The sequence below is a fragment of the Sorex araneus genome, chromosome 8 (assembly GCF_027595985.1).
Source record: "Sorex araneus isolate mSorAra2 chromosome 8, mSorAra2.pri, whole genome shotgun sequence".
Taxonomy (NCBI): domain Eukaryota; kingdom Metazoa; phylum Chordata; class Mammalia; order Eulipotyphla; family Soricidae; genus Sorex; species Sorex araneus.
In genome coordinates, this window is record NC_073309.1 from 602,017 (window position 1) to 663,797 (window position 61,781).

At 68.5% G+C, this 61,781-nt stretch overlaps 1 protein-coding gene across 2 annotated transcripts; it reads right to left on the reverse strand.

The window, feature by feature from the left end:
* Positions 1-218: 218 nt before the first annotated feature.
* On the reverse strand, positions 219-33,172 carry ZFPM1 (zinc finger protein, FOG family member 1). Of its 2 annotated transcripts, none has more exons than XM_055145647.1 (10): positions 33,082-33,172; positions 18,090-18,224; positions 17,214-17,318; positions 7,219-7,352; positions 4,319-4,421; positions 3,830-4,000; positions 2,458-2,691; positions 2,191-2,286; positions 1,965-2,111; positions 219-1,862 (listed from the first exon to the last, which is right to left on the reverse strand). In XM_055145647.1, the coding sequence occupies exons 2-10, from the start codon at positions 18,187-18,189 to the stop codon at positions 277-279; spliced, it is 2,676 nt and encodes an 891-aa protein (XP_055001622.1). In that variant the 5' UTR covers positions 18,190-18,224; positions 33,082-33,172; the 3' UTR covers positions 219-276. The 2 variants fall into 2 exon arrangements, with proteins under 2 accessions (XP_055001622.1, XP_055001621.1); XM_055145646.1 differs by lacking the exon at positions 33,082-33,172 and adding an exon at positions 32,473-32,619.
* Between the last annotated feature and the right edge of the window lie 28,609 nt (positions 33,173-61,781).

The following is a 61,781-nucleotide window of genomic DNA, read 5'->3' on the forward strand; positions in this document are numbered from 1 at the left end:
CGAGTCTGAGGCAGAGGGAAAGGGAAGGTCAGTACCTGCTGACCCTCGACCTCGCCACTATCTGCCCGGCAAGCGGGCAAGGGCCGTGCAGGCGTGAGACCGTGTGGACATGTTCCCCCTGACCTCAGCGCCGCTGGACCCCGGCAGCGGCCAGTCCTCCCTGGACGCTGGGGAGTGGGGGGCAGCCGGGGGCCAGAGAAGCAGGCCGCGCGGCCGCGGTCAGCAAACTGAACTCCTTTATTAAGTGCCAAGGCTGAGCGTGGGGCCGCGCGGCGGTCACTTCACGTGCTCGGCCGCGTGGGACGAGCAGTAGTACTTCTTGTGCGCGATGAAGGTGGACAGGCTGCTGAACCTGATGTTGCACAGGCGGCAGAACCTGTGGCTGCCGTTGGGCACGGGGGTCTGCACGCCCTTGTCCGAGTGCGCGGGGGACGCGGGCGGGCCGGGCCGGGGGCTGCTGTCCGGGGCCGGGGGCTCCCGGCGCTCGGCGGCCCCCGCCTGCGGGCTGTCCCGGGGTGCGGAGGGCGACGGGGTCCGGGCGTCGGCCACGCGCAGCCCGTGCGCCAGGCGGAAGTGCTCGACCAGGTCCCCGCGCACCAGGCCGTTCGGGGGGCAGTAGGGGCAGGCGACGGGCGCGTCCTCGGGGCCGGCGCGCAGGCGCGGCGCGGCGGGGCACGCGAACTTCTTGTGCGCCAGGTAGGCGTCGAGGCTGTGGAAGCTCACGCGGCAGGCCGTGCACTCGTGGTAGTCGGCCAGCGCGGGCAGCGGTTCGGGCGCCGGGCGCCGCGGCCGCTTGCTCAGGTCGATGGGGCCGTCGGCGGCGGGCGGCGGCGGCGAGGCGGGCGGGTCGGGGGCGGGGCCTGCCGCCGCCGGGGCGGGGCCTGCCGCCGGCAGCTCGCCGAGCCGGCGGCGCCGGCGCGTGCGCAGAGGCGGCGCGGCGGGCGCGGGGGTCCCGGGGGCTCCCGCGGGCGCGGGCCGGCGCGGCGGCGGGTCGTGGCGCGAGGCGCAGTAGTAGCGCTTGTGCACCGTGTAGGTCTCGTGGCGGCTGAAGCGGATGTTGCAGGCCTCGCACAGCGTCCGACGGGGGTCGTCGTCCGCCTCGTCCACCCCGCTGCCCGGGCTCGGGCTGCCCTCGCTGCCCCGGGCCGCCGCGTCGGGCTCCGGCGTGGCCGCGCGGCCCGTGTCGTCGTCGCGCGCGGCGGGGCCCGGCGAGACGCGCGGCGCGTCGGGCGGCGGCGCGGGGGGCGCGCGCGCTCGGCGGGCGGGGGGCGCGTCGTCGGGCGCGCGTCGCCCCGAGCAGTACAGGCGCTTGTGCACGTAGAAGTTGTTGACGTTGTTGAAGGTGATGTCGCACTCGAAGCACGTGGCACCCTTGGGGGCCCCCGCGAAGAGGCCGGCCGGCGCGCCCGCGGCGCCCTGCAGGCGGCTGTGCACCAGCTCGGACATCTTGGCCAGGATCTCCGAGGCGGGGGGCGCCGCTCCCGCGTCCACCACGAACTGCGGCAGGAAGAGGGTCCCGGCCGCCAGGCCCAGCTCGCCGGGTCCGGGGCTCGAGCCGGGCGTGGGGCTGGACAGCTCGGCCTTCACCCGGGCCGCGCCGGGGCTGCGCGGGGACGGTGTCCGCGAAGGGGCCGGGGACCCTGGCTCCGCCGCTGGCTCCTCGGCTTCCACCTTGATGGCCCGGGGAGCCAAGGGGATCTCGCTGCTGCCCCCGTTCTGGGGGGCCGCCCTGGCCTCGCCATTGGTGACCTCCGCGGGGGCCTTCCCGTCCGGTCCCGGAGGTGGGGTGGGCGCCTGTCCCCGGTCGGTCGTGGCCAGCACGCCGTGCAGGGCCGCGTGCTGCGGGAAGGTGGCCAGGCCGTCTGCAGGAGAGCGGGGAGCACTCAGGCCGCGGCGGAGGGGCTGGGGGCCCAGGGCCAGCCGCCCGCCGTGTCCCCGCCCCCGCCCGGGGCCCGCAGGCTCACCGAGGGGCAGCTTGGCCGCCGCGTGCCCCGGCCCTGGCGAGAAGGCGTCGGCCTTGGCGCCCGGCTGGCACACCATGTGGTTGGTGACCAGGTGGCTGTAGAGGATGTCCCTCGTGGTGGAGATGAAGCCGCAGCTGTGGCACACACCTGCGGGCGGCTGCGGCATTAATGCCCGGGCGGGAGGGTGCGCGCCCGACACCACCGCCCGCCGGCCCGGCCCGCCTACCGCTCAGCGTGTCCGTGTGCACCCGCAGGTGCCGCTCGCAGTTGGCCTTGGTGGTGAAGGCGGACAGGCAGATGAGACAGGCGAAGGGCCGCTCCCCTGCAACGCGGGGCGCGTGAGGGGGCGGCGGGACCCCGGCAGCGGCCCGCCCCACACCTGCGGCCACGCCCCTGCCCCCACCCGCGCTCACACTGGCATGGCCCCAGGGGTGCGGTGGGCGGGGCCGCGGCCCCCGGACCTGGGGTGGGCGGGGCCGGGGCGGGGCCTCACCGCTGTGGCTGCGCATGTGGATTTCTAGGGAGCTGGCGCTGGGGCAGCTCTTGCGACACTGGGGGAAGGGGCACACGCGTTCATTGGGGTACGTCTCCTTGGGCTTCTCGTCGGCGGCGGCCGTGGCGGGGGTACCGGCGCCCTGGCGGCTCGCGCAGTAGTAGAGGAGGTGGGCCTGCAGGTTCCGCTCGCTCCGGTACCAGATGCCGCAGTCCTTGCAGGGGAAGACGTCTTCTGGGGAAGGGGAGCGGCACAGCCTGAGGGCGCCCCCGTTAGCAGAGGGGCAGCGGGGCACCCATGGGAGGGCCTTAGTCCGGGGAGTGCCTCTCCTGCGACGGGGCGCAGGGAGAAGAGGGGTCAGGTGGAGGCAGTGACCAGGCCTGGACGCCTGGGCCGCTACGGCCCGATTCTTGGCTCGGCTTCCAGCAGCTGTCCTGGGGCCATCTGTTCTCTGCCCCTGCCCATGGAGCTGCCTGGGCTGAGGACTGGGCAGGGGTGTTCGTCCTGGGCTGGGCTATGAGGTGGAACCAGGGGTCCCTGTGACTACAGGGGCTTTGCAGCTGATGCTGTCCATGGGGCCTCATCCCCACACGGGCACCTGCAGACCCTGATCCGGGCCCTGCGGCCTCCCCCCCTGGACACCGACCACCCCTATGCTGCAGACTCCCTCTCCCAGGGCCTCCTGGCCCGTGCGTGTGCGCGGCCAGTGGGCAGCCAGTGGGCTTGTTTCTGACCTTCAAGATCAGTGCAGGGCTGGGGGTCCCACGGCTCCAAGGCCTCGTGACAACGGGGCTGACCCGCTGACCTGTCCCACCATGGTGTCACCAGCACTCAGAAAGACCCCAAGAGTACAGCCAGGCACAGTGACCGTGTGGCCCAGCCACAGCACCAGCTGCACTCAGAAATGAATCAAATGTGTGTGGTGGTCTGGAGCATGGAGTCTGGAGGCTGGAGCAACAGGACGGGAAGGGCACCTGCCGTGTATGTAGCTGACCCGGGTTCAATCCATGGTACCACATATGGTCCCGGACCCCCACCAGGTCAGAGTCCTGAGACACTGGGTGAGGCTCAAAAACAAACACCCAAGAATGAGGGACTCAGCCCTCGGCCTCAGTGCCGAGACCGGTGAAGCCCCTTGGGGCCCCCCCTGACGCTGACAGTGCCTGGACACTGCCCCCACCCCCACTTCCTAACTGGAGCCTGTTCGTCCTGCCCTGTCGCCACGCTGAGTGCTTGGCCTCCGCCGCCCACGTGCCAGGCCCTCGTGTTGGCACGGCTGGGAGACGGGGGCGAGGAGCAGTTGGGTACGCCGGCCGGGGACCCCACCTCCCAGCCCTGGGGCTGCTTCGCTTGTCCCCTCGGGGTCACTCACTGTTGACCACTGCCGTGGCGAGGATGGAGGCCATGCCGGCCTGCTGGGGGAGGAGCTGCACATCGGGGTGCGAGGGTGCCTTCACAGGGAGGCTGGGTTCAGCCAGCAGGAACACTTGCAGCAGGCCGCCTGCGGGCACTGGCCTGGTGAGCCGGCACCACAGAGCCCCATCTGCGGGCAAGGAGAGCGGTGAGGGCGGCCGCCGCCCCCCAGTCCCCGGCACTCGGGACCCTCCCTCCAAGCCAGGGACTTGGAAACAGCCTCTGAGGGGCAGCTGTTCCCGTGGTGGCCTGTAGGGGGCAGCCTCGGCCAGCAAGAGTGGCCAGCAACCTTGGCCTGCCCCCTCCCGGCGGCCTTTCCCCAGACTCCCCCTCTAGAAGGGCCAGGCTGCAAACGCCCCAGGTCCGGGCAGGGCGTCTCTGCGCCAAGGACCCCCAGTTCCCCACCCCCTCCGTGCAGGGGTTAGGCTGGGGCCCGCCAGGGACCAACCCTTCCTGTGGATTTCCACATTGGCTTCAGCGGAGCTGGGCGCCCGGGGCAGCATCTGCAGCCAGCCGGCCTGGTCCTCCTGCAGCTGGGTCAGCACCGGGCCCTGCAGAGAGGGGGTCGGTCCACAGGTGCAGGGCGGCCTCTCCCCGCCCACCAGGCCTGGGGCTTCCCGGGACAGGGTGCAGGGGGCCCTCCGCAGCACGGCCCCACCCCCAGAAGGGTGTGGCTTTGCCTGACACCACTGGGGGAGGGGCTGGAGGGTCCCCCACCCCCTGCAGGGCAGCCCCCAGTTGCAGAGGCCTGGACTCGCCGTCCAGTGGCTCTGCCCCTGCTCCCCTTCACCTGGACTTTGGGGCTGACACAGATATGACCCCTCCTCTGTCCCTATGCTCTGGCAGATTAGGGGGCACACCAACTTGGGTGAGCAGGCTGGGGGCCATGCCCACTCCTGCTGATGTCTCTCCTGCCTGGCCTGGCCGGGCAGAGCCCCAACACTCCTGAGACCTAGCTCCTGGGGGGAGCCAGTGGGTAGGCGGGGGTCCCTGGGGAGCACAACAGGGGGCGGGGGTTCTTTCTGGGAGCACTGGGTAGGTGGGGGCCCCTGGGGGAACACAGCAGGTGGACCAGGTCCCTTCACTGAGCACAGCGGAGGGGGGCGTGGGGCTGCAGCCTGAGGCCGGGGCCATGGCACTCCCTGCCCTGGTGGCTGGCAGCGGGCAGCCCGGCAGCCCTGATGAATATTAATGAGAGCAGAGTGGAGGGATGGCTGTGCCAGGCCCCCAGTGGGTGCTGCCGTGACGATATGAAATCTAATTATTGCTCCCAATATTTCTAAGCCCGCACGCCGAGACTGACAGCCTCCCGCTGGTTTAATGCTTATCGCTCTGCGGCCTGCGTGCTCTCCGCGCGATAAAACGGGCCGCTCTGCTGACGCGGCAGAACCACTGGGTCCCCACCGTCCACCCAGCTCCGTCTGGGGGCCGCTCTCCCTCCCAGCAAAGGCGGCTGGACCTGGCCTGGGCCGGGCCCTCCCACAGGCCTTCCCGTCTCCCCTTCTCCCCCTCTTCCCCCCGGCAGAGGTGTTTCTCTGGGGGCTGCCGAGCTCGCCCCTGCTGGGCTTGGCCACGGGATGCATCAGGGGGTATCCGAAACGCCCCTCCTGGAGAGCGGAGAGCCCCCGCGGCCCAAGTGCCCCTAGGCCAGGCCCAGGGTTCTGGGCGGGTCTCACACCTGCTTCCCTTCAGGGAAGGGCTCCTGGGGCCTCCGGACCCGCCAGCCTAACTCCGGGGTGGGGACGAGGCCCACGAGAGCTGAGCGGGGTTTGGGCCTGCACATCTGCCCCTCCCGGTGACTGCCCCCACGGGGCCCCGGGAACACGACGTCTCTGAGCTTTGGAGTGAGCACTGACATTGGAGGCTAGAGGAAATGAGAAAAGCCTGGAGGGGGTGGGGCTGCAGGGAGGCTGGCGGGGGCAAGGGCAGGGCACCCCTCCCGGCCCTCTCGTGGGTCTCTGGAGCACCGGAGGGGAGCACTACAGACAGAGCTGAGAGCGGCCTAAGGCCCTGGGGGCATTCCCAGCCCTACACTGCAGACAGGGAAACTGAGGCAGAGAGGCGGGGCCTACACCGGGTGCTCATGCTCAGGGCTGCCCCCACCCCCCAGGCAGGCCTGCCCGCAGCTTGGGGTTGCTGAGGGGCCACCACAGGTGCACCCCGGGGGTCCCACCGCGAGAACACCTCCAGCCTGGGGTCCTCAGTGCAGAGGGGGTGGTGACCGGTTGCTGCGTGTCCCCAGAGCCCTACAGCCCAACCCTGCGGCCAGTGCTCACGTGCTGTGGGCCTGCAGCTCAGCCTGACACGCAGGCCTGCTCCCTGCTGCTGTGCTCCCCGTACAGTCCCGCCCGTCCACGCGTCAGTCATGGACATCCCTCCTGCTGCTGGCCACCCCCCAGCCCACAGGCAGGGCCCCCTGGCTCAGCGCCTCTCCACTGGGCGGGGCGGGCCAGCTCGGGGCTGCTGATAGGAACATCTGGGGCTGTGGTGTGGGGGAGCTTGGCAGGCAGGGGAGCCGATAAGGCCGCTGAAACGTTAGCAAAAATATTTAGACAATAAACGGAGTATCGGAAAGGCCCGTATCTCAGGGGATCAATCATCTGGGCCGTGTGTCTGGACACTCGGCGCCAAGGCGAGATAGCGCCTGCCGGGGAGATAAGGGTTAATCGAGGATTTCACTCTGCGGGAGATAAGACCTGGGGGGGTTCACGTGCCCTTGGGTGCCAGCGTTACCCACCGCGTCTCCTGCCCCCTCTTTGAGGGGTGGCCAGGGAGGCTGGGGGGGGGACACTCAGAGCAGCGTGGGGCCAGCCCAGCCCTCGGAGTAAGGGGCGCACCTGGCACCCAGCACCCCTGGGGCCTGTCCAACTAGATCCCGACTCAGGGCACTCGGTCCTGGTTCCTGCACATGGTGGCAGAAGTGTGGCCCCGGCTCCACTCTGCACGGGAGCACTGCAGCAGGGAGCAGGGCTCAGGGCCACTGGTGCCCACCCCACCCAGTGCTGGCTTGAGGCACCTGACAGACCCCTCCACTCCCCACAGAGCCCACAGGGATGGGACCAGAAGGAAGCTGAGGTTCCGCTGCTGCTGTGCTCAGGGTGGAAAACCACCTCATTCCCACCACTTACTCTTGTGTCCCCTAGGCCCACACCACCTCCTCCAGGAAGCCCTCGGGTGCTCCCTTCCTGCCTTCCTGGTCCCAGCACCCAGGTGTCTGTCTCCCAGCAGCCCCCAGACGGCGAGGGCCACGCTCTGGCAGCTGAGGTCAGACCCAGTCCCAGCTAGGGGGCCAAATGATGCCCAGCAGCTGGTAAGTGGACGAGCGGGGTCAAGTCAAGGGCGCCTTACCAGTTCTGACAGCCCAGGGGATGAGGCTCTGCTCTGAATGCTCCCATGGAAAGGACCCCAGGCCAGGCCCTCAGCCAGGCTGCTCCGTGCCCGCACACACTTCTGCCCATCCTGCAGTACCAACTCCAGCTCATCTGCAGGGAGAGGCGAGGCATGAGGAGGGTCCCAGAGAAGGCAGGGCTGCAGGGGAGGGGGGCCACAGAGGAGAGGAAGGAGGGAGGAGGACTGCAGGGGAGAGGCGGGGAGGGAGAGTCTTGGTGACACACAATGGCCTGTGCTTAGGTTCAGGACCAAGGCCGGTCCTCCTGGCCAGAGCTCTGGGGTACATGGGGTGCTGCAGGTCGGCAGGGCCGCATGTGGCCCCCAGGGGCCCCACAGGTGCACAGAGCCCTGGGGCACAATGACAGCCCCTCAGGCCCCGCTCTGCAGCCCCGGTGTGAGCAAGGGCACCTCGCCCAGGGGTCGCCCCACCACCCCTTCCCACAGGAACAGGGGCTGTGTGGGGACCCGCTGTGCTGTGGGCGGGGTCTGAAGCCCAGCGCGAAGGCCAGCTCCTCGTGGAGGTGGGCTATTCCAACCGTCGTCTAGGTTTCCTTGGGGGGGCCCACCAGGTGGGGCTCAGGGGACACGCATGCCTGGAACCAGGGCCTCACACAGAGCAGCTGTGTTCATTTTGGGGCCATACCCGGCAGTGCTTGGTGTTACTCCTGGCTCTGTGCTCGGGGATCACTCCTGGTGGTGTTCAGGGACCATATGAGACGCCAGGGGTGGGATCCAGGTCGGCCATGTGCAAGGCAAGTGTACCTGCTGCACTGTCTCCCTGGCCCCTCCACATGGCAGGTTTGCTGCCGCAAGAGCCACTGCGGGGGCCCCATTTGTATTTGAAGGTCTCAAGGCAGCACTGGCCTGCAGGCCAGTCTCACCTGGTCCCTGCCTTCCCGCCTCCTAGGCCACGCCCGCCGCGGCAGGAGGCGGGGCCTCCAGGCCACACCCCTTTGGGCTGGGGCGGGGCCTCCTGGGCCACACCTCCTGCCAAGACCGGTGGCAGGGGGGGCGGCCCTCCCTGCCTCCGTGTCACCTGGCACCCCTGGCACCCGGGACCTTGGAGACCTCACGTGGCCTGGCCCAGTCCCGGGTGAGCAATGCAAAGCCCCACTTCCTGGAGCCCCGATGGGCAGGCTGTGGCCTTAATGGGCCGATTATCAGATAACTGCCTGGCTAATGGTGGAGATAAGGTGTAAATACGCCCCGGAGGCCGGGCTAGAACGTTCTCACTGGGCCCTTGTCTTCCCCGGTAGATAAGGTGGCAGGGGACCAGGACAGGCTGGGAGGCCGGCGCCCCTTTATCAGCCCACGGAGAGGGGCAGAGGCGGGCTCCACGGTGTGGTGACCTGCCTCTACGGGCCTCTCTGCCAGCAGCTCACAGACGGGCCGGGAGGGCGGGCCCACCGCACCTCACCTGCTGGGCAGGGCCTGCAGCTGTCCAAGGTCCCAAAGGAAAGGGGAGCCGCGAGGTGGTGCCCGGCCTCCAGACCCTGCGCTGGACACGGCCTCAGAGAAGCCTGGCTCACGCAGCTGCCTGCGCCTGCAGGCAGGGAGGGACCCGGCGCCTGGCTCAGCTGCAGCCACCCAGGCGGCCTCGGCGGCAGGAGGTCCCCCAAGCTGCCGCCTTGTGCCACCTTCAGCGGGGGTCCCAGCGGGTGCTTCCCGGCAGCCACACCATCATGGGGTATCACGCACTGCCAGATCTGACTCCCGAAAACGGCGTGCTCAGGCCCTGAATCAGCTCAGCCGAGCACGAAGCGGGGGCTGGCCTGGGACATGCATCAGCAGGTCCCCCACAGTGTGTGGCTATTGGGGTCCCGCGTGGGCGCAGAAGCCTCATGCACCCCCCAGTTCCCGCCAGCCCCTAGTGGGGGTGTCTGCCGAGCACTGACTGAGGCCCTGGGCCAACCGAGAGTCCCACGGGGGAGCCTGCGGGCTGCGTGCCAGAGGGGTGCCCAGCGAGGGGCACGCGGGAAGAGACGGTTATTCAGACAGCCTCGAGCACTGGAGGCCTGGGCAACGGCCAGCCTCCTGCCACACGGCGGGGGCCCACAGCCGCACGCAGAGCTGGCAACCAGCTCCCCTTCGGGACCGGGGGCCCTGGGCAGGCCAGTCCTCCCACAACCACACCCCCAGCAGCGGGGCCACTGCACCCTGACCAGGCCCTCTGTCCGGCCCAGAGAAGGGCCAGGCCACCAGCCCGGAGCCCCTGGTTCCCGCCGGCGCTTGCCCTGTGGGTACTCCACATGTGAGGGAGAGGGCGGGCGGGGGCAGGCCGGCAAGGCCAGGGGGAGACTGCCCCCCGCTGCCCCCAGGCTCGCCCAGACCCAGCCGAGACAGGCTGCCCTGCGCTGGCAAACAACGCACACGCGTTACTTCAAGAACAAACATGGACGTCAGATTCAATTTTGTCCCCAAGAACATGGAAAGAACCAGAGAAATTCAGCCTCTGCATGCTTACGGGGCGGGAAAGGCTCATCTTCGGCCCTCGGTGGGCAGCACCCAGGGGACAGAGTCCAGCTGCCCTGGGCCTCAGTTTCCCAGCTGAGCTGCTGGGTCACTGTGATCTGGTCCCTTGTAGCCACCTCACAGAGCCTGGCTGCTGGACCCTCCCGGCTGCCCAGGGCGCCTTCACAGCCACAATAAAGATAAGGGGGGCCGTACTCCCCACCGGCCCTCAGCAACGTCCCCCAGCTGCCGCCCACAGGGCAGGTCTCCAGGCCCACGTGAACTTGGGGTCCCTCCTGCATATTGCTCACAGGCCATCTGCAGTTGACCAGAGGCCCCTGCGCCTGTGGGTGCCCACCGGTTCACTGCACCCCCACTTATCTGGGCGGCCCCACCCGTGGCTCCCAGGACCAGCTGCTGGGCTTTGCGGCTTTGTCGGGGCCTTATCTCGGGATCTGGCTGTTTGCCTTTGATAGAGCCACAGAGAGGGAAAGGAGGAGGGAGCCGAGATGCCGGCCCGTGTGGGCCCCACCCTGCAGGCTTCTAGAAGTCTCCCTGGGCGCCCAAAGGGGTCGCTGGGACAGTGTGGACAGACAGCAGCCCCCCTCCTCTCACGCCTGGCCCTCCTTGGAGCAGGTGGGCAGAGGGGCACGGAGGCCACGGGACGCTACCGCATGGACCGTGTGGTGCTGGGGGTCAGATCCAGGGGCCCTGCAGCCTCCGCCACCTTCTGGCACGGACGAGGACCCCCCAGCAGTCACACACCCCGGGAGCGGCCGTCCCTGCCCCAGCTACCAGCTGCCACCCCGGCCAGCCGGGCACCCTCGAGATGCCCAGTGCCTCAGGGCATGTCCATGCGACTTGGGTCTCAGTGCAGGAGGCCAGAGTTGTGGAACACTGGCCACTGGGGTGTCCCCTGGGTTAAAGAAGCCACATCTGGAAACAAGAGGCCGTGCCTGGTGCAGCCTGGTTGGGACCCGGGGCCAGAACCTTCCCCACCACTGGGCTGGGGCGGTGAACTCCAGGGGCCAGAGTTAAGGGAATGTGACTAGTGATGAGCTGGGAGGGTGGGGGCTCATTGTCCCTGCTCTCTGCCAGAGGAGGGGCGAGGCTCAGGCTGTCTCACTGCCAGGTAGTCCTGGAGCTCGGTTCAAGCCCGCTGGAGGCAAAGCTGTCACCCTGAACTGGGCCAGAACCTTCATACAAGGGAGTTGGACAGCACCCCACACAGGCACAACACCCACAGGACCGCCTGATGCAGGGCACAAAACCCACAGGGGACACCTGACGCAGGGCACAACACCCACAGGGGACACCTGACGCAGGGCACACCACCCACAGGGGACAAATGACACAGGGCACAACACCCACAGGACCGCCTGACGCAGGGCACAAAACCCACAGGGGACACCTGACGCAGGGCACAACACCCACAGGGGACACCTGACGCAGGGCACAACACCCACAGGGGACACCTGACGCAGGGCACAACACCCACAGGGGACACCTGACGCAGGGCACAACACCCACAGGGGACACCTGACGCAGGGCACAACACCCACAGGGGACACCTGACGCAGGGCACAACACCCACAGGGGACACCTGACGCAGGGCACAACACCCACAGGGGACACCTGACGCAGGGCACAACACCCACAGGGGACATCTGACGCAGGGCACAACACCCACAGGGGACACCTGACGCAGGGCACACCACCCACAGGGGACAAATGACACAGGGCACAACACCCACAGGATCGCCTGACACAGGGCACAAAACCCACAGGGGACACCTGACGCAGGGCACAACACCCACAGGGGACACCTGACGCAGGGCACAACACCCACAGGGGACACCTGACGCAGGGCACAACACCCACAGGGGACACCTGACGCAGGGCACAACACCCACAGGGGACATCTAACGCAGGGCACAACACCCACAGGACCGCCTTGACACAGGGCACAACATCCACAGGACCGCCTGACACAGGGCACAACACCCACAGGGGACACCTGACACAGGGCACAATACCCACAGGGGACATCTGACGCAGGGCACAACACCCACAGGACCGCCTTGACACAGGGCACAACATCCACAGGACCGCCTGACACAGGGCACAACACCCACAGGGGACACCTGACGCAGGGCACAACACCCACAGGGGACACCTGACGCAGGGCACAACACCCACAGGGGACACCTGACGCAGGGCACAACACCCACAGGACCGCCTGACGCAGGGCACAACAGCCACAGGGAACACCTGACGCAGGGCACAACAGCCACAGGGGACACCTGACGCAGGGCACAACACCCACAGGGGACACCTGACGCAGGGCACAACACCCACAGGGGACAAATGACACAGGGCACAACACCCACAGGGGACACCTGACGCAGGGCACAACACCCACAGGGGACACCTGACGCAGGGCACAACACCCACAGGGGACAAATGACACAGGGCACAACACCCACAGGGGACACCTGACACAGGGCACAACACCCACAGGACCGCCTGACACAGGGCACAACACCCACAGGGGACACCTGACGCAGGGCCCAACACCCACAGGACCGCCTGACACAGGGCACAACACCCACAGGGGACACCTGACGCAGGGCACAACACCCACAGGGGACACCTGACGCAGGGCACAACACCCACAGGGGACACCTGACGCAGGGCACAACACCCACAGGGGACACCTGACGCAGGGCACAACACCCACAGGGGACACCTGACGCAGGGCACAACACCCACAGGGGACACCTGACGCAGGGCACAACACCCACAGGGGACAAATGACACAGGGCACAACACCCACAGGGGACACCTGACACAGGGCACAACACCCACAGGACCGCCTGACACAGGGCACAACACCCACAGGGGACACCTGACGCAGGGCACAACACCCACAGGACCGCCTGACACAGGGCACAACACCCACAGGGGACACCTGACGCAGGGCACAACACCCACAGGACCGCCTGACGCAAGGCACAACACCCACAGGGAGCGCCTGACACAGGCCCAACGTCACAGGCAGAGCCTGACAGGTCAATGCCACGGGGAGCGTGGGGCTCAGACGGCACCTGGAGGTAAGGCCCACCTTGTGGTTGTCATCTCATGCCCTGGCGCCCGGACACAGGGCGTGGGATGAAGAGGGCCCAGGGTGCCCCCCCATGTGCTCCTGGCCTCTCGGGCCGGTGGGCAGGGCCTCGACCTCAGGGGTCGCCTCCTGACTTGCCCCTAAAGACCTCTGCTTCTGGGGCCGGGGTCAGCCCAGCAGCCTGAGACCTGGGGCAGCTGGCTCTGCTGGCGCCCACCCGCACCGGGCGACAGAGGGGCACTTCCAGGCCAGCCCCCGCGCGCTGCCCCGCCCGCCAGCTGGGGCCTGTGCGGGGCCTATCACCCGAGCATCGCGGGATATTGATTTTTTAACACAGAACAGCCCGTCTTTATCAGCTGAACCCTGGCCCCAGCTAATGGTGCAGCCGCAGGGCGGGGCCCCAAGGCCACCCCAGACGGGGGGGTGTGGGGGCACCTGCAGGCCTGGAGGGGGCACCTTGGTCCCAGCTGACCCAGTGGGGGGTGGGGGGGCCAGAACCACCTTCCCGAGCACTGTTCAGTCTGTCTGGAGGGAGCCGGGATGGGGACAAGTGGCGGGGTCCTGGCCCAGAACGGGGGCGCCCTGAGCAACCCGGGCCAACCTAGACCCTTCCAGAAAGACACCTGACCCCTTCCCCTCCCCCCTCCCCTGGGAGCCCCCAGCCCACTCTGTGACCCAACACAGACCAACAACCCGAGGCTCCCGAGGGAAGGGGTGAGTCAGAGGGAGCCTGACGTGGAGTCCCCAGGCCAGCTCAGCCCCCCCATCAGTAGGGGGCAGGTGGGAAGATGGCGGGGCTGAAGGCAGCAGGTGGCAGGATGGGGTGGGGGGGTGTGGGGGGGGCTTGGCCTGATGACTCTGCTCGCTCCCACAGCTGAGGCCGTGCCAGGCCCCCACCGACCCCCCAAACTCGCCCCGTCCCACACTCTGGGCTCCGGCGGTTTCTCCCGCCTTGGGGCTCCAAGAGCCCTGGGGGGGAGTTCAGGGGACGAGACTTGGCAGAACCACCCACAGACTGTGGACCAGCGCCCACGAGCTTCTCCAGAACCATGAAGGCCGCAGGGCCCAGGAGACCCCTCCCACAGGAGCCCCACCGGATCACACCTCGGGCCTCCCCGGGTGGGCAGGATATGACCAGCCCCGAGCCAGGCAGCCCCTTTGTCCCATCTCCGGGACGATCTTATCAACGGCGGCCACCGCCACAGTAATGGAAAAAGCACAGTGAGGAAATCAAAAGTCACGAACAAAGATAGAGAAATAAGGAATAAATGGGGCCTGGCGCGTACGGGGGGCTGCGGGGGGGAAGGGCAGGGGCCCCGCATGGGCCCGAGCATGGCCACGGCCTGGCCTGGGGGTCAGGCAGGAGGGGCCAGGCAGGAAGGCAGCACGGGCTGAACCGGCCCCGAACAGGCTGCCTCCCGCCGCCCTGAGCAGGCCAGGGAGGGCGCCGCGGGCAGCAGAGGGCCCTGCGGGGGCGAGTCCCCAGAAACAGCCCCCAGCACCTCCCAAGTCCGGCACCAGTGGCAGGACCGACACCGTGGCAGTGCACCAGCAGCACCGCGGCTGCGCCAGCGGCAGGCGGGACGGCACGGTGACGCGGGCGGCCGTGAGTGACAGGGCTGCCGGGGCGGCGGGCGGGGCGGGCAGGCTCCCGGGCACAGACCAGGCAGGCAGGAAGCGGGCTGAGGGCGGGGAGGAAGCGTGGAGCAGGCCGCCCGAGATAGGCGCCCCGGCCGCACGGCCGCGCCCGGAAGGTGCTGAGGTCAGCGGTCGCGGGGCGGGCGGCCAGGCCGGGTCGCCTCCTGCCACCAGGACGGCTGGGACCCGGGCCAGGCGCAGTCCTGGCTGCCGTGGGCCTCGAGTGGTGTCCGGGCCGGAGGGAGGCGCGTGGCCGCACCTGGGCTCCCCACGGCCGTCCACGTGCCCCATGCGACAGTCACACTCCAGTGCGGCCTCGACGCGGCATCGGGGGCCCTTCCTCTGGCCCGGCGTTGTCCGTGGTGTGGGACGCCGAGGGGCGCAGCGAGGCCCCTGCCCTCAGGCCCTTGGTCAGAAGGTGGGGGTCAGAGCAAGGAGGGGCCTTGCCGGAGCCCGCGGGCAGGGCCGAGGCAGCGTCTGTGGGGTCAGCCCGAGAGGTGCCCTCTGCCCGCCAGCGGGACAAGGCCGCAACCTCCTCTGAGCTCTGCCTCCAGCTGCCTCGGTCACACCCAGTGTCCGGCTCTCGCCTGGCAGCAGCTGGGGACCCTGACTTCTCTCCAGCCCCCATGGCTCGTCCGCCAGGCCCACCGCTGCCCGCCCCCTTCCCACTCGGGCCTCTGTGCCGCTCAGCCCCAGCTGACCAGGGGCGGGGAAGGCGGGCTCGGCTGCACGGGGACTGGGCTTCGGGGGTCTTGGAGGGGTCAGGAACAGGGTCCCATGTCTGGCCCCTGGAGATGACCTCGGACTAGCCCTGTCCGGCCCCTCCCTGAGGCAAGCAGGGGGCTGGAGCAGCCAGTGGGTCAGCCCAGCTCTCCTGCCCACCCACGGCCACCCAGAGGGGTCCCCGCCCCCTGCTCTGCCCCCAGCCATGTGGGCCCAGAACCCGAGCTGCACTTGGGGTAGCCCCGGGGGCTGCCCTGGCCCCGACACCCTGCCCTCCTTCTGTTGACCTGCCCGGCCCGGGAGGACGCTGCAGACAGAGGCCTGAGCACCCAGCCAGCGCGGCACTCGCACTTGAGTGCTCAGGGATCGGGGTGCAGGGCGCCCCGTGAGCTGCGTCCTGAGGCCAGACCGCTCACTCTGCTCGCCCCGGGGCACTGCTGCCCTGCCCTGCCCTGCCCTGCCAGAGGTCTGGGAAGTCACTCAGAGTCACTGGGAGGCACCACGCTGGCCAGGACTGCCCACGGCCCAGCGTCCACTCACTGAGGGACCTCAGGCCCTCACCATCTGTCCTGCAGGGCGTGGGGGGACACCTCGAGACTCGGTGCAGAGCCTGCCCCCCCTGGCGGGGCTCAGGCCCCCTCTGCACCCTCCACCCTGCCCAGGGACCGCCGGCCACCGCCCAGCAGCCACTGCAGCTGAGCCCAGTGCTCCTGAAAACCAGGCAGCACTGGCCGCGCCCCACACCACGCCCTGCCATGCCCGCACCCCGAGCTCCCTCCCTGGGAGCCATGGCCAGCAGGGGACAGCAGGCAGACCCGGGGCTGCCCCTCATGCAAGAATGGGACAGGGGGCATTCGCCGTGCCCGGCGGGGCCCCCACTGCACCCGCCACACCTAAGAGCCAGTCTGATGACGGAGGGGGGCTCTGCGGGAACTAAGGCCCGGCCCCTGCAGACCGGCGGGGCCAGCTGCCTGTGGGTCAGTGGGCAGCGCGGGCACGGCAGCCGCGCAGTGAGATAAGGCCCGCGGCGGCCTCCGCTTCCCGGGCTGATAGAGGGTGGCCTGCCGGGGGCTGATACGGCGGCCCGCGGCGGTTGGCTAGCGGCCTCGTGCCCACCGCACAGGAGCTGGTATCTGTGGGTGCCGACAGGCCCTGGTCCCCCCAGCCCCAAACCACAGTGCGGGCGGCCACAGGGGCCCCTGCGCCGGGGCCGGCCCTGCCCGTGAGACGGGGTAAGGATGGCGGCAGTGCAGGGAGTTGGGCTCCGCTGGACGGGACACCGCGGCCTGTGCCCACGGGGACGTCGCACAAGCTGGCACCCTCGTCCAGTGCTCCCTCCGGCTGGGGCCACACCCCACGGCCTAGCACCCACAAGGGACCTGGCTCTGTCATGAGTGCTTGACCCGTGTCCCTGGGGCACCCGTGGACAGCGGCCCCCCTTGGGTAGCGTCGTGCGGCCAGTGCCAAGTCCCCGTGAGGGAGGCAGAGGTGACCCAGGCGGCTGGGGGCGGGCGGTGCCGGGACGGCGTCCGCGTGAGGGCCCCAGACATGGACACGCAGGGAGGTGCTGGCCGAGCACGTGGCCGCCAGGAGCCCTGGGCATGTGACACGAGCCCGCCTGCGCCCGCGGGGCCGCCACCCCCACCCAGCGGGAGCCCTGGAGACAGGGCCTGGCCCACAGGGGTGCCGTGGGCCCCGTGTGACCACGCCCACAGCCGCTGCGCTGTCCCCAGGCTCCCAAACGCCCAGCTCCTGGGCGCGAGTTACTGATGAGAAGGGATGAGCAGCAGGGAGGGCAGAGGTCACCCGAGACCTGGCCGGGGACTGGGTGGTGATGAGCCAGGAGCAACCTCAGACTCTCCCAGGGTCCCAGCTGGGTCCCTCCCCCCGTGCAGCTCCAGCCCGGTCCTACAGGCCCACCTCCTCTGGGGTGCCCACCAGGAATGCTTCTTTGGCTCAGCTCAGGCCGGAGAGCCAGCCCCTCCCTGGAGTCCCCGAGCCGCACAGGCCGCAGTACCTGGGCCGCTCCAGCTGGGGGCGCCCTGCTGCTCCTCTGGAAGCTCCTTGGTCTCTGGCTCTGTGCCTCCAGGGATCCCGGGGGGCGGGGTCTGGGGCTCTGCACCTGCACGGAGGGAGGGAAACTCGTGAGGGCCAGCCCTTCTCTGCCGCAGACACCCCACCCAGGCCGGTGCTAACGGGGCCCGGCTCCCCACGCCCACCGGACTCTCAAACCCGCACCCCGCGTCCGCTGCGGTGGCGATCGTTACGTTCCGGCCGCCGGTACTGATTAAGGCGCGGGCCAGGCCCCCGGACACGTGCGTCCACGCCGGTTCCTGCGCAGCAGCTGGGGGCCCCGGCGCCCCACACCCCACCGCGGCCCAAAGGGCATGTTTGTCTTTGGCCGCCGATAACGACAGATCGATGTGCCCCCATAAAGGGCCGTGACGTCACTGTCGCAATTATTAATACTCGCGATAAGGACTGTGATTAACATCAAATAAATCAATCACACGGTATAAAAGTCCTATTATTTTTGGCTATAAATCAGCAGGGCTGGCATGCGGGTGCAGCCACCACGCAGCTGATACGCCTTATCGTGCCATCGCCCCGCCCGCCGCAGGTGCTGCCTGGCTCCGCGGGAAAGAGGCGGTCAAAGTCCCGGCCGGGCTGCTGCCCTCTGGCAGCTCGGCCCCCGGCACCGCCCCCCCCACGGCCACCCCCGGGGGGCTGCAGCAGGGCAGGGCGTGGCACAGGGTCCCCCTGGGCCCTCCCAGTTCCACACAGCTGGAGTGGGCGCGGGGGCACCCCACCTCTCCGGTCTGTGTGCTCGGGGACTCCGAGCCTCGTTCTCCCGGGAAGTCAGACCTGTCCCGAGGGCTGCCCCATCACTCACCCGGGCTCTGCGTGTCCGTCTCCCCCGCGGCATCTGGCTCGGTGTCCTCGGGTCTCGGGCTCGGTGGCTGCCCCTCGGGGCGGGCGCTGTCAGCAGCCATGGTCTCCTCTGCCACCTCCGTGCCTCCAGGGGAGCCTGTGGGCCAGCCGTGCTCGTGAGGGGAGAACCCTCTGCAGGCACCCGGGGACCAAGCGGGGACCCTCCCTCGCCACCCCAGAACCCCGGCAGCTTCCGGCAGCTGCGCCTCAGCCCAGCCCATGTGCCTAGACGACGGTCCCTCTGCTCCCAGGCAAGCCAACCTGCGGGCACACAGGTGCCATCCTGCACCTCCCCATCCTCAGGGATACAGGTGCCCAACACACCGCCCACCCTCAGGGATACAGGTGCCCAACACACCTGCCCACCCTCAGGGATACGGGTGCCACTCACACCCGCCCACCCTCAGGGATACAGGTGCCATCCTGCACCTCCCCATCCTCAGGAATACGGGTGCCCAACACACCCGCCCACCCTCAGGGATACAGGTGCCCAACACACCCGCCCACCCTCAGGGATACAGGTGCCATCCTGCACCTCCCCATCCTCAGGAATACGGGTGCCCAACACACCCGCCCACCCTCAGGGATACAGGTGCCATCCTGCACCTCCCCATCCTCAGGAATACGGGTGCCCAACACACCTGCCCACCCTCAGGGATACAGGTGCCACTCACACCCGCCCACACTCAGGGATACAGGTGCCATCCTGCACCTCCCCATCCTCAGGAATACGGGTGCCCAACACACCCACCCACCCTCAGGGATACAGGTGCCCAACACACTGCCCACCCTCAGGGATACAGGTGCCACTCACACCCGCCCACCCTCAGGGATACAGGTGCCATCCTGCACCTCCCCATCCTCGGGAATACGGGTGCCCAACACACCCGCCCACCCTCAGGGATACAGGTGCCACCCACACCCGCCCACCCTCAGGGATACAGGTGCCCAACACACCCGCCCACCCTCAGGGATACAGGTGCCCAACACACCCGCCCACCCTCAGGGATACAGGTGCCATCCTGCACCTCCCCATCCTCAGGAATACGGGTGCCCAACACACCGCCCACCCTCAGGGATACAGGTGCCCAACACACTGCCCACCCTCAGGGATACAGGTGCCACTCACACCCGCCCACCCTCAGGGATACAGGTGCCACCCACACCCGCCCACCCTCAGGGATACAGGTGCCCAACACACTGCCCACCCTCAGGGATACAGGGGCCCAACACACCGCCCACCCTCAGGGATACAGGTGCCACCCACACCCGCCCACCCTCAGGGATACAGGTGCCACTCACACCCAGCCACCCTCAGGGATACAGGTGCCCAACACACCCGCCCACCCTCAGGGATACAGGTGCCACCCACACCCGCCCACCCTCAGGGATACAGGTGCCCAACACACCGCCCACCCTCAGGGATACAGGTGCCCAACACACTGCCCACCCTCAGGGATACAGGTGCCATCCTGCACCTCCCCATCCTCAGGGATACAGTGCCCAACACACCGCCCACCCTCAGGGATACAGGTGCCACCCACACCCGCCCACCCTCAGGGATACAGGTGCCCAACACACCCACCCACCCTCAGGGATACAGGTGCCATCCTGCACCTCCCCATCCTCAGGGATACAGGTGCCCAACATACCCGCCCACCCTTAGGGATACAGGTGCCCAACACACCCGCCCACCCTCAGGGATACAGGTGCCCAACACACCGCCCACCCTCAGGGATACAGGTGCCCAACACACCCGCCCAGCCTCAGGGATACAGGTGCCACCCACACCCGCCCACCCTCAGGGATACAGGTGCCCAACACACCCGCCCACCCTCAGGGATACAGGTGCCCAACATACCCGCCCACCCTCAGGGATACAGGTGCCCAACACACAGCCCACCCTCAGGGATACAGGTGCCCAACACACCGCCCACCCTCAGGGATACAGGTGCCACCCACACCCGCCCACCCTCAGGGATACAGGTGCCCAACATACCCGCCCACCCTCAGGGATACAGGTGCCCAACACACAGCCCACCCTCAGGGATACTGGTGCCCAACACACCGCCCACCCTCTGGGATACAGGTGCCCAACACACCCGCCCACCCTCAGGGATACAGGTGCCCAACACACCGCCCACCCTCAGGGATACAGGTGCCACCCATACCCGCCCATCCTGCAGAACACTTAGCGGTGCCCTGTGGCAGTACCCAACAGGCAGTGAGAGGTAGTGGGAGGGTATTTGTGTGTGTTTGTGTCTGAGTGTGTATGTGGGTATACGGGTGTGTATGCACATAAGTTAGTACATGCCCGTGGCGTATTCAATATGCCAAAAACAGTAACAACAAGTCTCACAATGGAGATGTTACTGGTGCCCACTCCAGCAAATCGATGAGCAACGGGATGACAATGATACAGTGATGTATATGTATAGTATTGTATGTGTATGTATATGTGTGGGCATGTATGTGTGTATGTATATACATGTGTGGACACAGATGTGTATCTGTGTATCTTATGTAAGCATCATACATGTATCTGTGTGTATCTACATATGAATGCACTTGTGTGTGAGCATGTATGTATATGCATGCATGTACACATGTGATTATATGTGAGAATATGTGTATGGTGCTTATGCATGTATGTGCGTGCATAGGTAGTATGTATGAGTATGTGTGTATGGATGTGGTTCTGTCTATATCTGATGTGCACAATCATGCAACTGTGCACATATACGTGATAGTGTATGTGTGGGTATTGTGTGAACATGTAGGTATCCATGTGTGTGTGAGCATATGCATGTTTGTAGGCATGTATGTGAACACATGTGTGAGCATGTCGGCGTGTATGTTTTAGCATGTGTGTGTGAACGTGTAGGTGTGTGAGCATGAGTGTGTGTGTGCATGAGTGTATATATGTGAGCATGTAGGTGTGTATATGTGCACGAGTATGAGGGTGTGAGCATGTATGTACGTAGTCGTGTGTGAGCACATAGGTGTATGCGTGTGAGCATGTATGTGTTCATGAGTATGTAGATGTGCATGTGTGCGGCGTGTGTGTGAGCATGTATGTGTGCATGAGTGTATGTGAGCATGTAGGTGTGTGCACGCGTGTGTGAGCATGTGTTTGTGGGGGGGGCCCCCGGGCACAAAGGCCGGGTCGCTTCCCAGGCTGCACTCTGGATTCCCCTGTGCCAGCTCAGCTGTAATTACAGGGCGGGCACCCCCAGACCACACACACTCGCCCTCGGGCCAGCTCAGCTCCCCACTAACCTCTGCGCCCACACGCGCGCAGGGCTCCGGCGGGCTGGGCACGCCCCAGACCGGTCAGACTCGTGCCCCGGGGACAGGTGGGGGCCTGACCTGCGGTGACCTGAGAGGTGGCAGCTGGGCCTGCGGGCCATGGGCCAGAGCCATGGGGGCGGGGGTGGCAGGCCTGGCAGCAGGGGCTGCTCAGGGGTGGGGTCCGAGACCCTGCGGGCAGAGACTCTGCCAAGCCCCTCCCCCACCCCTGCCTGAGGTTCCTGGCGGGGCCACCCAGCGAGGTCAGCCCCCCAGGTCCCTGGAGGGGAGAACAAAGCAGCAGAGCAGTGCAGCACTTCGATAAGCGAGAAGAAAGGCGATTTATTCTAATTTATTCTAACGCTGCTAATTCCGCTCCGGCCCAATTAGGAGGCTGCCCGCTCAGGAACCTGCACCCAGCTCCCCACCCCCAGGCGGCCCCGGAGGCTCCAGCACCCCAGCTCCAGCCCACGGGTGTTGGCAGCCCACAGCCCGGTTATCGGGAGGGGCAGGCCGCCCGCCCAAGCGCACGGACGTCTCAGCTCATTAAGCCGGACGTGGAGATGGAAATGGAAACATAATAGCTATTTGATTGGGCGAGATAGTTTGCATATTGGCTCCGAGCTGATAGCAGGATTTCATCAGCTTCTTTCGCGCTTCAAACGGAATTACAGGCTGAGGCTCACCCTCAGGTCCACTGGTCGGGAGACCACCGTCCTCCATCCCTCCCCAGAGGGGCCTCAGAGCTGCTGACCGGGCACCTGGGCAGACCTAGCTAGTGGGTGCAGGGCACTGTAGCCTCGGGGCTAGAAAGAAGCCCCCCTAGAGGGCAGGCTGCGGGAGAGAGGATGGGGTGTGGGCTGGAGGTTTCTCTCTGGGACCTGCCATGCCTGGAGCACAGGGCAGGAGTCTGGCGTCCCCTCGTGCTGTCCGCGCAGGCCGCGGGCATCAGGGCAGGGCACTGGCTGGCCTGAGTGGGCAGATAAGGCCCGATAGCTGAGAAAATAGCAACAGATTCCGACTTTCCCACTGAGGCCTGGCCACACAGGGACACCGGCCGAAGTGACGCCCGCTCTGGGCAAGGGTCAGCGTGTGGTCTCCCGTGTGCCCACCTGTCCTGAGCCCCAGGCACCCTCGGAGCTGGGGGTCTGGGGAAAGGAGACCGAGGGGCAGGACGGCGAAGGCCGGAGTGCAGCAGCTCCGTCCAGACCTGCCCAGGGGGGACCCCACGTCCCCCTCCACCTGCTGTCCACCAAGGGGGTGCGGGCACAGCTGAAAGCCCCTCACTGGCAGACCCCAGCCTCACCCCGCAAACTGCAGAGATGCCTCCTGGGCGGCTGGGGGGGGCCTTGGGGGCCTTTGCCACCCCCATTGCCCCCACAACGCTCCCCAAGGGCCCATCAGCCCCGAAGTGGCCCCAAACTGCCCCCTTCCCTCCACACCCACTGCCGAGGGGTTGCTCTGCGGCTAAAGTGTCCAGGGGGCACTGTCCTTCTGGAGGAGCCGGGGGGCCAGCAACCATGTCCAGGAGCCAGCGGCTGTGTCCCCATGCAGCCTGGGCCCCACGCGCTGACCAGGCAGCTCACCCGAGGGTGCCCCAGGGCTGGCTGCTGGACCCCCGCAAAGGCCTGAGGGCATTTGCCTTGTACGCGGCCAACCCAGGTTCGATTCCCAGCATCCCATATGGCCCCCCCGAGCACCGCCAGGAGTAATTCCTGAGTGCATGAGCCAGGGGTAACCCCTGAGCATTGCGGGTGTGACCCCCCAAAAAAAAAAAAGCCAAGGCAGGAGCAGCCTGGCCTGGCCTAGTCCAGTCCCCTGACCTGTCCCCTGTGCCTAGTGAGAGGGGACAGGAGGGTAGAAGGACGCACAGCGTGGAGAAGACCCAGGCCAGCTATGGGCAGCCGGTCCAGGGGTGGGTGGACACTCCAGGTATCACTGGAGGAGACTGGGCCAGGGTTTTCGGGGTGGGGTGGTCAGGGAGGGCTTCCAAGAGGCAGCAGCTGGACTGGGTGCAGTGGGATCTGGCCGTGCTACGTCCCTAAGACAGGACAGTGTCGGTGGGTGGCAGAAGGTGGATGGGGGAGGCCCGGACCCAGAGCATCAGGGCGGCCACTGCCTCCAGGCAGCCCCCGTGCCTCTTCCCAGCTATCCCCCGGGCGACCGGAGAAGCAGCAGGGCGAGGACAGTCTCAGCCACGGGCAGCCTGGTTGCCCAGGGAGCATCCGCGCTCACCATTCACCCGCTTCACGGCTGTTGGCGCCACCTCTGGGCCTCCCGCCGCCCACAGAGCCCTGGAGATTGCCAGGCGGGTGTCTGGGGCAGGCGTGGGGCGGGCGGCGAGGCTGGAGGGTCAAGGCCAGGCCGGCCGCAGATGGTGAGGGCCACTGCGTGGGAGCTATGCGGAGACGGGCACGGCGGAGGCGGCAGCACGGAGCCCTGGCAGCTGCAGACCCGGGGCAGCCCAGCCCATGCGCAGGCAGAAAGGGGCCGGGGAGGGGTGGGCAGCAGGACCCAGACCGGCCCTGCGGCGGACAGGGGCTCGGGGCTGAGGGGCGCCAGGGAGGGTGCGCTGGGCTCTCCCTGTGTCTGTGACACATGGGCCCCCGGCCCCACGAGCCAGAGGTCTGGGGCGCCGGACAGTGGACAGCCACCTTACAGCCGGGATTCACTGCCGGGCTGTGTCCACCCTTCCAGAGGGGCACGGGCTGAGGAGAGCAGAGCAGAGCAGGGCCGGAGGCCGGGGCAGGCCCTGGTCAGGCGGGGAAGCCGAGGCCCAGCAATGGCCGTGGGAGAGAGCCGGCCGGCCCGCTGGACACACCTCCCCCTTCGGCCGCGGCCAGCGCGGGTCAGCACGAGGTCACCGGCGGGCGGCAGGCCCGAGCCCCGCCCCGAGCACAGCTCGGCCAATCCCGGGCCCCCCCCAGCCGCTCATTTGCATGCCGCACTCCATTGGCTGGCGGGCCGGGGGCGGGGCGGCTCTGGCTTGGGGCTCCGGGGTCGGTCGGTTGAGGGGTGCTGGGCTGGGGGGCGCTTTCCCTTTCCTCCTTCTGCCCCTGGGCCGGGAGGGTGATGCCGAGGGAAGGCCGAGTCCGCACAGCTGCACTCCGGGAAGCCTGCTAGGGCAGGTGCAGGTTTAGGGCCTGGGGCCGGGGCCACTTTTTTGGGTTTCTTGCAAAACAACGAGGCAATAAAGACTTTAAGGTCCCCCCACCCCGGCTTTGCTTCAGACCTAGGGGCATCATTCGTGCGCATTAGTGGGGGTGTATGTGTGCTTAGCGTGTGCTTAGCATTAATGGCTACGTGTGTGCATTAGTGTGTACGTTATATTAGTATGCATGTGCGCATTAGCCTGTGCATGTATGTGTGCATGAGTCTGCGTGAGCATTAGCGTGTGCATTGGTTTGCGCCCTGTGCATTCGTGCGTGTGCATTAGCATGTACCTATGTGCATCAGTGTGCATGTATGCATTCGTGTGTATCAGCGTGTGCCCTGTGCATTAGCGTGTGTGTGGGACCAGCGCGTGCCTACGTGCATTAGTGTGTGTGTCTCAGCGTGTGCCTGTTTAGCATGTGCCCTGTGCATCAGCGTGTGCGGTGGTGCATGGGCTTAGTGCGTGCCCATGTGCATTAGTGTGTGAGCTCCCACCAGGGTCTGGAGTGAGCAGGAGACGGAGCCAGCAGCCAGCCACCCCACCTGGCTCCAAAACCCTTTGCCACTGCTCTCTTCGTGTCTGCTGAGCTTGGTTTGGGGGTGGACACACCCCACACCGAGTGACGGGCTTGGGACTGCTCTCCTTGTGCCCACACTGGACGCTGGCCAGGAGCCCCAGCTTGCAGGGGCAGGGTCCCATTATCAGTTCTGAGAGAGACTGGATAGCAGGGTGGTCAGAGACAAGGCAGGGAAATAATGTGTATGGTCCCAGCCAGCTTGGAACCTGCTTCCGTCCCCAGCTGGCTGGGGACAGTGCTGAGCTTGGGGGAGGACACGGTGGGGTCAGGGTGGGACTGACCCAGGGCAATAACCCCAGTCCCAGGCACAAATGTGAAACTGCAGTTTGGGAGGGCAGAGCTGAGACCCCAAGGAAGCGGACTTGCCCCTGTGGCCCCTCAAGCTCTGGTGAAAGCCGGAACCATCCAAAGCTGGCCTCAGACAGTCTGCAAGGTAGGTCCAGCCCAGGGCCTGGCCGCCTCCCAGGGAAAAGACACCCTGTTAGTCTACAGCAAAACGCCAAAGGCAAGGGCACCTGCTGTCACCCGGGGCCGCAGCTGAGGCAGAAGAGGCAGGACCGCCCCCGCGACAGAGCCTGGGCACCGCCAGATAACTGGGCAAGAAGGCCCGCACCAGCCGGCTCGGGCAGAGGGTGCTGACCGAGGCACTCACTGGAGAAGCCTCTGAGGAACGGCCGGGGGCTCCTCCGTGCTGTGTGGCCTTGGGCAAGTGGCCGGCCACCCCGAGTCAGTGAGGTCAGACTGCCTCTTCCACAGCTCCATGGGCCCTGCATGTAGGCGCTGCTCCCTGCAAAGGACGCCATCCACACGGGCTCCGTCCACACGCCATCCACACGGGCTCCATCCACACGCCAGCCACACGAGCTCCATCCACACGCCATCCACACGGGGTCCATCTACATGTCATCCACATAGGCTCCATTTACACGCTATCCACACGGGCTCCATCCACACGCCAGCCACACGGGCTCCGTCCACACGCCATCCACACGGGGTCCATCTACATGTCATCCACATAGGCTCCATTTACACGCTATCCACACGGGCTCCGTCCACACGCCAGCCACACGGGCTCCGTCCACACGCCATCCACACGGGGTCCATCTACATGTCATCCACATAGGCTCCATCCACACGCCATCCACACGGGGTCCATCTACATGTCATCCACACAGGCTCCATCCACACGCCATCCACACGGGCTCCGTCCACACACCAGCCACACGGGCTCCATCCACACGCCATCCACACGGGCTCCATCTACATGTCATCCACATAGGCTCCATTTACACGCTATCCACACGGGCTCCATCCACACGCCAGCCACACGGGCTCCGTCCACACACCAGCCACACAGACTCCATCCACACGCCAGCCACACGGGCTCCATCCACACGCCATCCACACAGGCTCCATCCACACGCCATCCACACAGGCTCCATCCACACGCCAGCCACACAGGCTCTATCTATACACCATCTACACACCAGCCACAAGGGTCTTATCCACACGGCTCCATCCACAGAGCTTCATCCACACGCCATCCATCCACACGCCATCCACACGGGCTCCATCCACACGCCAGCCACACAGGCTCTATCCACATGCCATCCACATGGGCTCCATCTACATGTCATCCACATAGGCTCCATTTACACGCTATCCACACGGGGCTCCATCCACACGCCATCTACACGGGCTCCATCCACACGCCATCCACATGGGGTCCATCTACATGTCATCCACATAGGCTCCATTTACACGCTATCCACACGGGCTCCATCCACATGCCAGCCACACGGGCTCCGTCCACACACCAGCCACACAGGCTCCATCCACACGCCAGCCACACGGGCTCCATCCACATGCCAGCCACACGGGCTCCATCCACACACCATACACACAGGCTCCATTCACACGGGCTCCGTCCACACGGCTCCATCCACGCACTGTCTGGGCCGTGCCCATGGGGTGTACTGGGCCCCAGGGATGTGTCTGTCCGTGCAGCCCCTGTCAGAGCTGCCACGCGGGAATCAGGACGAGGTGCCCGGGGTTCCGTGCCGGGCCCCCTCCGCGGCAGGATTAGCCGCACGCGGCCCTAATCGCCCCTAATCGCCCCATCAGCGCAGATCTCGGAGCAGCAGAAGAGCAGCTTCATCCAGACAGACGCTGCCAGTGCTCAGCTGCCAGTGCTCAGCTGTCATGCGGGTCGCGCCAGGGCGTGGGGACAGGAGGGAGTGGTGGGGCTGGGGTGCAAGGGTGGGCATGTTGGGCCTCCTGTTCCCCCCTTAACTGACCGGGCTCTCCTCTAGGTGGTCCCGAGGAGAGGGGTGCTGCACTCCCCCCACCGGCCTTTGCAGATGGAGAAACTGAGGCCCAGAACCCCACCCCACCCCTCCGAGGCGCAGCCCTGCAGCTGCTCCGGCCAGGCCTGGCTCCTCCCTCCGGCCTAACTTGGGGCCCCTGGACACTGCCTGTGCAGCGGACAGGGTTCACGGCCGGCCGGGGGCCAGGAAGGCCAGGAGAGGCGTCCAAAGGCTCCCCGGGGCCCCCACCCTCCCCACCTCCTCCCTACCTTCTTTTTCAAAAACATAATTTATCTGTGTATTATCGAGAAATCCAGACACTTTAATCAGTGAGCAATGAAGTCAGAATTTCCATTCTTATCTGCGGGAGGAGTGGAACAGAGGAGATAGGCTAGAGGGCTCGGTGGGGAATGTTAATGGCGAGGAGGCCGGCTACTCCGGGAGACGCCCTATCTCCCCCATTATCAGGCCCGATCTCGCCAACCATCTCGGCGCGGTAATGGGGCCGGTTCAACTTTCCTAGTTATCACAGCGGCTGAAACCTGCGCCCGCCCCGGCCCGCGGGAGGCGGCGGACGTGCTCCGGCCAGCAGGGCTGGGCAGCCCAGTGGGGCCCCGGGGGCCACCCGCCTCCTGGGCCCCTGCCTGAGAGTCCCTGGTATGGGCAGATCTGGATTTGCACAGGAGGGCACAGTGGGGGAAACTGAGGCAGGGAGCCTCTCGGCCCTGGAGCAGGAGTGCAGAGGGCAGATGGGAGGGTCCTGGCCTACCAGGCGCCTCCGGTCAGCTCTGGGGGCCCCTGTGCAGCTCGGGAGCCCAGAGAGGGGCGGGGCACACAGCAGGCCATGCAGAGCCCCCACCCCCGGCCCTGCCCGGCCCTGCCTCAGCAGGCTTCCTGTCCTGCTGTACCTGAGCTGGATCCCAAGATGGGAGTCACGGAGAAGAGGGAAACTGAGGCTAAAGGCTGTGATGGGGTTGGTGCCTGGGCAGACGCCCGCACCCCCGTCGTAGGCAACAAGCTGGCGGCTGGACTCCTTGTCCAGGGCACCACTGTTCCACTTTGGGAAACTAAGGCTCCGCAAGGGGGACTCTGCACCCACAAACAGCAGCCTGGCCTTGGTCGTGGCCATGGGGAGGCTGGTGGGAGGGGCGGGGCCCTTTCCTGGGGCACCCACACGTCCACACAGGAGCCTGTGTCCACCCTCTCAGGCCCTCCATGTCTTAGGTGCTGGGTGCACTGCGGGGGTGAGGGGGTGGACGGACAGGGGCCTGGGGCCCCCAGCACGTGTCTGGGGCTGGGGCTGGGGGGCTGCGGGAGGAGCTGCTCTCCAGCCTGACCCAAGGTCAGCACCCATCCCTGCCCCCGTGGGCAGCCGCCTTCTCCCAGGCGGGGGAGCAGAGACCCTTCCCTTTCTGGGGCCCGGAGGCCACTCCTGGGGGCACTGACAGCCCCGGGGCCCTCAGGAGCGCCGGCCACCAAGGCCGGCCACTAAAGCTGGTGCAGGGGAAAGGACCCACCTTCGGAGAGGGCCCTGAGCCTCAGGGCTGCACAGCTGCGGCTGCCCAGACAACTCCCGGTCCCCGGGCCTGTGGCAGGACGTGCGGCCGTCCAGGCTGGCCCGCTGTGCCCCGGCTGGACACACGATCGCGGGTGCAAGTGCAGTGCCAGACTGAGGTCCCAGAACACGGGCAGCACAGCCAAGTGCCCACACTCCTGCAGGACCCGTGCCTGAGCCTGCTGGGCCCCTTGCTGCCCCCCAGCTCCTCACCTGCAACGTGCACCTGGGAGACCCTACGCCCCCCCATCAGGGGATCCACAAGCCACAGGATGGGGCGGGGTCACAGGGTGAGACTGACCAGGAGTGGGCACCTGCAGGGCCTACAGACAGGGTCTGCTGAGGGCCAAGGGTGGGAGAGACTCTGCCTGGACAAGAAGCACCAAGCACCAAGCTGAACCAGGGGAAGGAAGCCCCTGTGGGGCCCATTTTACAGATGGGTAAACTGAAGTTTGCTCAGGTCCAGGCTGGAGTCTTTACAGTAGCCACCAGAGCCCACATCCATCTACCGTGAGCTTGTGAATCTGACAGAAGGGTCCAGAAGGCCCATTCTGCAGGGGCAAGAACGGAGGGACTGGTCGCTACGGAGGCAGAGGTGACCCTAGACCAAGAAGCCAGGGTGAAAGAGCAGAGAAGACTAAGTCTGGGCCAGAGAGTGGTCCGAGGGGAACATCCCTGCCCGAAGCTCAAGCACTGCCCCTCCAGACCTGGGGCCTGGCGTGATAGCCTGAGTGTGGCCTCAGCTTCCCCTGCTGTGAAATGGGGCCAGGGGCAGCGGGCCGCGATAGAGATCACCAGGCAGCAGTGGTCTCCAGGAGGCCTGTCCATGGCAGATAGGCCCAGTATTATTCACGGGCCGTCAGGCCCGGGGACGTCTGGTTGGCATAGAAACAGCAGATAAGGACACAATTAATGGCATCACGTTCCCTCCTTTCTTCCCCAACTGACCCATTTAAATCCCTGGCGCTGGTGCCACACTGGCTCCCTCTGACCCTGGGTGTGGGGGGGCAGCGAGGGGGCGGCCGGGCTGGCCCAGGCCCCTGGGCGGCTGACAGTCAGCTGTGTCTCAGGAAGGGGGCTCTGGATGTGGGGGCCCATTTCCTAGGTGTGATGACTGAGGCCACACAAGCAGAGGCTGGCGGAGGGGCCGGGCCACGAGGCGCTGCCTGAGCACTCGGTCTGGGCGGGAAGGCGGCCCCCAGCCCGAGTCTCCCCGGACATGGGAAGGCTTTCGCAGGGCTCTGCTGGGAGGAACCAAGGCACCGGGGTCACTGCTGTCCTCTCGGCCACAGGCTCCAGCCCTTGCTGTCATGCTCTCCTAGGGGAAACTGAGGCTGCCGGTGGCAGAGTCCCCTCTGCGACAAGCTCACTGGGCCCGTCACAGGGGGAGCCTGGTCCCACTGGCCTGGCCCTGCGCTCTGAAGCAACCCCGGTGGGCATCCGGGTGCTGGTGGCTTCGAAGCTCGGCAGAAATTAGTCACCCTGTGGCCTCCATACTTTGTTCAATCGAACTCTAGGGACGTGCGGAGACACCCACCGCTGAGCCCGCGTCCAGGCCTGAGAAAACGGGGTGATGGCCGCGAGGTCCAGGGGACCACCCGCTCCTGCTTCTACCTGCCCCGCACTCACACGCCCGGCTTTAGAGAGGGAAACTGAGGCACAGCCCCGCCCTTCTGCTCGGCTGTCAGCTCCATCCCTGGCCCACAGCCCGCTGTCCCTGAAGGCTCGAGTACCCCTGGCCACTCCGCAAAGGGGGCGTTGGAGAGGGGGTAGCCCCGGGGCAACGCCCCCTGGCGCTGGGTTGGGGTCGGCCCTGCCCCTACACGGGGTCGCCCGGCCCGTCCCGCCCGCCCGGCGTGTGCTCGGGATGAAACTTGCCCACGGCCCGCCAGGACGCCGCTGTTGTCGCCTGCACCGGCCGGGCCTGGTGGCCGGAGATAAGGCCCCTTATCGCGGCGGCATCGCCATCCGGCCGCCCCGGCCCGCCCTTATCGGGCTCGCATCGACCCTGGCTCGGCGGGCCGGGGTCCCCGCGCCCCCCGCCCCACCGCGCGGGCACCCGGCCGCCCCCGCTCGCGCGTTTGAAGTTAATAAATGGAAGCGCCTATCGGCCCATCGGCCCGCGCTATCGCGCGCCACATCGATCTGGGCGAACAAAAGGCGCTCGCGGGCGCGGGCAGCGGCGCGCCCACCCCGGGCTGCCACAGGAGACCCCCGGCCCGCGCCCCCCGCGGCAGGAGACCCCCCCAGCTCGTGCCCCCCCGCCCGCACCCCACCCCCGGGCCCGCGCCCCCCGCGGCAGGAGATCCCCCGGGCCCGAGATCCCCCGGGCCCGCGCCCCCCGCGGCAGGAGACCCCCAGCCCGCGGCCCCCGCGGCAGGAGACCCCCGGGCCCGCACCCGCGCGACAGGAGACCCCACCCGGTCCCGCGCCCTCCCCTGGGACCCGCGGCTCCCCCGGATCCCGCGCCCACCTCGGACGCCGCGCCCCCTCCCCGGCCCCGCGCCCCCCCCCGGCAGGGAACCCCGCCCGGGCCCCGGCGCCCCACGTCCGCGCCCCCCGCCCGCCGGCAGGTGAGGCGGCGCCGCTGCAGGGCCGCGCGCGGTGACACCCGCGCCCGCAGCTGGCGCGCCCCGCCCCCGGCCGGCCCCGCGGTGGGCCCCGCCGCCTCGCCCACGTGCCCGCGCAGCTCCCGGGCCCGAGCGCGCCGGGGTCGCCCGGCGGGGCCCACTGCCCGGTGCCGCCCTATCGGCGCGGGCGATCGCTCCTGACCTGCCGTCTCCCGGCGCGCTATCTGCGCCTCTCATCGCGCGGGAGGAGGGGGCGCGGCGGCGCAGCGGCGGGCGAAGTTTCCGAACAGGTCCCCTGGCACGCGGGGGCGCCCCCGCCGGCGCGCGCTCCGGCCGGACCCCGGCTCGTCCCGCGGCCGGGCCCCGGGTGCCCGCACGACTCCGCCTCGGGCCGGGGGTCCCGCGCCCGCGCCGGCCAGCCCGGCCGGAAAGTTCCGAGAGGCTCGGAGGAGGGGTCCCGCGGCCTCGGCGCGCGCGGGCTCGACCCCTCCCGGACACGGGCCGGGGTCCCTGCGGCGGCAGCCCCGCGCGGTGGGCGCGCGGCGGGCCCGGCTCCCCGGCCCTCCTTCCCCTCTAGATACGAAGCCCGGGAGAGCCGACCCGGCGCGATAAGATCACAATTTCAGCCCGTCCCGACAGAGCGATCTTATCAGGATGGGACTTGCAGAATGGAATATTTTAAACTTTATCTGCGCCCAGATCGGGCCGCCTTATCGCCGCAGCATCTGGGGGCGCGGGGCGGGCGGGGCGGGCGCCGGCGGCCGCGCCCCCAGCCCCCGCCCGGGCCGGACCCCCGGGCCCCGCCGAGATCGGGCGCCGGCGCCGGGCACGGCGCGGGGGGCGGGCGGGGGTGAAGGTCGCGGCCAGGGGGGCGCGCGGGCAAAGTTTGACTCACGCTTGATCTGCCGGGGGTTGCTCTGCTTCCTCCTGGACATGTCTCCGGCGGCGCCTCTAGCCCCTGGCGGGCGGCGGCGGGCGGCGGGGGCGCGGCGGGGCCGCGGGGCGGCGCATGCCCCCGACCCCCGCTCCGCGGCCGCCCTGGCCCGCGCCCCCCGCCCGCGCGCCGCTGCGGAGGCCGAGGCCCGGCCGGGCGCCCGGGGCGCGGGACGGCGGGGGCGGGCGCTGCCGGCTCCTCGGCTCGCGCGCAGATGCCGCCGCCGCCGCCGCCGCCGCCGCTCGGCGTTTCCCAGTGGACGCGCGGCCGGCAGGAGCGGACACCGAGGGCCACGGCGAGGGCGCTCGCGGCGGCGGCGGCGGCGGCGGCAGCGGCGGCGGCGGCGGCGGCGGCGGGCGCGCGGGAGGGCGGGGTCTGCGCGTCACGAGCGCCTCCGGCCCCGCCCCGCCCCGCCCATCTGACCCCGCCCCCATATGGCCCCGCCCCTCACTCACGGCCCCGCCCCTGCGCCGTCCCCGCCCCGCTACCCCGGTCCCGCCCCGCGCCGGCGCCACTGGCCCCGCCCCTCCCCGGTCCCAGCGCCGGCCCAGCCGGCCGCGAATTTAGTACCTCGCCGCGACGCGGGCCTGTTCTGCGCTGGGCCCGCTGCCCACCGCGGATCCGCCCGGCTCTCTCCTTACTGCCCCGCGGCAAGGCCCCGCCCCTCCCCTCTGGCCCCGCCCCGATCTTGGCCCCTCCCCGACTGTTCTTACTTCCGGTTTTCTGCCTCCGCCCCTCCGTTTAGCCCCGCCCCCTAGTTGGCTCCTCCCCGGGCTGCTTTTCCTTCTGGACGGGCCCCGCCCTTTTTTGACCCCGCCCTCCATGTAGCTCCGCCCACTGAGCTTAATTTCTTGGGCCGGCCCTCTGTGGACCACTCTAGTTCTTGGGCCCTGCAGCTGCGTCCCCAGTCCTGGTGACCTGTTCCCTCCCTCAGTCCTGCCTCCACCGGGCATTGCCTCTGACTTGACCCGAGTCCTTCTGGATCCACCCCTGGACCCCGCCCCAGGCCTCACTCAACCCGGTCCGCCTCCCAGATGCCCAAGCCTGGCCCTCAGTGCGGGGTTGGAGTGGAAGGGCCTACCCGCCCCGCACCTGCCCTGCTCCCGGGGTTGCTCCTAAGAGCTTCCTGTTGCCAGGGCCTTGGGCTCGGTCCTTCCTGCCACCCCCTCCTATGGACCTGGCCTCCTGGGAGCAGCATCTCACAGGCTTCCGGTGGCCGCGGGCATGTCCCTGTCCCCTCCCCTCTGTCAGCCCAGGCGCGTACCGCGAGTGACCCCTCAGAAGTGGGCCAGCGTCCAGCCCTGGACAGGGTGAACCACACTTTAGGGTCCACTGGGGCCTGCCCAGTGAGCCCAGGGGCCCAGCAGTGCGTTTTTTGAAGAAATTTGATCTTGTGTTGTTATTGTTGTTTTGGTTTGGTTTGGTTAGTTTTTCAGCTTTGTTTTGGAGGCCAAATACTCAGGACATACTCCTGGTTCTGTGCTCAGGGGTCACCTTTGCGGGGGTGGAGATCGAATCTCACAAGACCAGTGCCCTGCCCGCTATGCTGTCCCTTCAGCCCAAATCACGCAGTTTCTGACTTGCTCCTTCCCACACCAGGGGCTACTGGGAGCTGGGGACCCCGTCTGAGAGCAGGCCTTGGGGCAGGGAGCACCCCAGCAGGAGCCCCAGGAACACCCTCCCTGCTGGCCCAGCCGGGTGGGGTGGGCGCCTTGTGAGCTGCAGGCCCAGGTCTGGGAGTCACTCAGGTCGTCCGCATGTTAGCTGGCTGACACAGCCTTCCTGGGGTCTCTTCACAGCTGGGAAGAAGACAGCCAAGCCGGGAGTAAAGGAACACGCCCCTGGGGCTGGAGCAATAGCACAGCAGGTAGGCGTTTGCCTTGCATGTGGGCGACCTGGGTTCGATTCCCAGCATCCCATATGGTACCCGGAGCACGGCCAGGGGTGATTCCTGAGTGCAGAGCCAGGAGTAACCCCTGTGCATCACCAGGTGTGACCCAAAAAGCAAATAAATAAATAAATAAATAAAATGCACAGTAAGGGGCTGGAGCGATAGCACAGCAGGTAGGGCGTTTGCCTTGCACGCGGCCGACCAGGGTTCAAATCCCAGCATCCCATATGGTACCTGGAGCACGGCCAGGGGTAATTCCTGAGTGCAGAGCCAGGAGTAACCCCTGTGCATTGCCAGGTGTGACCCAAAAAGCAAAAATAAATAAATAAATAAATAAATAAAATGCGCAGTAAGCTGGGCAGTGGAGGTGGGTCCCCCATATGCCAACCAGGACCAGCCCCATGATAATGGGGGTACAGTGTGCCATAAACCTATGGGGGTCCCTCATTCAAAGTAAGGATTTCAGAACAGGTTCTGTCTCTTTGGCTGCCATCATCTGCCTAGGGAAAGCCAGGAGACTGCCTGGAGGAAGGGGTATGGAAGTGGGGATTGTGGGGAGCCAGCTGAGGGCAGCAGCTGATGTCCAGGCTGTGGCTGACTCCTGTCCTTTCCTGATGTCCAGGCTGTGGCTGACTCCTGTCCTTTCCTGACTTCCTGTGATCAGCAGGCAGAGCGGGCGGCACTGGAAGGTGACGACGCTGAGGGCCAGGGAGGCCCCCACACTGGGCAGACGTGCTTTGCGTCACCTGCCCGGCTGCCGGGGGCTTCCCTGGGCTTGGTCTGAGCAAGGCAGCCCCACCTGTGAGAGGGACCCACGAGATTCCGCAGCTCGGCGCCTGCCCCACCTTTCCCTCCCCACCCAGCACTGCCCCTGGGGGAGGCCCTTAGAGGGCCCCATAGAGGCCGTGAGGCCATGACCATGGAGCCACGGAATGTTCTAGAAACTTACATCTGACACGGAGAAATAGGCGTTCCCGGGAGAGGGTGGTGCTGAGGCTGGGCGGGCCACGAGCAGCGGGGGTCTGGAGACAGCGGGCCCTCCTGACCGCTGCTCTGAAGGCTGTAATTAACTTCCTGTTTCAGTGGGATAATGAGTTCTGAGCACACAGCGAGGTGTCAAAGTAAATTAAGGAGGAATCAGGCTGCCTGGGGGGGGGACCCGCGGGGGAGGGAAGGGGCTCAGAGCCTGCCGGGCCTGGTGCGGTGGGGGCTCACGGGCCCTGTCTGACGAAGGCCCCTCGGACGCCCGGGGCAGAGGGCAGTGGCCCCTGGAAACAGTTTCCCTGGGACGACGCCGGCCTTGGGAGCCATCCCGAGCCGAGTCGCCCGGCCCCTCTCCGGCTGGGCTTGGGTGGAGGCGGCCTTGGGCGCAGCTGTTGGGACAGCCCAGCCCGGCCGACGGTGGCCTTGGGCGCCAGGGCAGGGGCTGGGAGTGGCCAGTCCTGCCCTCGGGGACCCTGGGGCCCTCTCTGTGGCCGTTCTCCATGCGGGGGCTCACCCTGCTCGCCGGCCCACAGACCCCTGGGGACTCCTCCCCGCGGCACACGCCTGTCCCCTCCATGGAGCGCCTGCACGCGGGTGGGGGTTCGAACACCGGGAGGATACTGCCACCTGCTGGCCAGGCGAGGCCCATGCTTGGAGTCGCAGCGCGGGGCCGGTCCCAGATGGACCAGGGGCGCGGGGGTGGACGCAGCGAGGGACAGATGCCACGCGGGAGTTTCTGCACAAACAGGAAATGTATTTGGTGCCAGAGGCCCGGGGCAGCCTGTGGCTGGCCCCGAGGGCCACTGCACTCAGGACGCAGAAGTTGGCAGAGCACTACGGGCCGCGAAGGCCATGGGGAGGCTGCAGAGCAGCTCCGTGCCGGGCATCAGGACCAGGACCGGGTCAGGCCTCGCTCACATTTGACAGGAAACAGCGCCGGGAGCTCGGCGGCACAGCCCGGCGCGTCACGCCGACGGCCCCTTCTTCAGAGGGATCTTGAAGCGGCTCAGCCTGGGCCCGAAGAGCTGGCTGAGCAGCTCGCTCTGGGACTCGGCCGTGCGGCAGGCGTGCGGGCTGGCAGCCGCCACGGCCGGGCCGCCACTGCTTCTCTTGGGCCGCCGGTGCAGGGGGCCCGCGTGGGGGAAGGCCCTGGCCAGCCCCCGCTGCCTGGGCTCCCCGGGGCTGGCCCTCTGCTCAGGGGCCTGCCGTGTGGCCTTGCCGCCCTTGGTGGGGAGCACCCGGCAGGGGGTGGCCTGCTTCCGGGGAGCGCGGGGGGGCTTGTCGGGTGCGGAGGGGGCCCGGGCCTTCCTTCTCTCCTCGCACTTCCCAAGCTCTCCGGGGCCCGGGGGCGTCCTGGAGCAGCCCTCGGCGGGGGGCCGGTCTGGGGCGGGGCTCTGGCCTGCAGGGTCAGCCTTAGTGGGGGTGCTGGCCGCCTCGCTCTGGAGCCGCCCACTGGCCGGCTGGGGCCAGCTGCCGCCTGCGCCTCTGCTGTGTGGGGGACCCAGACCTGTGGGCGGGGCGCTGCCCGCGACCTTCCTGTGCTGTGCTGGACACTGGGGGGCTTTGCCGGTGGCGGCCCCACCCAGGCTGTCCTTGGACAAAACCCGGCAGCCCCCAGGCTTGATGCAGGGACCCTCGGAGCCCGCTCTTGGAGCTGGAGGGCACTTGGAGTCCGGCTTCTGGGGTGCGGCGGGGGGTCCTGGACAGGGGCTGCGGGCAGGGGGTGGCCTGTGTGCCCCCGGCAAGGGCCTCCTCTCGCTCCTCTCCGTCCGCCGGCGCCTGGGCCCTGGCTGGAGTGGGGCTTCCTGAGGGGCAGGAGGGCAAGAGCCGCTGGAGGGCACCTCCTCCCGGGAGCTCGGGGGAGCCCCCGCCCGCCTGCAGCTGCCTTGGTCATGGTCGGGGGCAGTGGGCAGAGGCTCAGGGGGGGCCCTCCCGGGCTCCCCAGGCCCCTCGGTGGGGTTAGTGGCCATGTCCAGGCGGGCTGAGGGTGGGTCCGGGCACATGTCCCCTCTCGGCGTGGGGCTGCCACCCCCTGGCGACAGAGGCTGGGGTGGGCTGGGCAGTGGGGGGCCACCGGGCACGGCCACCCTGCGTTGCTTGCCGGGCCGGGTGCCCTCGCAGCCCGGGGGGTCCTGCCGGGGGGCCCCGGGCCTCCGTCCGCGGCGGAGGGGGGCGGGCAGCCTCGCCCTCCTGCGGTGCTTGTCCAGGTGCCGGCGGAGCTGGTCCCTCTTGGCGAAGGTGAGGTTGCAGGTGCTGCAGGCCAGGGGCCGCCTGCCGGAGCAGGCCACGTCGGCACACAGCTCGCAGCTGAACAGCGCCGTGGGCGGCACCTCCCGCTCGGCCCACGCCTCGTGCACCGCGCCCAGGTGGGCCCGCAGCGCGCCGTGCTGCAGGTAGGCGCGAGGGCAGCAGGGGCACAGGTAGATGCGCAGGGGGCTGTGCACGGCCAGGTGCCGCTGCAGCTTGAAGGGCTTGGGGAAGCGCTTGCCGCAGTGGTGGCAGTCCCTCGTCTCGTCCCTGCAGCCCCCGTGCACGGCCAGGGCCAAGGCCCCGGGGCCACCGCCGCCGCCGGGCAGCTCTGGCCCCAAGACCTGGTCGAGGGTCCCGTCGGCCTGGCGCCCACGGGGCCTGTCCAGGCAGTGCGGGCCGTGGCCCTCCCACCCCAGGGCGCCCTCTGCTGGCCGCAGGTGGGCGGAGCGCTGGGCGTGGGCCTGCAGGTGTGCGTTGTACGCCCAGACGTCGGCCACCTCCCGCAGACACATGCCGCAGGCCCAGGGCCCCAGGCGGCTCTGCGAGTGCCTCTCCCGCAGGTGCTCCCGCAGCCGCTCGCCCGAGCTGAACCTGCGCTCCACGCACATGTAGCAGGTGGGCGGCGCGGGCGGGTGGCCCAGGCCGCCGAAGCGCGGGAAGCAAACTGCGCGCGTGGGCGCCCCCTGCTGGGCCCGGCCACTCCCTGCCTGGCTGGCAGGCCCTGGGACTGGGGGCGCCGGGGAGCCTGCGCCCCCTTGCTCCGGCCCACGCAGAGCGGGCAGCAGGGCCGCGTCCTCCCAGGCCCCCAGGAAGCGCAGGTCCTGCCCCTCCAGCCGGACGCCGAGCAGCTGCAGGTCCAGGGCAGCCGCAGGGAGCAGGCTGGGGTAGGGCTCCGGCTCCAGGCTGGGGGGCCCGGGGCTCCCGCCGCCCTGAGCAGGGCGCGTCTCCTCCAGGGGGCCTCTCCAGGCTGCCGGCACCCGGTGTAGCTCCGGGATGTTCTCTGGCAGGTCCTGGGCCCACAGGCCGGGGTGGGGGTCCCAAGGCCCACCGCCGTCCAGGAGGAAGGGCGCGTCCGACAGGCAGAGCAGGGCTGAGCCGCTGAGGTCCATGGGCAGGTGCCCGGGGGTCCCTGGGTCCCAGGTCCCTGCCAGCTCGCGGTGGGGCTCCGGCGGGGACGGGGGCTGTGTTCGAGTCTGTGGTTTCCCGCAGACGGCTGTGTCGTTCAGAGTCATGGGGGTGCCAGGGGGGGACAGCGGGGGGAGCGAGTGGTCTCCGCGCGTGGGTGCCCCAGGACCTTGGCTGGAAGCATCAGGAGGGCTGTCCTCGGGCTCCTGCACCCCGTCTTCAGAGCCACAAGTCCCGAGAGATTCTGGGGGCCTCCCGGAGGTCTGGGATGGTCCCTGGGATGCCCTGGAGGGGTCTCTGCAGTGGCTGGACACCGGCTCTTTCCGGCCCCGGCGCCTCTTGGCCTGTGGCCCTTCCGCGCTCCCTGGCCTGGCCACGCCCGCCCCACAGCCCTCCCCTGGCTCCAGCACCTGGGCAGCGGGGCCCGGGGCCACCCCGCCCTGTGGCTGTGAGCTGTGCACTCCGGGCTCCGGACCTGGCAGGACGAGGCAGCCCGGGGAATGCGCGGACCCCGCTGGTGGGCCGGAGGTGCTTGTGTCTGGAGTGGGAAGGATGCAGGGGGGCTCCCCACCGGGCCTCTGCGCCCTCCCACCCGCCCATCTGCCCGAGGGCCTGGGTCTCGCCCGAGCACCCCCCTTCCCTGAGCGCCCTGGCATGGTGAGGCCTGAGGCGTTCAGCTCCCGGCTCGGGGCACAGCCTGCATCCAGCCCCGGCCCCGGCCCCTCCTTCTGTGGCAGCAGGTGGCTCTTGCTCCTGGGGGTGTCTTGTAGCTGGGTCTTGGTTGCTCGGCACAGCCCGTGTCTCCGGGCTCTGTGGCGGTTCAGGCCCGGCTGGGAGCGGAAGGCGGCCGAGCAGACCTCACACGAGAAGGCAGCCCGGTCCTCATGGGGCCGGGGGACCGAGGGGCCTTGGGGCGGTGTGGCCGCGGGGACATCATGGGTGGCCCCTGACGTGTCCAGGGAAGCTGAGGGGGTGCCCTGGCCTGCCCTGGGCCCGAGGCGGGCAGCTCTGACCGTGTCCAGCCTCTTAGGGACGGCCACTCCTGGGGAGACAGCCCTGGAAGGGGGGCTGCCCCTGGGACTGTCTTCCTGGGCCCCCCTGGCGGTGTCTGCCTTGTCTTCCAGCTGGGCCCAGGCCTGGCTCTCGGAGGGGCTGTCCGGCAGAGGGCCTGGCGGGGGTTCTGGGGTGCACGGGGCCCTCTGCAGGGGAGCTGGGGGACACTGCAGCTCTTCCTGGGCAGGGCTGGCCCCGGCCATCAGCCCGGCCGGCCTTGGCTGTGCAGAGTCAGGGGCGTCTGACTGGGCCACACAGCGCCCCCGCAGAGCTGAAGGCCTGTGGGTGTTGGCAGAAAGTGGGGGGTCCCCAGAGCTGGGGGTGTTCTCCCCGCCCACAGCAGGGAGCCGGGGGAGAGGTGAGAGGTCCCCTCCGGGCCCCGGCTCGGGGCAGACCCCTGCCTGCCCGTCCGGGGGGCTGGTCCTCGGCTGGGTCCTGCCCTGAGGCAGAGGCCCGGCACCCCCAAACGTCGAGTCAGGTGCCAGGTGAGCTTCGGGCCTGGGGGCCTGGGGGCCGGGCCCCGCTCTCCGCCTGCAGGGCTTCCTGGGGCCTGGGCCCCGGCGCCCACGGGCCTGGCCCGTGGCAAGGAGCGTGTGCAACTCCCTGGGGGGCAACGCCCAGTCGCCGCCTGCCTTGGGGGGCCCCATCTGGCTGGTGGTGCTGAGGGCCACCGTCCCCCCTGACTCCCCTCGGATGCTCCCCAGGGTCACTTGCATGGAGGCCGTGGCGGCTTCTGGCCCAGGACCGGTGAGGCTGACCTCCAAGAAGGGGCCCCGAGGGGAAGGGGCGGCTCCACCGGGCTGCCCTGGGGCCCCGGGCGACCCCAGGCTGGTCTCCAGCTGACCCTCCGGCTCGTCCACTGGCCTCCTGATGTCCAGCTGGGGCTCACCCTGGCCCTGCCCCGGAACACCCGGGCCTGGGGCACAGCCGGAGCCGGACAGAGGAGGGGAGGGCGGAGGCCCTGGCGGGGGCCTGGCTCCAGGAAGGCCGCTGGAGGGAGACCCCAGGGCCAAGGCTGACGCCGCTAGGCCTGGGCCAGCGCCCACCGTGTAGGGTGCCCCAGCAGCGCCCCCACTCCTGGCCTGTGCGGGCGTCCAGTCGCTGAGTGTGGACGGGCCTTGGTGGGGGCGGCCAGCTGCGGGGTGGCAGGGCTGTCCCAGAGCAGGTGCACTGCCGAGACCAGAGGCCACGGTGCAGGGCCCAGGGGCTCCAGGGGGGCGTCCGGAGCTCACTCGTGGCCCTGCAATGTCCGGCGTCTCTCCGGGTGCTACTGGGGTGGGAAGTCTCATCTGGGAAATCTCATCTGTGGTTTCAGGGCTTGGGGCCCTCTGGGCGGGGCCCCCCGGGGCCGACGTGCAGGGAGGGCCAGGCCAGGACCGACCGGGGGGCCCTGCAGAGCCCCTGGCGGGCAGGGGGGCAGCTGTCCCCTGGGCAGCCCCTCTGGCCTCGGGCCTCTGGCGAGGGCCTGGACAGGGCCTGCCTGGCTCCCGGCCCTCCGGCCGCCCCTCCTCCCGGGCTCTCTGCTGCCTCCCGCCGGCCTGTGGCCCAGGGTGCGAGTTCAGCTCCTTCCTGTCCTCGCCGCAGGGCGCCCGTGGGCAGCTGAGGCAAGGGCGTGGGCTTTCGCTGTCCTCGTCCTCCTCAGACCCGGAGTCCAGCCCCTGGGGGCCGCGGGCCGCGGGCCGCGGGGAGGGCAGGCCGGGGAGCCGCCGCCGCCCCGCAGTCTTGTGGGCCAAGTCCTTGGCCCAGGTGCGACCCGGCACCCTCCTCCACACCTTCCGGGGCCCCGCCCGACCCCCCGGAGCCTGTCCACCTCGGCTCTTCCTCCTGGGCCTCAGGCGGGGCCCCCGGGAGCCTCGGCCCGGTCTCTGGGCAGTGGTGACCGAGGCCAGGCCTCTCCCCTGCACGGGCAGCCTGAAACGCTTCCCCCGCCTCTGCTGGCCGGCGGGCCCCTGCCTGCACCCCTCGGCAGGCCCCTGGGAGCGGGTCTGGGGCCGGCCGCCGGCCGGGGGGCTCCCCACGGCGGGCTGAGGGACCTGGGGCTCCCGGGACCCGGCTCCCGCGCTCTCCTCGTCCGTGAACACGTCGATGAAGCTGCTGTCGATCTCGGGGCTGTGGGCCTGGCACTCCAGCCCGTGCAGCGCCTCGGTGATGAGGCTGTCCAGCTTGGCCGCGTCCTCCAGGTCCAGGTCCAGGGTGGCAGGGGGCGGGAAGGGGGCACTCAGGGTCTCCTCTTTGCCCTCGGCTAGCAGGGCTGGGCCTGTTCCGGGCAGGGGGAATGGGCCAGGGACCCCGTCGGAGGGGGCTTTGGGTGTGGCGGGGGGTGTGGGGGAGCCCGGGAGCTGCGGGGGGGCGTCCTTGGGCCGGGCCGGGAGGGGGCTGCAGAAGGGCCGGTGCCCCAGGAAGGCGGCGATGCTGCCGTAGTTCCGGTCACACTGGCGGCAGGTCAGCAGCACGCCCAGCTGGTCCAGGAAGTGCTGCTCGGAGCAGGGGGCCTCCGCGGGGAATGTCTGCAGGCCCCCGAAGGCTCCCGGGGTGCCCTCCATGTCTCCGGGGAAGGCCGGGCCGGGCTGGAAGTGGTCAGGGAGCTGGGGGGTGGCCCCCTGGGGGTGCGTGGAGTGATGGAAGGAGCCCGGGACCTGCCTGTCCTCGGAGCGGGCGTTGGCTGGGCTGCCCGCGGGCGGCGACAGGGAGGAGCAGGAGCTGCCAGCCCCGGGGGCAGCTGGCGAGGGCAGAGGGGACTCACTGGGGCCGGCCACCACCTCCGGGGGCAGAGGGGGGCCTGGTGGGGACCCCTGGGGCTGCTCGGCCCCGAGGAGCAGGCCCTTCAGCCCGCCGTAGGGACTGAGCCGGGGAGAGCCGCCGGGCTGGCCAGGGCTGGTTCCCAGGGCCCCCAGCTGGCCCCCCGGCCCGCTCTCACCCAGGGCTCCCTGGCTGCCCACTGGCCACTCCAGGGGCCCTGGGGGGAAAGGCGGGGGGCTCAGCACCCCCACCTGCTGGGGGCCGGAGCCGGCAGGCGGGAGCACCTGGGCCCAGGGCAGCGAGGGGCCCTGGGAAAGGCTGGGCTGCTCCTCCAGGAACACCATCCCAGCAGCAGCTGGCGGGTAAGGGGGGGCGGCAGGGCCCCAGAGCTGGGGCAGCCTGGCGGGTGGGTGCCCCGGAGACAGCAGGTCCAGTGAGCCGGGGCCAGGAAACTGGCCCTGCGGCAGGGAGCTGGGGGGCGGCCCCTGCCCCCCGCGAGGTGCCCCCAGCAGCCCCTGCAGGAAGGTTCTGCTCCCTGAGAAGGGGCTGGGGGCTGGGGGTGCGGCTCTAGCCTCGGGGTCCGTCCCGCCGAGGTCCTGGGGGCTTCTGAGGCTGGGGTAGCAGAGCGGGGGCACGGGCAGAGGGCAGGCAGGGTTCGTGCCCCCCTCCTCGTCTCGCCACTCCCCAGGGGTCCCGGGGGAGGTGAATAGGGGGTCCCCGGGGGCACATGGCCGGCCGGCCGCACCCTCTGAGAAGGGCTTCGGACCGGCTCCGTGGGGTGCCGCAAACGGGTACGGGAAGGGCTCAGGCTCCGGAGGGGGCGCCCGGAAGGCAGCGGCCGGGTGGGGCCAGGCCTGGACCGAATAGGAGCCGGGTGTGCAGGGGCTGCGGCCGCCACTAGGGGGCACCCTTGGGAGCGGGGAGCGCGGGGAGCTGTACTCGCTGGCCACGAAGCCGCCCGGGGGGTCTGGGAAGCCCCTCTGGAAGCTGAGATCTTCAGGGGCTGGCGGGGCATCCGCCCCAGGGGCCCCACCCAGTGGGGGTCCGGCTCTGGAGCCGGCACCTCGCAGAAGCAGGGTCCAGTCTGGGTCCGCCGACCGGGCCTCGGGGGTCCGGCTGGCCGGGCCCGGGTTCTTGGCAGGGGGCCGGGGGGATGGGGGCCCTCGGCAGCGCTGCTCCCCGGCCATGGCCCCTCTGTCGGCGCTAGGAAGCGGCGCGGGCCCGGCGCGGGCGGTGGGCAGCGGGCAGCGGGCCGGCCCTTCGGGGGGCCCCGGAGAAGCCGGTGCTCATGGTCCCGAGCCTGCAAGGAGGGCCGGGGTGAGCACGGGGCTGCGGCTGGACCCGCGGGGGGACCGGAGGGGCTCGGGGTCCCGGCCAGGCATGACCCAGCAGGGCAAGAAGAGACGGCAGAGTCTGACCCCAGCCGCGCCTCCACCCCCTCCCGGATGACCCCAGCCTCCCTTCTGGAGCCTCTGCCGGGAAGCCCTCCCAGGGGACAGGTCTTCTGGGCCAGGGGTCACCGCAGCTTGTCCAGACACAGGGTGGACCGCAGGGCCTCAGCAGACCCCAGGAGCCACGGAGCAGAAGTGAAGTAGGGGCTGGGGTGCCGGGTGGGACAAGCCCGGGGGCTTCCCGCAGCCAAGCCACTTCCAGGCACGGCACAGACCCCTTCTGCTCTGGGGCCGCCTGGGGACCCCAGAGAGCAGAGCTCCCAGCCGGGTGTGGTTCCAGTACTGGCCAGCAGAGGGCACCGTGACCCTGGGCCCCGCTCCCGGAGCTTCCCAAGGGGCAGGGAACAGAGGGTCAGCTTGCCTGGAGCCCGGCTGCCCAGGGCTCACCTGTCCCCTCACCCAGCTGGCCCTGGTTTGCGCTTGGCCCCAAGGCATGAGCAGCAGTGAGGCCTCAGAGGCCGCTGTGGGTGTGGACGGCAGGCCCAGCTCAAGCCCGGTCAGCTGGGACCCAGCCCACAGGCTGGCCGGGGCAGTGGGCGGACAGCAGGGGGCCGGGAGCAGGGCCGACTCCCTGTGCTGGGACCATGTGCCGAGCTGCCCCGGTGACAGCCCCCGCGGTGGGTGTGGGTGGACGGCGGCCACCTCTGCCAGCTGTCCGCTGCATACCTGGGCACGGCTCCGGCCGCTCTGCTCGCTCCCGAGGGGGTCCTGGCTGCAGAGAAAACGGACGCTCGGTCAGGTCAGTGTGGGCTTGGCTGCCCGCCGAGCCGAGCAGGCTCTGAACGCAGGTGACCATCGTCGGGAGGGGTCCCAGGTCCCTGGCGGCCCCTGGGGGCGGTCCATCCACACTGCCCCGGGGCCCCGCTGCAGCCTCACCGCCCAGGGACGGGTCTCAGTGCGCCCACAGGCCCGGGCACCTCTGTCCCAGCGGGACTCAGGCTGAGGGGACGCTCCAGGAGTGGCAGAGGGGCCTTTGGGAGCTGTCTCGGTGGTGCCCGGGCGCCAAGAGGCCAGTGCCTCGGAGCCCTCACTAAGCTGGACGCCCGGCCTGGCCCCTGCGCATCTTGAGGGTGAGGTGTGGTGCCACCGTCACGGCACAGAGCTCACCTGCGGCCCCGGCGTGTCCCAGAGCAGGTCTGACAGGCTTCACGTGGCCCTCAAGCACATGCCCAAAGCCAGGAGGACAGACGGGCCTGGAAGGAGGACTGGACACTCAGTGGCGCATCTTCCATGCACTGCCCATCTGTCCCCCGCCCACCCGCCACGGAGCCCCTCGCCACTGAACCCACCCACCACGGAACCCATTTTTCCACCCACACCCGCCCCTTGCAGACAAGCACTCCTGGCACGGTGAGACCGGGCACGTGCGTTGGTACGTCACTAATTCACAGCGATGGGTCACGTGACTTATTCAATGGCAAAGAAGTCCAGCAGTCACTGCGGCTGGGAACCTGGGCTCCGAGAGGCGCCGCCGGCCCAGCCCACAGCAGTGAAGCGGCAGCAGGCAAGTGTCCTTGCTGCCATCGGTCCTGTGCTGTGCTGGGCCTTTGGCTGGAGCCCGGCCAGCGCCTTGTCCCCTTCTGGGCCGTGCTGTCCCGGCCCTGCCCGGGGCACGCCCTTGGCTCTCAGACTGTGGGTCTCCAGGCTCCACACAGCCCCTGGGGGCAGATTTCACGATCAGGAAGTAAGTGACCCCCCACCCCAGCCGTGGGGGACCCCAGGAACACGGCGGCCCTCGGGAGCTGGCCTGGCCACTGCGCAGGTCACCCTCGGCAGGCACCTGCTCCTTCGTCACTCCTGTTAGGGGCTGTGGCGCTGCCGCCCAGGCCTCAGGGCGACATTCTAAGGACAGCTCGGAGGCCGCTTCCTGCCCGTGGGCGCCCTGACGCTGGCCTGGCCACGTGGCGCCACGCCTCTGCACGCAGAGCAGACCCCAGCGAGCCTGCTCAGGGCCTGGCCGGGCGCGAGGGCCCTGGGCCCCAGTCACCTGCCACCCCACAAGTCCCGGCTTCAGAGACACGAGGGGACAAGGAGGGAGGCCACGCACGCCACGGGTCACTCCCCACCCTGCGCTGAGGCCCTGCCCTGCCGGTCACCTCCCTCCCCAGGGCTGGCCCAGCCCTGCCTGCAGTCCCGGGCTGGGGGCGGCGGTACCGGTGGGCATCAGGCCTGCCCCAGCGGGAAGCAGCTGTCCGGCCTCTCTACAGGGTAGCCTGGCACACTGGCCGCTGGCCACAGCCTCCAGAGGGTGCAGTGGGTCCCTGGCCCCGGGCGTCCAGCCCAGGTGACACCCTCCAGCAGCCGCCCGGCCCTTCGGACATTCTTTCACAAAAATCCCCTTTTCCTCTGGCTTCAAACACTGCCGCTTTGCTTAAAAACTATCAGTTACCTGAGTCCAGATAAACCATCGCAGGTAAAATTATATCTGAGAAACGGCCCAGAGGGTGCGTCTAAGAATACGCTGAAAATTATCAGCTGCATTTATCTTAATTACTTTGGGGAAAGTGGAGGCGGGCATTGGAAGGGGCCAGCGGTGTCTGTCTGCCTTATCGGGCGCATATTTGAGATCCTTCCACAGGGGAGATAAGCCGGCCGCACACACGGGGAGGAAACGGCGTCTTCGACAGTGACAGGGAGGCGGGCGGGCGGGCGGGGCCGGTGAGGACGGGCACCAGCTGGGGGCCTGTCCCTTCTCAGGGTGCCGGGGGCCTGTACCCCAACAGCCCGTGGGCCGCCCTCCGGCCCAGCTGCGGGCCCTGTTCTCGGCGGGCGGCCCCCGGGCTGGGGACGTTTCGCAGGACGGGGACCGTGACGCTGGTAAGTGCAAGAGGGTCTGGGCCGGCCACCCCTGCCCTGCCCAGAAACCCATTCAGGTGCCCAGGCGGCACCAGGCTCCCGGGGCCAGGCCAGGTGCCCGGTCTGGTGGGTCCTGCCACAGCTGCCTGGGCCGGGGGCAGCTCCAGGGGCGTCTACGGTCTGGGCCTCAGCGTCCACACCTGGGGCCTGACCGGGCCCAGTCTCACAAGCCCCGCCCACCCGCTGCCTCTGTCCTTCCTGTTCCTCAGTCGTCAGTCCTGGGCACTCAGGCACCCCCACACACTCACCCTCTCACTCACTCTCACACTCACTGACTCTCACACACCCACCCAGTCATTCAGACACCCTGACCCACTCACCCCTTCACTCATTCATTCCCACTCGCACACCGGCCCGCTCCCACTCCCACTCCCACCCGCCCGCCCGCTCCCACTCACACACACACCCGCTCACACTCACTCACTCCCACTCACACTCACACACCCACCCGCTCCCACTCACTCACTCCCACTCACACACACACCCGCTCACACTCACTCACTCCCACTCACACTCACACACCCACCCGCTCCCACTCACTCACTCCCACTCACTCCCACTCACACACACACCCGCTCACACTCACTCACTCCCACTCACACACACACCCGCTCCCACTCACTCCCACTCACACCCGCCCGCTCCCACTCACTCTCTCACACTCACACACCCACCCAGTCATTCAGACACCCCTGACCCACTCACCCCTTCACTCATTCATTCCCACTCGCACACCGGCCCGCTCACACTCCCACTCACACCCGCCCGCCCGCTCCCACTCACTCCCACTCACACACACACCCGCTCACACTCACTCACTCCCACTCACACACCCACCCGCTCCCACTCACTCCCACTCCCACTCACACACCCACCCGCTCACACTCACTCACTCCCACTCACACACCCACCCGCTCCCACTCACTCCCACTCCCACTCACACACCCACCCGCTCACACTCACTCACTCCCACTCACACACACACCCGCTCACACTCACTCACTCCCACTCACACACACACCCGCTCACACTCACTCACTCCCACTCACTCCCACTCACACACCCACCCGCTCCCACTCACTCCCACTCACACTCACACACCCACCCGCTCACACTCACTCACTCCCACTCACACACACACCCGCTCCCACTCACTCCCACTCACACACACACCCGCTCACACTCACTCACTCCCACTCACACACACACCCGCTCACACTCACTCACTCCCACTCCCACTCCCACCCGCTCACACTCACTCACTCCCACTCACTCCCACTCACACACCCACCTGCTCCCACTCACTCCCACTCACACCCGCCCGCTCCCACTCACTCTCTCACACTCACACACCCACCCAGTCATTCAGACACTCCTGACCCACTCACCCTTCACTCATTCATTCCCACTCGCACACCGGCCCGCTCACACTCCCACTCACACCCACCCGCTCCCACCCACTCTCTCACACTCACACACCCACCCACTCCCACTCACTCCCACTTACACACCCACCCGCTCACACTCACTCCCACTCACACACCCACCCACTCACACTCACTCACTTACACTCCCACCCCTGCCCGCCTGCTCCCACTCACTCACTCCCACTCACACCCCTGCCTGCCCGCTCCCACCCCTGCCCACCCACGCCCACTCACTCACTCCCACTCACACACCCGCCCGCTCCCACTCGCCGAGCCCTGAAGCTTCATCACTGCCGACTGCTCCTTGCTGTGAGCAGGGAGGCTGCTGAGGCGGGCAGCGGGCAGACAGGCCAGCTGGGTGGACGACAGGAGGGGTACTTTGCCAGAGGCCGAGAGCCCCCATGGCCCTGGGCTGTACAGGGCCCCGGGTGTCCTCGGGAGAGCCCGGGCCAGCGCTGCAGCCCAGGGGAGGACACAGGCGGCCTCACCTGACCGGGGGGACAGCCCCACCCGTGCGCCTGCAGGGAGGCTCGGGTCAGGGGCAGACCAGGGTGCCCGCCCGTCTCCGGCCCAGAGCTCCCGCTTCAGCCCTGCACCTGAGGTGGCGTGAGGGCAGAGCCGCACAGCGGGCGGGCGAGGCCAGCCACCGTGCCCACCCGTGCCCCACGCCACACCTGCTGCTGGAGCGACCCGCTGCCCAAGGCGCTGCGGGCGGGCGAGGCCAGCCACAGTGCCCACCCGTGCCCCACGCCACACCTGCTGCTGGAGCGACCTGCACTGCCCAAGGCGCTGCGGGCGGGCGAGGCCAGCCACAGTGCCCACCCGTGCCCCACGCCACACCTGCTGCTGGAGCGACCCGCACTGCCCAAGGCGCTGCGGGCGGGCGAGGCCAGCCACAGTGCCCACCCGTGCCCCACGCCACACCTGCTGCTGGAGCGACCCGCACTGCCCAAGGCGCTGCGGGCGGGCGAGGCCAGCCACAGTGCCCACCCGTGCCCCACGCCACACCTGCTGCTGGAGCGACCCGCACTGCCCAAGGCGCTGCTGGAGCCGGGACCCCACCACAGGCTCTGCATGCCTCCACCTGCGGGGAGCACTGGGGACCCCCGGCTAGGGTCCAAGGCGGGAGTGACAAGGAGGTGGCAGCCCAGGAGCTGCCTGTCCTGAGGACCCAGACCGAGGGACCGGTGGGATGTGTGTCACATCGGAGCCCTTCCCACGTAAGCACACGTGTGTCAGAGCCCTCCCCACGTGACACACACGTGTTGGAGCCTCCCCACATAGCACACGTGTCAGAGCCCTCCCCACATAACACACGTGTCAGAGCCTCCCCACACAGCACATACAAGTCGGAGCCCTCCCCACATAGCACACGTGTGTTGGAGCTCTCCCCACATAGCATATGAGTGTCGGCGTCCTCCTCTCTCAGATCACGTGTGTCGAGCCCTCCCCACTGAAGTGCTCAGGAGCTACTCCTGGCTCTGTGCTCCTGAGCGACCGGGGTGGGCTTCGGGTACATGTTGGCAGGCTGAGGCCAGGCCTTCGTCCCGTGTTGGGTCTCTGGGCCCATGCATTCGTGCGTTTTCTTCTAACACGCAGAAAGTGGCCTCTGAGGGTTGGGGCCCTGCCAACTTCTTCAAAAGCCTATAGGGTATTGGGTACAAGCTCGAGGTCAGCTCTGTGGGAAAGTCAAGCTCTGTGTGCCTGTTTCCCCGTGCATACGGGAGTCTGCAGAGAGCTACAGAAGAGCTTAGACAAGAGGTGGGTGAATGCTCAGGGGACAGGCCGGGCCGAGAGCAGATGGGGTGGACGGCCCCTCCCCAGGGACAGGGCTCACTCTGCCCATGGCCTCAGGGACCAGTGGCCAGAAACAGAGACACACACGGGGACCCGGTGCTGGAGGGAGGCAGCGGCCGGCGGTGTGAGCCCAGACAGCAGGACACCCAGCGGCCCTGCCCACAGCCTCGGCCTGCGGGGACGGGGGGCACTGCCGTGGGCCCTGCGGGGGCGACGGGGGCCTTGTCCGGGACCAAGTGTTCAGTTGATTTAAGTGGCAGAGCTGCAGGGCCCAGGGACGAGGAACCCGCTCAGTGGCAGAGCCCAGGGCCCACGGGGACGCCACCCGCTGGCCGCAGGCCGACCATGACCCCGTGCACCCTTGCTGGTTCGAGCTCACAGAAGCATCTCAGTACAGCCCAGAAGACTCTGGAAGCCGCAGGCCCTCTCCTTTGGAGCCCAGACTGGGAGGGCTCCCAGCGGGGTCTCTGCAGGAGCCCGGGACTCTGGGGGCGCCCAGAGGCTCGGGGAGAGGGAGCTGCACTGGGCCAGCCCCCAGGTGAGCGGCCCCACTGGCACCCCCTGCCCGGAGCCCCCAACCTGGCCCCCTCCTGCCCCAGGAAGGCTGGCCTGGCCCCGCCCCCGCCAGCCTCCGGCCAGCTGCTTTGAATTAGCGGCTCACAGTCCCAGAACTCAGCCACGTCTGTGCTCGGCAGCGCCAAACACGCGGCTGCCTGCGTGCGTGCGTGCGTGTGTGCGTGCGTGCGTGTGAGATTGATGTGTGCGATTGCGTTTTGCACGTGAGTGGCTCTGTATGTGTGTGACTAAGCCTGTCTTTGACTGCGTATATGTGCAGTCGTGTGTGTGACTGCGGATGTGCGTACGAGTTTGTGTGGCTGTGTGTGCAGGTGTGTGACTGTGTGTGCAGGTACGGGGGGCACAGCAGAAGCAAGTGCACGTGTGAGAGCAGAGTGGGCATGTGTGTGTGCACACGGCATATATGATATGTGTCCCTGCGTGTCTGAGCACGTGTGAATGGTACTGGCCACTCCAGCTGAGGCAAAGCAGGTCCCACCACAGAGGGGAAACTGAGGCACTGCTGGCATCAGGTCCATCCACCATCTGTCCACTGTCCGTCTGTCTATCCACTCTCCACCCACCGTCCCTCCCTGCCCTATCCCCCATGCCTGGACTCCAGCCCTGAGCCACGTGTCAGATGAGGTGCGGCCGTGTGCTCCAGGGAGCAGCGAGGGCCAGGACTGGGGTCTGGGGCGGGGACGGCGCCCAGGGCAGGCCTCACGGTGACTCGGAAGGGCAGCGTGTGGCCTCGGAGGGACACCCTGTCCACGCACAAGCCGGCCCGGGCCCAGGACCATTTCCTGACGGGCTCAGGTCAGCGGACCACGTCGCTCCCGGGCGGGTGTAGACGGACCCCCCAGCCACACCTGCTCCCTCCCGGGCGGGTGTAGACGGACCCCCCAGCCACACCTGCTCCCTCCCGGGCGGGTGTAGACGAGAGCCCTTGTGAGGCCCAGTTGTGCGTTTTCCAACACCCCAGAAACCCACCACCACCGAGAGACAGGGCTGACGGGGCTGAACCGTCACATGACCTGGAGAAGGGCCCCCGCCCCGGAGGGACCCCGGCCCCCGGCCGTCCCTGAACCCCCACCGAACAGTGCAGGAGGCCAAGAAAAGCAGGGCCGCGCTTCCTGAGCTAAATGCGGCACACGTTCCCGCGAGCTCAGATGACAGGCGCAGAGCCTGAGGTGACCTGCGGGAGCGTCCGGCGGCTGGCCTTCCGCTGGGAGCGCTGCCGCGGGCGCTGAGTCTGTGTTTACACACGGCCGCGGCTGGCACCGGGTGGCACCCTCAGGTCGGCCTCCTGCGCGCCCCAAGGCCAGATGTTTACCGAGATTGCAGAGGCCGTCCACCCACGCCCGTCACGCCAGGGGCCAGGGCAGACGGGCACACGGGCACAGGGGCAAGGGCAGATGAATCGAGACTCTGGGGGCGGGGGGCCCACGCGTCTCGGAGGACCTGGACAACGTGGCGGGGGGGGCTCTGAAGCATGCGCAGGAGCTCACAGGAAACCAGGCTCAGAGGGTGGCTCTGGGCGCCCGGAGCATCTCGGGACGGCTCTCAGGCGGGGGACCCGGGCGAGGGCGAGAGGGGGCTAAGCCTCAGGGGAGCAGATCCAGGCTGTGAGGAATTATGACACGAGAAGGAAGGCAGCCAGGAAGGCTTCCTGGAGGGAGAGGCAGACTGCAGTGGGGAGGGGCACTCGCATGTGGGAATCACAGCGCTGAGGGTCTCTGAGGGTTGCGGGTCAGGGACACCCGGGCCACAGTGCACAGCCTGCTGGGGGCCGTGACCTTGAGGCCGCCTGGAGCTCTAACACAACTGTCCACACTGCCTTCATCACAGATGCCAGAAACCCAGGGATCAGGTTGGAGAGACAGGACAGTGGGGAGGGTGCTGGGCTCAATGCCAGGAGTGACCCGAGCACAGAGCCAGGAGTCAGCCCTGAGCACCGCCAGGTCTGGCCCCAAAAACAAAACAAGAAAACCTGTAACCCAATAGCCCAGGTGACCAGACCAACCTACTGACCCACCGGCCCAGCGACCCAGTAACCCAGTCGCCTGGAATCTCATGAACCTGCCAGCACAGCCCCACTGACCCCGTAGCCTGGCAACCTCGTGATCCACCAACCCCCCAGCGATCTAGTGATCCAGTGACCCACGCGCCCAGCAACCCAGTAACTGGTGATCTGCCAACATGGTGTTTGAGTGACTCAGTACCCTCTGCCCTGCACCAGGCTGCCGTGACCGTGCAGCTCGGTCACACCCTGACTGTGCAAGCAGCATGTCCGTGTGCCCAGCGTGGGTTCGAGCTTCCCACGAGAGCTGTCTGCGTGTCCGGCCAGAGGAGCCAGAGCTGGTTCCCCCACACCGTGTCTGGGCGGCAGGGCTGGTGCCCCCTGCCCATGAGCCCCTGGCGTCTGGTCAACGCCTCGGGCCCCTGCGGTCTTCCTGGTCACTGTCCCCTCCAGGGGGCTCCCGGGGCTGGCGGCACAGCGGCCAGAGCCAGCGCTGGGGCAGCACTGAGGTGAGCCCAGGGTGGGGGCAACATCAGCCTCGGACCTGGAGTGTCCTGGGCCGCGGGGCCGTCCCAGCCTCCGCCCGGCTCTGTCATCCAGGCGCAAAAGGGCCCCTCGTGGGCCCACCCCACCCACTCCTGACTGGGCCCCAACCATGCCCTTGACCACACGGCACACGGCACACGGGCACACAGCACAGTGTCCACATGGCACACGGGCACAGGGCACAGCATCCACATGGGCACACGGGCACACAGCACAGCGTCCACACGGACACATGGGCACACAGCACAGCGTCCACACGGGCACACGGGCACACAGCACAGCGTCCACACGGACACATGGGCACACAGCACAGCGTCCACACGGGCACATGGGCACACAGCACAGCGTCCACACGGGCACATGGGCACACAGCACAGCGTCCACATGGGCACACGGGCACACAGCACAGCGTCCACATGGACACTGGGCACAGGGCACAGCGCCCACGGCACACACGGTGGTGCCCACAGGGAGCACAGCCCCGGGGCCCGAGCTGCAGCAGGTCCAGGCTGGCACAGGGTGTGGGGCACATCATGACCCCTGCCTGGGCTCCTCCCACCCCCAGCAGAGGCATCAGCGAGCAGGGCGGGGGGGTGAGGGGGACCTGGGAGGGCAGGTGAGGGGACAGGCAGAGGGGCGGGCGGCGAGAGGGCGGGGAAGGCAGGGCTCACTGGCCAGCGGTGCTACCCTGGGTGCGAGGTCCTGCCCTCTGCAGGGTGGGGTCCTTGTCCCGTCTGCCCCTGCCCCTGGCCCCTGCAGGCGAGACCCCCACCAGGCCGGCTGCAGCAGCTCCTGTCAGCCCCCACTTGGCCTGTGAGAAGCCCAGAGCCCCTCGGGAGAGGGTGGGGGGTCCCCGGAGGAAGATTCTGGAAGAAGGCAACGCCCCCTCTAGGCTGACACGCGCGGAAGGGCCCTCCCCCGGGAGCAGGGGCGCTGGGGGCTGCCGGCCACCAGCCTCTGGTCACTCACCTCCGCCCCGGCCGCCCGCCCTGCCCGGCTGCCTCCGGGGGCCACGCACGGGCGGGAGCTGATTCCTCCCCGGCAGCGGGGGCGGCCCAGGGGTGGGCGCGGGGGTCCCGCACGGCCCGGCGCAGGGCGGGCACGGGGGTCCCGCCCTCTCACCAGCCGGCCGGCGGCCCCTGGACGGCCCCTGGACGGCCCCTGGACAGCCCCTTCCCGCAGCCGGCGCGGCCCGACACGTGGCAGGCTCGGGGCGCGCGGCCGGCGCGGGGGGCGGCGGGTCCGCGGGCAGCCCCGGCCCCTCCGCGCGCCCCGGCCCGGCCCGCCCGGCCCGCCCGGCCCCGTGTCCCGGCCCGCCCGGCCCGGCCCGCGATGAATGGGCCGGCGGCCCCGACTCACCGCCGCCGCCCGCGCCGCGCTGGCGATCCGGCCCGGCCCGCCCGGCGCCCGCCCCGCCCGCCGGGCCTGGGCGGGCAGCAGCGCCCGGGCCGCCCCCCGCGCCCAGGTCGGCCCCAAGCCCCGCCCGCCGCGCCGCCCCCTCGGACCCTGCCCCTGTGCCCGGGTCAGGGGAGGAGTGGGACGCGGGGAGGGGACGCACGGAGGGGCGCGGCCCCTCGCCGAGCGCTGGGCACTAGCCCGGGCACCGGGCGGGGGCGCAGGGCGGGAGGGGGCCTCTGGGGGGTGAGGTGCTGGCTGGGCGTGGGGGGTGGGAACCGGCTCTGACTCCCGCTGGAAGTGAGCAGGGAACTAGCGGGGCGCGGGGCGGGCCGGGGAGCCTGTGGCACAAACTGACCCCAAACTCAGCCGTAGGCCCCGAGCGGCTGAGGGGCCAGGCCTGGGCCAACGCTGTGGGCGCCTGGACCCAGTGTCCACCCCGGCCTGCAGTGGGCGCTCCCGGGGACAGCAGGACCCCGGACTCCAAGCAAACGGGCAGCCCACCCGGGTCACGGGGCACACACGTGGGAGTGGGAGTCATGCGTGAGCGTGTCCAGCAGAGCGTAGAAGTGAGGCTGCACATGGGTGAGCGTGAGTGTGAAGACACACTCGCCTCAGTCCAGGTGTGTGTGCAGACACGTGTGTTAGTGTGAATGTGCGGAGTGTGTGTCTGAGCATTATGGATGTGTCAGGGAAATGTGAGAGTCTGAGTGTGTCCAGTGTGAGAGGAAATGGGTGTGTGTGCGTTGTGTGTGAGTGTGCTGGGTGTGTGTGCATGGTATGAGTTGCAGGGTGTGTGTGTGCAGGGTGTGTGTGCACAGGGCGTGTGAGTGTGCAGGGTCAGGGTGTGAGTGTGTGAGTGTGCAGGGTCAGGGTGTGAGAGTGTGCGGGGGGTGTGTGCGTGGGCGTGTGAGCATGCAGGGTCAGGGTGTGAGTGTGTGTGCGTGGGCGTGTGAGCGTGCAGGGTCAGGGTGAGTGTGTGCAGGGCGTGTGTGCACAGGGCGTGTGAGCGTGCAGGGTCAGGGTGTGAGTGTGTGCACAGGGCGTGTGAGTGTGCAGGGTCAGGGTGTGTGGGGGGTGCAGATTCTGTGAGTGTGCAGGGTGTGTGGGTGGAGTGTGGGGAACTGTGGCAGGTGTGAGGGTGAGTGTGCAGGGTGAGTGTGCAGGCACGCCCCATCCCTCAGCTGGCAGCAGGGACTGTCCAGTAGATGTGCCAGCCCCAGTAGGGGTGCAGCCGTGCAGTCCTTCGGTGGCCGCGGTCCTCTGGCCAGCTGGACACCAGAACCGGGCTGAGAGGTGCAGGGCCCTGGGACACCAGCCTGGGGCTCAGGAGGGGAGGGGCTGCAAGCCCCCAGGAGGGTTGGGCAGGGCCTGGGAAGCCTCACATGTGGAGATCCTCTCCCCTGAGGGACACCCGTGCCTGCACACCTGTCCCTCACACCTGTCCCTCCAACTGTTCCCTCACACCTGTCCCTCACACCTGTCCCTCCAACTGTTCCCTCACACCTGTCCCTCACACCGGTCCCTCACACCTGTCCCTCACACCTGTCCCTCCAACTGTTCCCTCACACCGGTCCCTCACACCTGTCACTCACACCTGTCCCTCACACCTGTCCCTCCAACTGTTCCCTCACACCGGTCCCTCACACCTGTCACTCACACCTGTCCCTCACACCTGTCCCTCCAACTCTTCCCTCACACCTGTCCCTCACACCGGTCCCTCACACCTGTCACTCACACCTGTCACTCACACCGGTCCTTCAAACCTGTCTCACACCTGTCCCTCACACTTGTCCCTCCAACTGTTCCCTCACACCTGTCCCTCACACTTGTCACTCACACCGGTCCCTCAAACCTGTCTCACACCTGTTCCTCACACCTGTGTCTCATATCTGTCCCTCACACCTGTTCTCTCACACCTGTCTCATGCCCGTCCCTCACACCTGTCCCTCACACCTGTGTCTCACACCTGTTCTCACACCTATCCCTCACACCTGTACCTCATACCTGTTCCCTCACACCTGTCTCACACTGTCCCCCACACCTGTCTCACACCTGTCCCTCCCGCCTGTTCCCTCACTCCTATCCCTCACGCCTGTCCCCTCACACATGTGTCTCACAACTGTCCCTCATACCTGAGTCTCATACCTGTCCCTCACACCTGTCTCACACCTGTCCCTCATACCTGTTCCCTCACACCTATCCCTCATGCCTGTCGCTTACACCTGTCTCACAGTTGTCCCTCACACCTGTTCCCTTCCACCTGTCCCTCACACCTGTTCTCTCACACCTGTCTCTCACACCTGTTCCCTCACACCTGTCTCACAACTGTCCCTTACACCTGTCCCTCACACGTAAGTCTCACACCTATCCCTCACACCTGTGTCTCACACCTGTCCCTCACACCTGTGTCTTACACCTGTCCCTCACCCACGTGCCTGCACACCTGTGCTCACACCTGTCCCTCACACCTGTGTCTTACACCTGTCCCTCACCCACGTGCCCGCACACCTGTGCTCACACCTGTCGCTCACACCTGTTCCCTCACACCTGTGCTCACACCTGTCCCTCACACCTGTGTCTTACACCTGTCCCTCACCCACGTGCCCGCACACCTGTGCTCACACCTGTCGCTTACACCTGTTCCCTCACACCTGTGCTCACACCTGTCCCTCACACCTGTGCCTTACACCTGTCCCTCACCCACGTGCCCGCACACCTGTGCTCACACCTGTCGCTCACACCTGTGCCTGCACACCTGTCTCCACTGGGTCTGAGGACGCAGAAAGGAAGGAAACAGCCCCCCTGCTGTCTGGTGGCCGCGCCCTCAGAGCCAGAGTGTGGGGGCTCCCTCAGCAGAGGGGAAAGCGGGGGCCGTGGGGCAAAGCAGGCCCAGCAGCCGAGCCCTGTGGCCAGAGGCAGCTTCCGTGCCCCCACCCCGGGCCCACGGTAGCCGCTCCTGCCCACCCCCTGCCCAGGGCCCCCGCAGGCCAGCACTGGCTCGTCCACAGCACGGAGAAGGCCTGTGGGTCGGGGAGCAGCCTGGGCTTTAGTAGGGCTCTGAGCCCAGTGCTCGGGGAGGGCCCTATCCCGTGTCCCCTATCAGACAACCCGGGTCCTGCTGGGGGCTCGGGGAGCAGCACTGGGCGGCCGGAGTCCCCCTGGGAGTCTGAGTCCAGTCCTCGGCCCATCGCGTGCCTGTGCCTCAGTTTCCCGCTCTGCTCTGGCCACAGCCTCTTCCGTGCTGTGCTGGCAGCCCCGGCCGGTCACGTGGCGGGAGGCGGGTCGGAAACCCAAGCTGCCGCTGGCCATGAATGGGCCCTTTCACGAGCGGGCCGGGCGCGGGCGGCAGGCAGGGGCCGCCAGTGTCCCGGGCGTGGCCGGCTGCGCGTCCCGAGGGCAGCGGCTGTCCGAGGCCCACTGAGGCGTGTCTGTGCGGCCGCCTCGGCACCTGGGCCGGCCTGAATGACCTCACTGTGCAGCTCCGCGCGGCAGCCCGGCCGCTGGCTCGGCCAACATTCCTCCAGAAGAATGTGGCGGCTTCCCTCACGCGTCCTGCCCCCAGCCCGGCCCCGGCCTGGCTGGAGCCTGCTCGGCCCCTGGGACAGGTGAGTCTGCCGGTGGCCGCCGGCCCCGGCACCAGCAGCTTCTGTCCCCACCGCTGGTGCCCTGCGTGGTCTCCTGGTGCCCCCCAGGACCCCCTGCTGTCCACAGGTGATGCCTCCTCCAGGGAGCACTTCAGGACTGGGGTTAACGGGGACCTTCAGGGGTCTGACCGTCACTCTGCATACACGTGTGTTCATGCATGGTGCCGCTTGTCTGCATATGTGTTCACTGGCAAGTGCCTGTGCACATGGGATGTGAGTGTGCACAGAGGAGTGTGCAGAAACACGTGAACACGGGTGAACACACGTGTGAGGACGTGTCTCCTGTGCTGGCTGCCCCAGCCTGCTCGTAGCCCACGGCCTGTCCCCGTCTCTGCTGATGGAGCAGAGCCCTCGGCACGTCTCCTGAGTGGCGGCCCCCGGGCGGCCTGGACACCGAGGTGCCCGTCCCTTCCCCAAGGCCAGATCCGCCCGCGCAGCCCAACAGCGACCTCCCGGCCCCCGGAGGGAGCGGGACCCCCAGGGCCTGCAGACACCCCAGCAGGCTTCTGCCTCGCCTCCAGCTGCCCCTCTCTGTGACCCCCCGTCTGCCGGCTGCAGCCACTGAGCTTCAGTAACTGCTGGACCCTTCCCAGCCCTCCTGGCGAGCACCGGAGGCCGAGCCCAGAATAACACGGACTTCCTCTCCCGAGGCCGGGCTCGCGGGTTCAGGTGGGGCTGCCGCGGCGTGGGGTCGCTGCCTCCGTTCTCAGTGGCTTAGGGTTCCGGGTGGGCGTGGGGGGGAGTGCCCTCACACAGATGTCCTGGCCCACCCCACATCCCACCCCCCGCACAGCCCTCGGCTTCCTTCCCCCGGCACACGCCTGGCAGGCACTCCACACCCACCTACGACCCGCCGGGGTCACTCCTCGTGGGCTTCCTGGTGGGAGGCCACACCCACCTCAGCCCACCGCGACCCGCCGTCAGCCCCAGCTGCACGGCTGGACATGTCCCCGGCCAGACGGCGAACACAGATCTAGCAGCCCCGTGGCCAGGGCTGAGAGGGGCCGGTATGGCCTGGCAGGACAGAACAAGAACAGCAGCAATGGCCAAGCACCGCCGGCCAGCACCCACTGCCGGCCAGCACCCACTGCCGGCCAGCACCCACCATGGCCAGCACCCAGACGGCCAGCACCCAGCCGGCCAGCACCCACGGCAGCCAGCACCCACGCCGGCCAGCACCCACCACGGCCAGTACCCACGCCAGCCAGCACCCACGCCTACACCAGCCAGCACCCACGCCAGCCAGCACCCACCACCAGCCAGCACCCACCACGGCCAGTATCCACGCCAGCCAGCACCCACCACAGCCAGTACCCACGGCAGCCAGCACCCACCGCCAGCCAGCACCCACCACAGCCAGTACCCACGGCAGCCAGCACCCACCGCCAGCCAGCACCCACCACGGCCAGTACCCACGGCAGCCAGCACCCACCACTGGCCAGCACTCACCGCCGGCCAGCACCCATCGTCAGCCAGCCCCCGCCCCCGAGCCAGCCAGCACCCACGGTGCTCTGTGGGCGCTAGGAACTCAGGGGGAAGAGCAAGATTTTCCCAGAGTGACTCGCACTCTGAAGGGAACATGAGCGAGGTCGGGACTGTGGTCCTGATCGCGATGGGGATGACACGATGGCGATGGGGCAGTGGAGATGGTGACGCTGGCCCCCAGCCCTGCGTGGGCTCGGCTGAGGGGCCCCGCAGGACAGCTGCGGGGAGCTGGGGCCCCAGGCCCGCCCCCACGCCCAGCACACTGGCCAACTGCAGTTCTCAGCTCAGGGGGCTGGGAAACGCCTGCAAGTGCCCAAGGACCAGCCCTGGCATCAGGGGCCCCAACACAGGCAGGACACGCCACCGTCCACGTGAAGGCACGGCGGGGGATGGGCTCCTGCCTCACACGACAGCGAGGGCCACACTGGACAGGCATGTGGGGCTTTCCGAGTCCCCGCCAGGGCACCCTGAGGGGGCACAGGGCGCCCGCAGGGCATTCTCCCTTTCGCTGGCGTGCGGTGCCCCAAGACCCCTGGAGCGAGGAAGACCACTGTGGGTGCAGCGAGGAGCCATGGGGGACCCTGGGCTGAGCCTCCGTCCGTCTGCTTGGCTGCACGCTGGGGGCAGTGTCCCTGGAGGGCGGCTGGCCTCGGGCAGAGCCCTGCCACCTGCCCCAGGGCCGGGAACACGTCCACATAGGAGCCACGCTCAGGGGCCACGAGTGAGTAGGGCCCGCCCGGCTCCAGCGTCGGGCTGAGGGACGGTCCTGCTGGGGACGGACAGGGAATAGGGCAGGGAGCGGTCGTGGGGCCCGGGGCTGAGGCCCAGGAAGGACACGGGGGTCCGGGCCCCAGGCCTGGTCCTCTGTCGCTGAGGTGACCTGTCCCCACAGCGTCCCCACAGGGTCCCCGTGCTCCTGCTGCTCTTGGGGTCCGTGTGGATCCTGGGGACTGCGCCGCCCTCTGGCATATTCCAGGGACATCAGGGTGGGGGCTGGGGGCCAGGGCTGGGGCCAGGGGTCGCGCTGAGTTGATTCTCCAGCTGGTACGGCCCGGCTGCGCCTGTGGCCAGTAGGCTGTGGGGAAGGACGCTGGGTACAGGCTGTGGGCAGAAGTCAGGGCTGACCCCGAGCCAGAAGGGCCTTCCTTGCCTGCGGCCCCCAAGAGCCCCCAGCTCTGACCCCTCCACTCTTTCCTGGTGACGCTGCGGGACAACTAAGGCTCTGAGCCGGGTGCTGTGCTGGGCCTTGGGGTGCTGGGCCCCGCCAGCCGGACTCCGACTGCCTTGCGGGAGCTGGTCCCACCTCGCTCTCCTGGGGCACTGATGGGCTGGGGAACGGTCCTGGGGTGGAGGCTCACTCCAGGGGGGCCCCGACACCATGTGACGGCCGCTCAGCCCCGGCTCGGGGTCAGTACGCTCGCCCCCATAGCCCACCCGCCCAGCTCCGGGGTCCGAGAGTCTCACACTCCCCCGGCAGCTCCCCAGACCCGGGCCAATGGCGAGGGACAGGCATGCTGTCACCCTGCCCGGCGCGGTCTGCTCAGGAGCCCTGGCCCCGCGCCTCCGTCGTGTGGCCATGAAATCTCAGGGGCGCCTGGAGCGCGGCCGCTATGGGCCGTGGTGCTGAGAGCCGTCCCGGCACGTGCCGCGCGGGAGGTGAGGTGGGAGTGAGGGCGAGACCGTGTGCCCAGCTTTCCTGGGTCAGAGCACACCAGGCCACACGGGCGTCTAGTGGCTGAGGGGTGCTGCCCGCCGGGGCCCTGGTCAGCGTGAGGGCAGCCGGCGGGGGGAGGCTGAGGCCAGGCGTGAAGGCCCTTGGTGGCGTCCTCCCTGGAAACACGGGAAGTATTTTCCGTCTGTGACTCAAACTGCCTGTTTCTGCCATCAGCCAGGACAGGGGAGGGCAGAGTCTGGAAGCCGGAGCTGTGAGGGGAGGCGGGCTGACCTCGGGACCCCGCGGGCAGGGCACCGTGACATGTGCTTCATAGGCCTGCACACACGTGTGGCATAGGCGCACATCCAGGAGGGCACGCAGCACACAGACATGCC

Bases quoted from the DNA above. Each gene is read 5' to 3' on its own strand.
- ZFPM1 (XM_055145646.1), bottom strand. From the start codon at position 32,512: ATGTCCAGGAGGAAGCAGAGCAACCCCCGGCAGATCAAGC. The intron at 17,319-18,089 runs GTGAGTGATGGG...CCCTCCGTGCAG, and splicing joins GACGGACACGCAGAGCCCGG to GTGCAGAGCCCCAGACCCCG. The intron at 2,287-2,457 runs GTGAGGCCCCGC...CCCGCGTTGCAG, and splicing joins CCACATGCGCAGCCACAGCG to GGGAGCGGCCCTTCGCCTGT.